At 42.3% G+C, this 69,239-nt stretch overlaps 2 protein-coding genes across 3 annotated transcripts; both read left to right on the forward strand.

Annotated features, from left to right (window-relative positions):
• Positions 1-5,301: 5,301 nt before the first annotated feature.
• On the forward strand, positions 5,302-28,618 carry SPRN (shadow of prion protein). The gene is made up of 2 exons (XM_089680026.1): positions 5,302-5,553; positions 24,433-28,618. The coding sequence occupies exon 2, from the start codon at positions 24,443-24,445 to the stop codon at positions 24,848-24,850; it is 408 nt and encodes a 135-aa protein (XP_089536152.1). The 5' UTR covers positions 5,302-5,553; positions 24,433-24,442; the 3' UTR covers positions 24,851-28,618.
• Positions 28,619-45,514: 16,896 nt separating this feature from the next.
• Positions 45,515-66,657, forward strand: ECHS1 (enoyl-CoA hydratase, short chain 1). 2 transcript variants are annotated; one of them, XM_089680027.1, is made up of 8 exons: positions 45,515-45,670; positions 48,639-48,839; positions 54,157-54,284; positions 55,822-55,921; positions 62,417-62,521; positions 63,604-63,723; positions 66,115-66,182; positions 66,267-66,657. In XM_089680027.1, the coding sequence occupies exons 1-8, from the start codon at positions 45,589-45,591 to the stop codon at positions 66,330-66,332; spliced, it is 870 nt and encodes a 289-aa protein (XP_089536153.1). In that variant the 5' UTR covers positions 45,515-45,588; the 3' UTR covers positions 66,333-66,657. The 2 variants fall into 2 exon arrangements, with proteins under 2 accessions (XP_089536153.1, XP_089536154.1); XM_089680028.1 differs by having other exon boundaries at positions 48,642-48,839.
• The last annotated feature ends 2,582 nt before the right edge of the window (positions 66,658-69,239 follow it).

The raw sequence follows: 69,239 nt of genomic DNA on the forward strand, positions 1-69,239 counted from the left end.
GACTCAGCCCACAGTCCCCTTTTATATGCACAGGTGCAGTGGGTCAGATCCAAGGATCCTGCCCAAAAAACCAAAGAGCTGGGAAGGCATTCACCCCTACCCTCCCTTCCGTGGAAGCACTTATCTAGCTAATTTCAACCCACCTGCAAGCTTTACACTACATTCTCTTCAATGTGTTATCTGCTGTCTGGGACTGTCGAGGGTGGCTGTTTCCCCTTTCAGAAACAGACTTTTTGCTATAGTGGTGTGACACTGAACTCTCATTTAAAAAATCCATTCATGTACAGTATGTTATTATTTCAGTAAAGTACCTTCCATTGCTCCCAGACCCTCCAAATTATTTCTTTTTTGGCTGCTGTGATCTGACTTCCTGTTAGAGGGTGGCTACATTTGTTTTCCATGGTCCTACTATATCTAGAAACATAGCCAGCCTCTCTTGCTTGCTCCTGATATGGACTATGGACTACGGGATTTGTAGTATGCATAGAGCAGTGTACATGACCACAACTAAAATGCACTACTTGTTCCAAACAAATGGATGTGAGAGGGAAAGGACAGGTTTGGGAGCTCATGGAGGATGTTATAAGAAGGCAGAAAAAGTGAGTAAGGAGCAATTTTGTATGAAAAATAGACAGGATCATTAAGTAGTGGATGTGAATGGATTATTTTTAGAGAATAAATATATTGTTTAGTGTTGTTTTAAAGCTTTATTTAACATTTGTGAGGATAATTAGAATAAGAAAATCGTTCTAAAGATTTATCTGCTGTGCATCAGCTTCTAAAGTGTATGTAAAGGCTCAAGGTTTATTACCTTCATTGACTGAGTCAATCACATTCAGTGAGCCAATGAGGAGAGAGCAGGAGGCAGGGCTGAGCTGCGGCTCTAAGGTGTCCGTTTATGAACCAGCGGTAATAGATCGCTGCTCAGTTCTCTGGAATTCTCGGAGAGCACAGTTCTCCTGCAAATGCCTTTTATGAAGCGGTGTAGATCTGTTCTCCAAACGAAGGGAGAACAATCTACAAACGCTGGAAAACGGCTGCTTTTACTATAATCTCGCAAGATTAGAGTAAGAGATCAGTTTACTAAGCAGAGGTAAATTATCGCTGCTTAGTTTGCGGATTCTCCGATTCTCCAGCTGTGGGCTGGAGAATCTGGAGGGAGAAAACAGATTGCCAGTGAAGGGCTGAACATGTTCTCCGCTGATCTCCTGAGTGTTATAAACTGTGAATGACCAGAGAGTAGCTGCGATCCTCTGAATCGCAGCTATTCTCTGTGTTATAAATGGACACCTATGTGTCTTATGGACTCATAGAGCAGCAGCTCGAGGACGAGCGCACAGAGGTGCCCCCAGGGCAAGTTGCTTTCCCTTCAGGGCACTGTTCCTGGAAGAGGAGCCAGGAGCGTCAGAGGGGAGCTGAAAAGAAGAGGATCAGGGATGCTCTGTGCAAAATCACTGCACAACGCAGGTAAGTATAGACATGTTTGTTAGAAAAAAAAAAAAAACTTTAGTGTTACTTTAAGGTCATAAAATGAGTATAGTCAGAGAATAACGTCAGCAATCCAGTGGGTCGATATTATATGAAACACAGCTTAGCCAAAATGATATGTAGCGTACCTCGAAGGAACCGCTGGTGAATGCAGTCCTATTTCCCCACTAGAGCATAAACAGCCAGGCACCCAGCATTTTCCTCACTCTTCCACTGGCTCCAAAGAACACTCTAGGGGTTTCTTTTTTAGGTTTTTATTGGAAGCGATGAACTTGGATAAGGAGAGGGAGCATGGGATACCCCAATAAACTGTAGAACTGAATAACTTGAGGACTCCTTAACTTTTTGGCTGCACAGTACAAAAAGGAATGTCCCACAGGATCTCCATGCTGATGGTGACTGCTACTCCTTCCAGAGTTCTGTTCTGAGCTACGCACAGTCACTATTCAGCACTGGAGTTGCTTACCTACATAGCCACAGAATTATCAGTTGCCTCCTGCCAATATCCGTCAGGCTCTTCCAAGTGCGGGAGATGTAGACTCACACCATCATAGGACAGCTGGACTCTTCCCCACCACCTTCCTCCTTGCACTCTCCAGTGAGCTTCTCCAGACCAACTTGATCACTGTACTCAAGCTTGAAAATAGGCCCCCCTAGCTAAGCCTAGCTGGTACCTCTGTGTCTTCCTAACAGCTCCTTCCAGAAATCTTCCCCAGGGCAGAGCCCCCCTGCACAGGGGTCTCCTTAAGCAGGACTGGACAAAGGAACTCTGCACCCTGCTGCTCAGGGCTCAGACTATTTATGGGCTCTCTCATCACCTACTGGGCACACCTCCCCAGGGATTGGCTGGAGTTCCTTAAATATTCAAGCTGCATGCCCTGTTCTTCCTTCTGCTATGACTAGAATTCTCTAGAAAACTGGGGGAAGTCACAGCAGTACATCAGCAGCCTGTGAAACACTCAGCAGCCCTAATTAATCAACCTCTGCTCCTCTGATTGCAGCGGAGTCTACTAAATGTATCTAGCAGCCCACTCTACTCTAGAAGGGTGCTACATCTATACATCCTACTATACAACCAGTAGACATTTAACATGTTTTTGCTTAAATTTAACATAAGCAAACATCCATATTGTGCCCCTGACTGAAGGCCAGATACAATGGAAAGTTCTGATGTCCAGTAGATATGAACTGTCACAAGATCAAATTATGCTGTTCCATTTGGTATAGGGGAAAGGGTATCATATATCCCAAGCAGCAGAAATGAAATGTACATGTCCAAGTACATGTTAGATGTTGGAGGAGGGTTATGAGGGTAAAGCATTGCAATTGTCTATTATATTCACCATTTCCTACAACATAAAACCCACATCAGGACTTTAGGAGGATTATTAAAAAAAACATGCAGTATTTGGAAACTATTGAGTCTGGGGTTTTGTATAAATAACAATAACAATAAAAATTGAAGGTTGTTTTTTTTATTATTGCAGCTTCAGCATGGTAATGGATAGAAAGGTGCCTATCACCGCAGTCTGTGAAAAATACACCTAAATTGTTGTTTTCAGGAGTTTGGGGTTTAGGTAGCCTTCATCACAGATTACTGTACATTCAGTCATGTGGAAAATGAAGTTCTCCCCATGAAAATTGTTGACTTTTGTTCAACATCTTTGAACTTGCAACAAACCCCTTTTTTAGAAGTAATGATGTAGTGTGGAAGCAGAGGTGACTTCTTGTAGGCCTTTTTTTTTTATAACTGTCCACCAATCTCTGACAATGACTCCATTTTTTCATGCAAAATTCCTTCAGTTGCAAGATGTTTGAGGGTTTCCTAGTAACTGCTCTTTTTCAAAATCTCCCTCAAAAGTTTAATGGGACGCAAATCAGGGCTTTAACTAGGACAGTCCATAACCCTTTATTTCTTCTTTTACTGGTGGGTGTACTAATGTGTTTAAAATCGTTATCATGTAGAAAGGTTTTTTGGTATACCTTCTACTTTTGTATAGCTGGCCTCCCATTCTCATCAAGCACACATTGATATGATGCAGAATATATAGTTGATCTGATGACTTATGAGCTACCCAGGCCTTGAAGCAGCAAAGGCAAACCCAAATGATAAAATTCCACCACCATGTTTCACATTTGTTATGAGGTTCTTCTTACGAATAATACTAATTATAATACTGTTTTCACTTTACAACAAGCATGTGAACTGTTACTGTACCCAAACAAATCTTTGATTGGTTAGTCTTTGGCGCATTTTTTCAGTAGGTCCTGGTCCCATCTGCATATTCCCTAAGTAGGTTGTAATCAATGGAACCTAATCTGGAACACCAGGTTCTAATTCTATGGTTTTGAAGCATTGGTAAATGCAGGCATGAGTGGTGTATTTACCTTTTCCATTTTTGATCATTTAGATCAGTGGTCTCCAAACTGCTCCCCAAGGGCCAAATGCAGCCCTTTGTTTGCCTTTATTTGGCCATTTGGGCACTATTCCTCCCACTGACATCAACAATGGGGCAATAATTCCTGCACTGACAATGGCAATGGGGCACTAATCCTCCCACTGACACCAATGATGGAGCACTATTCCTCCCACTGACACCATTGATGGGACAATATTTCTCCCACTGAAACCAGGGATGAGACACTGTTGCTTCCCCTGACACCAGTGATGGGGCAATATTGCTCTCACTGACACCAAGGATGAGGCACTATTCCTCCCAATGACACCAAGGATGGGGCACTCTTCCACCCAATGACATCAAGGTTGGGGCACTCTTCTACTGACACCAACAATGGAGAATCATTCCTCCCACTGACACCAGTGATGGGGCACTATTGCTCCCACTGACACTAACGACGGGGCACCAATAATTCCCCTAACACCAATGATGGGACATTGTTTACTCCCACTGGCCATGGTCTGGCCCCCCTAATGTCTGAAGCACAATAAACTGTCCCTTTGTTTAGAAAGTTTGGAGACCCCTGATTTAGATCATGAAAATCAATACACCATTTTAATTTTATACATCAATTATTCAAGTAATTCACCTTTTCTGTAGTCGCTATTTGAATCAAACTCTGTTTGCCTGTTCAAATATATTTAAAAAGTTAACAATTTTTATAGGGTGTACTTAGTTTTTCATATGACTGTAGTTGCAGATATTTTAATGGGTTCCATTGCCCACAACATAGTACTTCTGGCTAACAGGCAGTGTATGGGCTTGGATAAACACACTGCAGCACTGATATTATTATTATTATACAGGATTAATATAGAGCCAACAGTTTACACAGTGCTTTACAATAAGAAGGGAGACAGTACAATTACAATACAAATGAATACAGGAGGATTCAGAGAGCCCTGTTCATCAGAGCTTACAATCTAAGAGGGAGGATTGAGAGATACACAAAGTAACTGATTTGCGAATGAGCCCTAAATCAGCAGTTTTTGTTTGAGATTTGAATGAGGTACTTTTTCGCGTGAATCCACACAAATTGGTTGTTACTCTATTTTTATATACTACCAAAAGGAAAGCAATTGTAATCTGTATCAGTGTTGTAAATGTATGTGGTCTCAGTATTGCAGCAGGTCTTCTACCCCACCTAAAGAAAAAAGTTTACATAGCACGGGACCAATTCACGCTATATTTTTGTTAAATGGCTGAACTGACAGTATTTCCTGTAAATCACAAATCAGGATCATGACATGTTATGTTAGCATCTGAGATATCAGGACATTATTTTCCAAATGGGTATCACTGATAGTTTCCATGGTAACTATGTTACAGGCACAGATGGGTTACCTCCTCTGCAGACTGTTCCTGAAAGTGCAGCTTAGAGACAGTAAAATCTAAAGGGCTGTTTGTTTGCTTAGTGATCAGACAGCAGCTAATACTGAAATCATCCAGTTATTCATTTCTAATCTCTAATGTGCTCACTAGGGAGGAGTTAGCAGGGACAAGCCTCAGTACAGCGAGAGGAAAGAACATTCCACCATAGAGACAACAGAAGAGGACCTCCGAGTGTGAACACTGGGGACAACGAGAAAGATCATTTAGCAGCCTGGTAAGATTTGAGCTCTGGATTGTGTTATTGCTTTTATGAGATCTAGCTATCCATAATTCCATCTATCCATAAATCCATCTATCCATAAATCCATCTATCCATAATTCCATCTATCCATAAATCCATCTATCCATAATTCCATCCATCCATAAATCTATCTATCTATCTATCTATCTATCTATCTATCTATCTATCTATCTATCTATCCATCATTTTGCTTTCTTTTATATGATATCTTTGTGCCTAAAATAATAACTGAACCAAAATGATATACTTAAAATAATATAGTGAGCCGAGTATAAAGCAGGGCCATGTGTCCATTGTAGAATTTGATGGGGATATCTGCAAAAGCCAAATAACAGTGTAACACTGAAGCTGCAACATGCAGGGATGGAAAGACATTTGTAATATTATGTCACCATGATAATATATGTCCAGCAGACGTGGAAAGCTTACCTAAAACTTATGCACCCTCTAAGGATAATCGTATTTATGTCGCACTCGCATTAAAGCTGCTTTTTTTTTTTTAAATCTTGATGTATTTTTTGTTGGCTGTTTTTCAGTTGACCTATCTTTGCAGATCTGGCTGGAAATGACCCAATTTTGCTCACAATGAATTCCTATGCTGCTTGCTCTGTCATTTGACAGACATTATCATCTCATGCAGAACATCAATCTCAGGGGACCAAAATCACCTACATTCAGTGAACTCACAAATAATGTTTGTTATATCCATAGGAAAACAAGTTATATTCAGATACAATACAATATGTTCTGTGAGGATTCACAAATCAGCCAAACGCCAGAAACAATAATCATATAACACAATTTTATTTGCAGCACAATCAATGTTTAATTCAAGAAAGCATAATAAAAGCAATTATTTACGAGATTCGGGCATTTTAGTGTAAGGCCTGCCAACTGCAAAAATTTGCTTTTACAATATAGAAGTGAATCGGCTAGACGCAAACAACTTTAAGAGAAATCTCAGTCTTTTCAGTGATCATTAGATGCACAGGTAAAGATCAACTTAATGTTAATATTAATATCAAAAAATGGTGTTAATAAATCGGTATGGGTAGGTATAATTTGTGATTATGATACATAGTTTTATAGTAAGTCAGACTGAATGAAGACACAAGTCTATCTAATTCAACCAATAGGAAAAAAAAAAAAAACACCTCCATATACACAATTCTGTACCCACAGTTGATCCAGAGGAAGGCCAAAAAAACCCCAAATAAAGCATGATCCAATGGGAGAAAACAATCCTTCCTGATCTCCCAGGAGGCAATTGGCCATTCCCTGGATCGATTGCCCCTGGTGTTATTACCTATAAATATTAGTATCCATTTATATTTTGTGCATTGAGGAAAGCATCCAGCTGTTTAATTCTTGAGAGAGTCTAAGTCTAGGTGTAACAACCCCTTACCCCTGAGTAAGGGTGGGTGACCTCCCATATGACTTAGAGAACTAGCATTTTGATTCTCAGGGTCTAGTCCTTGGTGTATAGTGCGGTGAAAAATAGGTTGGCCACCTGTCACTTCAGTCTTTATACCTTTTAATTGCTGAACTCCATAAAAAGAGATGATTACAGGATGCCGAAAATAACACAAAATGGAGGACAGAGATACTGAAATAGCAGTAGGCCCTTCAGGAGCAGCCTATGAGTAAATGCTGGAAGTACAGGGACAGATAGATCATTCTATGACCCTGTAGGAGCAGTCATAGTCTTTCTTTTGTTGCAGTGGATAAGTCAGGCTTTTTGTTCCTTTTGGAAGAAGTCAAAAATACCTTGATCTAAGAGCAAAGTCTTGACCAGTGCTTCTCAACCTTTTTCCAGTCAGGGTGCCCTTGAAAATTATTTTCATTCTCGAGGCACCCTAGTTAAGGGTTGGTTCACACTACTGCACGTCAGGGAATGCGCACAAAATCCCGTGCATTCCCAAATCACACACAAATTCACTGCTTTTTAGCAGACGCACAAAGGTGAGACTAATTCCTAATTTGAAAAAAAAATGGTTTGGGGACTGGGTCCAGTTCATACCAGAACACGGTATGGGAAAGGAGCGTGCACTTCCTGCACTGCAGGTGATTGCATTGCCTTTGCGATTTGCATGTAGGTGCCAATGCTGTTCCTTCTCACTATTGAAATGTTTGAGTTAGCAGACTCGTTCAAAACAATGCTCTTCTTACAAGGCCAATATAATAAATGTTTGTTAATATAAAACAGGGAAATTGAAATAATAGCATCAAATAATGAGCGCCACCTAAACGCTAACTTTCAGATGTCCATATTTAATATGACAATATGGAAGAGCAAACATGTAAACGTCAAAACTTTCTTTGAGACAACACTACAAGAATAATTAAAATGTACTGTATGTGCTTCCTGATAATACACTATACCAGTGTTTCTCAACCTTTTTTCAGTCAAGGCACCCTTTAAAATTATGCACAGTCCCATGGCACCTTTTAAAATGATGGACAGTCTTGAGGCTAAATAGGGTGCCTCAAAACTGTACATAATTTTAAAAGGGCACACCATTCTAAAATGGTAAAAACTGTTCTAATAGTTTTATATAACACAGCAACATCCACACATGTAGGACACCCAACATTAGAGGTGATTTATTTTTCCAAAGCAAATACACTTTTTCGCACTGGTACTGTTTCTCTTCTTCTTCAGTTTTCTCCATCACTAAGCTAATGTGACCCCAGTACTGATGGAGAGGGACAGGGGAGGGTCAAACTAGATGCTGTGCAGGCAGCTGACATCCTCCTTATCAACTTATGATGTCATTGGTTGTCAGGACACTGGCAGCTAGAAGGTCATAATGGTGCACAATGGAAACCTGTGGCTTTTTGTAACTAAAAGACAGGCTTGTTCCACCTGCTGGCTTGTATACAAGTTTGGGGTACTTTTTAGAGATTTATCCAAGGCACCCCTGAGGAAACCTCAAGGCACCCCTGGGTGTGTAGGCACCAGGGGCAGACTGACAACTCATGGGGCCCCCGAGCAATAGGGGATCATGGGGCCCCTGTGTCCTTGCCCACACTCAAAGCACATCCAAAACAGCCTATAAAAAGGTACAAGGGGCATTTCATGGGGCCCCCTAATGACCCCGGGCCCTTGGGCAGTGCCCGAGTGCTCAAATGGTCAGTCTGCCCCTGGTAGGCACCCTGGTTAAGAAAGGCTGCAGTATACAGTTTCATCTTAAAGTGTATGTAAATTATTAAAGTGTTACAAAACCCACAACAGTAAAATCAGGCTGTATATGCAGTAGAGCATGCTTGTTATGCTCACTGTGGGACCTAAAGGGTTATTCCTCCACATTGTGTAAAAAAGATGTTTGATTCTGTCTTCTCTGATCCTCCCCTTCTTCTACTGTCTTCAATCCATCTTCTCATAGAACAGAGCTTTGGGGGAAAGCTGGTTTGGGGACTGGGGTCAGTTCATACCAGAACACAGTATGGGAAAGGAGCTTGCACTTCCCGCACTGCAGGTGATTGCATTGCCTTTGCGATTTGCATGTAGGTGCCAATGCTGTTCCTTCTCATAATTGAAATGTCTGAGTTAGCAGACTCGTTCAAAACAATGCTCCTTCTTACAAGGCCCTAAGGAGTTATTCCTCCATATTGTGTAAAAAGGATGTTTGATTCTGTCTTCTTTGATCCTCCCCTTCTTCTACTGTCCTCAATCCATCTTCTCATGGAACAGAGCTTTGGGGGCAAGCTGCACATGCTCAGTTTGGTGTGTACTGTTAGAGTTTTTTTTTTTTGCTTGGGAGAGTGCATGTGATCAGCACAGGGCAAAACAGCACTGCCCAGACAGAGGTCAGGTGTCCTGCAGCCTCATAGGACAATCGGGTGAATGAAAACTCCTCCGACAAACTTTACCCAGTGCTCTGCTGGACACTGACAGAAGTCACAAGACTGCTATATACTGCTGATAAAAAAAGGTATTTAGCAGTTTATATGTACTAAAATAATTGCATTTACATGTTGTGTGTACCGTGAGAGACCAGATATAGTGAATGCAGGGTTCTGGGTTTAGTAACACTTTAATGTCCTAAACAGGGGTGGATTGACCATTTGGAAATTCAGGCACTGCCCGGGGTCCAGGGGTCAGTAGTGGGCCCCATGAGATGCCCCTGGTAACTTTTTCATAGGCTTTTTTGAGTTTGGGCAAGGACACAGGGGCCCCATGAGTTGTCAGTCCGCCCCTGGTCCTAAATTGCTTCTTTTTTTGATCTGTTATATGCTTTAAACATACCATTGAAGGCATATTGTTTTATCATTTCAATAGGTGAAAAAGGATACTTGTTGATCATGTCAGAAATTCAGAGCTGTCCAGTGCACTCTTCCTAGAGTCCTTCCAGTTCTTGTTGCTGAGTACACAAACAACAGACAACCTGGGCAGGGCTGATGCCATTTCTTGAGTTTTCTGTCCAGAGAAAGGCAGGGGTTGTCAGTCCACAACTAGGAGCTGAGTGAATTTCTAGCAGATCATTGGGTATTTTTCTGTACTTGCAAGATCTTTGAAGGGATAGAACATGGGGAATTAAGTAGGTATATTTGCTTTGCCCTGACAAATGTTTAAAGTATAAGTTCACCTTTTGATCAAAAATAATCAATGCACATTTTGTTTGCCGGTAAAAAAAATGTGCATTTAATATTTTTGGTTGCAGGAGTCTGGAAAGCAGATTGCTAGTACCATGCAGGTCCCCTGCAGACCTGTCAGTATATCTGCTTGCCCATACAGCAGTGGTTCTCAACCTTTCTAATGCCGCGACCCCTTAATACAGTTCCTCATGTTGTGGTGACCCCCAACCATAAAATTATTTTCGTTGCTACTTCATAACTGTAATTTTGCAGTGGGAGGACTAGCGCCCCATCACTGATGTCAGTGGGATGAATAGTGTCCCATCGTTAGTATCAGTGGGATGAATAGTGCCCCATCGTTGGTGTCAGTGGGAGGAATAGTGTCCCATCGTTGGTGTCAGTGGGAGGAATAGTGCCCCATCATTGGTATCGGTGGGAGGAATAGTGCCCCATCATTGGTATTGGTGGGAGGAAAAGTGTCCCATCATTGGTATCGGTGGGAGGAATAGTGCCCCATCATTGGTATCGGTGGGAGGAATAGTGCCCCATCATTGGTATCGGTGGGAGGAATAGTGCCCCATCATTGGTGTCGGTGGGGGGAATAGTGCCCCATCATTGGTGTCGGTGGGGGGAATAGTGCCCCATCATTGGTGTCAGTGGGGGGAATAGTGCCCCATCATTGGTGTCAGTGGGAGGAATAGTGCCCCATCATTGGTGTCAGTGGGGGGAATAGTGCCCCATCATTGGTGTCAGTGGGGGGAATAGTGCCCCATCATTGGTGTCAGTGGGGGGAATAGTGCCCCATCATTGGTGTCAGTGGGAGGAATAGTGCCCCATCATTGGTGTCAGTGGGAGGAATAGTGCCCCATCACTGGTGTCAGTGGGAGGAATAGTGCCCCATCATTGGTGTCAGTGGGAGGAATAGTGCCCCATCACTGGTGTCAGTGGGAGGAATAGTGCCCCATCATTGGTGTCAGTGGGAGGAATAGTGCCCCATCATTGGCATCAGTGGGAGGAATAGTGTACAATCATTGGCGTCAGTGGGAGGAATAGTGCCCCATCATTGGCGTCAGTGGGAGGAATAGTGTACAATCATTGGCGTCAGTGGGAGGAATAGTGCCCAATCATTGGCGTCAGTGGGAGGAATAGTGCCCAATCATTGGTGTCAGTGGGAGGAATAGTGCCCCATCGTGGGTGTCAGTGGGAGGAATAGTGCCCCATCGTGGGTCTCAGTGGGAGGAATAGTGCCCCATCGTGGGTGTCAGTGGGAGGAATAGTGCCCCATCGTGGGTGTCAGTGGGAGGAATAGTGCCCCATCGTGGGTGCAGTGGGAGGAATAGTGCCCCATCGTGGGTGTCAGTGGGAGGAATAGTGCCCCATCGTGGGTGTAAGTGGGAGGAATAGTGCCCCATAGTGGGTATCAGTGGGAGGAATAGTGCCCCATCGTGGGTGTCAGTGGGAGGAATAGTGCCCCATCGTGGGTGTCAGTGGGAGGAATAGTGTCCCATCGTGGGTGTCAGTGGGAGGAATAGTGCCCCATTGTGGGTGTCATTGGGAGGAATAGTGCCTCCTCATTGGTGTCAGTGGGAGGAATAGTGCCCCATCATTGGTGTCAGTGGGAGGAATAGTGCCCCATCATTGGTGTCAGTGGGAGGAATAGTGCCCCATCATTGGTGTCAGTGGGAGGAATAGTGCCCCATTGTGGGTGTCAGTGGGAGGAATAGTGCCCCATTGTGGGTGTCAGTGGGAGGAATAGTGCCCCATTGTGGGTGTCAGTGGGATGAATAGTGCCCCATTGTGGGTGTCAGTGGGAGGAATAGTGTCCCATTGTGGGTGTCATTGGGAGGAATAGTGCCTCATCATTGATGTCAGTGGGAGGAATAGTGCCCCATCATTGGTGTCAGTGGGAGGAATAGTGCCCCATCATTGGTATCAGTGGGAGGAATAGTGCCCCATCATTGGTGTCAGTGGGAGGAATAGTGCCCCATCATTGGTTTCAGTGGGAGGAATAGTGCCCCATCGTTGGTGTCAGTGGGAGGAATAGTGCCCCATCGTTGGTGTCAGTGGGAGGAATAGTGCCCCATCGTTGGTGTCAGTGGGAGGAATAGTGCCCCAGCGTGGGTGTCAGTGGGGGGAGGAATAGTGCCCCATCATTGGTATTAGTGACACAAATGATGGGGCACTATCCCTTCCACTGACACCAATGATACTTACCTTGCTGACTCCTGCTCCAGCCTGGGTTCGCTCTCTCCCTCTCCCATCTACAGCCTGCATACCTGGCTGCAGCAGCAAAATTTGCACTTACCTGTCAGCTGTCTTTCTTCTCTGGCCTCTCTCTTCACTCGTTCCTGCAGCTCCCTCGATCTTCTTCGATCTCCTCGCGCTGCCGCTCGGCTCCTCCTCTCCAAGCTCCACCTCCTCGCCGGTGATTGGCCGCCTGTGTGCCTCTCCTGAGCTACAGTTCCGGTGGCCAATCAGCGGCGAGGAGGCGGAGCTGTTGAGTGATCCCGGGGGTGTGGCCAGGTTAAAGGGGCAGCATATCATCCCGCCCACAGATCGCCTGAGAAAGGAGCGGTGTCTCGGTTCCTAAGACCATCGGAAATATGTGTTTTCCGATGGTCTTAGGCGACCCCTGTGAAATGGTCGTTCGACCCCAAAGGGGTCGCGACCCCTAGGTTGAGAACCGCTGCCATACAGGATGTACAGACAAGCAGATATACTGACAGGAAGATTCAATTAACTACCACGGAGCTTCACAGCGCCGTGGGAGTTCAGGGAGAACTACAAGGCAATGGTCGCTAAGGCTGTCTTGTAGTTCATTCATTCACAGAACACATCTTTGAATAACAGCTTGTAGATACAGAGTACATGTATTTTAAAGACATTTTTAACCACTTCAGCTCCAGCAACATACTTGTACGTCGCTGTAGTTTGAGCCGCTGTACTGGGATGATGCCTGAAGCCACTCAATTACTATTACAGGCAGCATGGGGGGATTTAACAGGAGTTCTCATCCCACCTGGATTCCTGATTGACCAGTGAGGAAGAACAACAAAAAGAAGCGCACCAACCTTGCGCATTACCTCAGTAACCAAAATTTATTTAGTAAAAGAATGGTACTCACAAACAGCGAATAAAAACAGGCATGTAAGTCCTCAAAGGGACTTTAAAGGCAAGATGCCAATGCGAATCCCATCATGGAGGAAGCCACTCAGTACGCTGACGCGTTTCGAAGGACATGCCTTCTTCCTCAGAGCTGACTGGACTGAGAGTGTGTGTTCACATTTATGCCTCCAGACTGAAATAAGGCCCTCCCCAATGGGTTGGGCTGTCCTGGGCAGGGAGGAGGGGCCCGGGTGTCAACAAAATGCAATAAGTAATCATCAGGGTTTACATAGAACCATATAGATAATAGACATAAAAGATAGGATAGAAATACAATGTATATACATATATGGAATCAAATAATGCTAAAAAATGCTAAAAAATTCATTCATTAATAAATGCAGCTTGTAAATGCATGAATAGAAGTTAAAAAGTTTAAAAAATTAACTAATTAATCTCTTAATTAAAAATGATATTGTTATTATTATTGTCATTGCACTGACGGTCAAAATGCATACAATAAATATAGAAAAAGAGAGGAACTCACACAGTTAAATGAACCATTCATGGCCAATGATTTCAAGATTGTTCCCACAAGGTGGGCAATGCAGCCAAAGTATTTTGCTAAAGATGGTAAGATTAATGGTAACAGTTTGAGGAAAAAGCAATGTTGCTATAAAAATATATAACTGGATATAACTGTAGGAGGAGGGTTTTGTATGGACGTACATTCATGTGATCCAGCAAGGGGATAACTCTTTTGGATGGTAGGGAGGAGACAGTATATTCTAAATGAATCCGTATTACCTGTGTTGTTAATGGTGTGTGTTGGTTGTTCGGCAGCAGAGGGAGATCTTGCTTACATGATGTAGCTGCAGATGGAATCTGCCTGTGGAACGCACGCCGTTGTGGCGTGGTAGAAAATGCGCATGCGCAGGCCATCACGTGCCTGCGCATTAGGACGGCATCAGAGCGATCTCAATGGCACATATCTAGTAGCCATTGCGCGCGCAACAGGCAGCGCTGCTCAATCACCACAGGGTCCTAGTTTCTCCATCCCCCACTTACTGCTGCCCGATCAAATACATGCCAAAGGGTTGAATGTGTATGTGTCTCCAAACTTCCTATACACAACGAATCGTTGATGCAAATGCCAACCCCTATAGCTACAATCCCACCATCAAAACTCTACATGAAGAGTATTTTTCTGAAGTATATATGTATATATATGTGTCTCTAAAACAATACATGTATACATGCACATGGGTATATTAAATCATTAAATAATTAATTAGAAATGTATTAGAAATATATAATAAAAATATATTAAAAAATATATTAAAAAAATATATAAAAACGCGTCAGCTGTACTGAGTGGCTTCCTCCATGATGGGATTCGCATTGGCATCTTGCCTTTAAAGTCCCTTTGAGGACTTACATGCCTGTTTTTATTCGCTGTTTGTGAGTACCATTCTTTTACTAAATAAATTTTGGTTACTGAGGTAATGCGCAAGGTTGGTGCGCTTCTTTTTGTTGTTCTTCCTCACAGTTCTGTTTTGGCTTCCCCAGCCTTGGTGTGGAGCTGCACGACCTTGTTTATTCCGGTGGTTCCTTCCTTTTTTGGAGTTTGATTCCTTCTTTTTTTGGAGTTTGATTCCATCTACTCACCACCGGTCTGGGTCCCGGAGCGCAGGAGATATCGCATTTGGTTCCTGATTGACCATCCAGAGTTGCAGCCGGCTGGTCACGGAGCCGAAAAAGACCAGATTGACTTTGTTCTACTTTGTTAAATAGTAAACCAGAAGCAATGACCTGACATCACTTCTGATTTACTTGGAAATATACGGCACCATTTTTAAAAAATAAAAACATTCAATCACACCAATCTTGGTGTGATTGAATGCTTTTAAGAGCAGAGGAGGAATTTGGGGTCTCATTGACCCCAGATCCATTCGTAAGGAGTACTTGTCACATGGCTATTGCTGTCAAAAGGGATGTTTACATTCTTTTTAACAGCAATAAAAGTGATTAAAAACAAAATTAAAGCAACAGTAGAAAAAAGAAAAAAAAATTGCCCCTGTGCTTGTGCGCAAAGGTGACTGCACATGTTGGTCCCGCACGCATGCAAGCAGCGATCATCCGACACATTGGAGGTTTTGCTGCAAACATCAGATAATGGGCAGTAATTCTAGCACCAGACCTCCTCTAGAAATCTAATCTAAAATTTGGTAACCTGTAAAGGCTTTTATGTCACCTATGTTTGTTGCTGTTGCACAGGCAGGCACAATTTTACAGCATGACATGTTTGATATGTATTTACTTGGCGGAACATCTTCTTTTATATTGTACAAAAAATGGGTTATATTTTGTGTTTTTCCATTAAAATTCAAAAAAGTGTGCTTTTACCCAAAAAATTGAGTTTTGCAAAAAACAGCTGCGCAAATACCATGTGACATGAAAAATTGCAAAACCCACCAATTTATTCTTTAGGGTCTCTGCTTTAAAAAAAAAAAAATATATATATATATATATATATATATATACAGTTGTGTTCAAAATAATAGCAGTGTGTTGAAAAAAGTGAATAAAGCTCAAAATCCTTCTAATAGCTTTTATTTCCATACACACAAATGCATTGAGAACACTACACATTCTATTCCAAATCAAAACATGAGGAAAAATATATCAAATTTGTGTTGTTCCTCTAAAAAAATTGAAGAAAAGTGAATATTAGACTGTTCAAAAAAATAGCAGTGTTTGTATTCTTCTTTACAAACTCAAACATTCACTATATATATAAAAAATGTTTGAAGATTTTGCTTTCCTTTGAGTCACTTAATTAATATTTAGTTGTATAACCACTGTTTCTGAGAACTGCTGTACATCTGTGTTGCATGGAGTCAAACAAATTCTGACACCTGTGTATTCCAGCCCAGGATGATTGGACTACATTCCACAGTTCTTCTCTATTTCTTGGTTTTGTCTCAGAAACTGCATTTTTGATGTCACCCCACAAGTTTTCTATTGGATTAAGATCTGGGGATTGGGCTGGCCACTCCAATAACGTCAATCTTGTTAGTCTGGAACCAAGATGTTGCATGTTTACTGGTGTGTTTGGGGTCGTTGTCTTGTTGGAACACCCATTTCAAGGGCATTTCCTCTTCAGCATAAGGCAGCATGATCTCGTCAAGTATTCTGATGCATTCAAACTGATCCATGATCCCTGGTATGCGATAAATAGGCCCAAAACCGTAGCATGAGAAACATCCCCATATCATGATGCTTGCGCAACCATGCTTCACTGTCTTCACAGTGTACTGTGGCTTGAATTCAGTGTTCGGGTGTCGTCTGACAAACTGTCTCCAGCCACTAGACCCAAAAAGAACAATCTTACTTTCATCAGTCCACAAAATGTTGCGCCATTTCTCTTTAGGCCAGTCAATGTGCTCTTTGGCAAATTGTAACCTCTTCAGCACAGTGGGACTTTGCGGGGGCTTCTTGCAGATAGCTTGGCTTCACATAGGCGTCTTCTAATTGTAACAGTACTCACAGGTAACTTTAGACCTTGAAAATTAAAAAGTGAATACTCGTGAGCTACTATGGTGATATAAACAAAAACTAACTACTAAAAATAATAATAATGAAAAATTAATTCAGTGGTGCACCAACACTATTACACATACTCATAAACTGTGTGAAAAATACAAAAATAATAAAATTATTGTGTTGCGCTCCACCCAAAAAAATTTAATCCATGCGTACCTTATAGTACTCTCACACAACGTGTAAATTGATGATATAAATCTAATTATCCAATTAATGCTGGTTACAGTGCATTTCTCTCTGAAATTCTGAGGAAAATGGGTCGTTCCAGACATTGTTCAGAAGAACAGCGTACCTTGATTAAAAAGTTGATTGGAGAGGGGAAAACATATAAAGAAGTGCAGAAAATAATAGGCTGCTCAGCTAAAATGATCGCAAATGCTTTAAAATGGCAACCAAAACCTGAAAGATGTGGAAGAAAGCGAAAAACTACCATTCGAATGGATAGAAGAATAGCCAAAATGGCAAGGACTCAACCAACAATCAGCTCCAGGAAGATCAAAGAAGGTCTAAAGTTACAAAAATAATAAAATTATTGTTTCGCACTCCACCCAAGAAAAATTAATCCATGTGTACCTTATAGTACTCTCTCACACAACGTGTAAATTGATGATATAAATCTAATTATCCAATGAATGCTATTTTTCCAGTGCATATAGTGATATCAATATAAGTCAGATAAACCAATCAAATATAAAATCAAATAAAAACCATAAGAAAAGCTTCTATAATATAAATGAGCTATCCTCACACTATAGCTCAACCATAAATAGTGACTGTGTGAAGTGTGAAAAAAACCTATGATGTCCATTTTAAAACACATATATATATGTGTATATGACTAGTTCAGTGCATTGTAATAACAATCTCCTTCCACTTGGAGTCTCTTGATCTTCCTTCTCGGCTTAGAGTGAAGGATGGATGGTTGAGGATTTCACATAGTACACATAGTGCCTTATCCTTTGGTATTACAGGTTTATTGCCAAGCCAAACAAATGCTCACTCACATGGAGTAAATAATGTGATAGCGTGGTTTGTATCAGTGTGTGCCTCTGCACACTAACAGTACTCTCCGTTCTGCTGTATGGTGTGGCGTCGTGACATCAGAGCCTCTCCCCTACACGTTACGCCACAGGGTGACGTGGCTTCCTCAGGGGGATTCGATAGGACGCCACAATGCTGGCATCTTTTTATATGTAATCCCAGCGCCATGTTTCCGGAGTCCGCACAGAGGCGGACATCATAATGGGGCCAATTAACCGCTATTGAAGTGTAAACAGTGAATCAATTAAGACACACTGTATCCAAGTCTACAGAAACTATGTATCCTCATGTGACTCTGATCTAATAGTCACTGGTACTGTTAGCAACTATGCGAGACAACACTAAACACAATATATATAAATAAATATACTGTCATAATTAAATAAAATAATATAGTTAATACACACATGTATAATATTGAATCCTAAATATACTGATTACAACACATTTTATTAATAAAATTAAAATTCAAAATATAAAAAAAAATAAAAATAAAAAGTACATGATTAGAACAAAATATCCCATCTAATATTCATCAATGAATTAATTAATAACTAAATAGTCCTTATTATATGCATTTATTACGTACTAACCTTAGTATAATATATTTGAAATATTTTTAATTAAAAAATATTATATATTTACAATGTTTTAAAATTAGTAAATTAATTTAAATTAAATAAATATTAAGAATGGGAGACATCCTAACACCTTTACTTTATATAAATTCATAGGTAAAATTGCTACTGGGTCAAAGTGGGAAGATGAATTTGTTTATATCAATCATAGAAAAGAAATACAGATATACAGTAGGTATATTGATGATATTATCATTATATGGGATGGTAATAAGGAAGGCTTAGAACAGTTTTATGAATATTTAAATAGAAATAAGAATGATATTTTTTTTAAGTTGGAATATAAGTGAGGCATCTATACATTTTTTAGACATAATGATTATAAAAGAAGGTAGTAGTCTATATACAAACATTTTTTTAAGCAAACAGACCATGCATACATACCGACAAATAGTTGTCACTACCAACCATGGATTAGTAATATCCCAAAGGGTCGATTTATAAGATTAAAAAGAAATTGTACTAAAGACATAGATTATAGGGCACAAAGTGCAATATTAAAACAGAGATTTATAGCTTCTGATAGAATTGAAATAGAGAGGAATACTGTGGGATGTATGGATAGAAATTTGATAATAAACCTAAAAGAGTAATAGAAAATATTGAAGTACCAGTAGTTTTGAATTATAATAAACAATATAGAGCGGTACAACACATTATCTCCAAACCTTGGAGGGTGCTTAAATTAGATACAAATTTGAAGGATATTATACCTAATAAACCTAAGTTTATATATAGGAAAGCACCGAATCTGAGAGATAGGATGGTTAAAAATATTATAGAACCACCCAAACCTTTAAGTAATATGAGTTTCTTTCAGGGCACAGGTTTTTATTCATGTGGGCGATGTTACAGCTGTAGTAGGTTACTTGGTAACCCTAGATGTAGACACACATTTTTTAATACAGACAATAATAAAGAATACAAGATCAAACATGTTATTTTGTGTGATACTAAAGGAGTGGTTTATGCCTTAAGATGCCCTTGCAATCTTATATACATAGGGAGAACTAAAAAAGCGTTGAAAGAGAGAACATGTGTATAATATAAATAGAGGGTATAAATACCATCATGTTTCATTGCATTTCCGCCAATTTCACAATATGGATGCTTCATGCTTACAGTTTTGGGGAATAGAGAAACACAATAGGCATTGGAGAGGAGGCAATTTGGTTAGAGAGATCAGCAAAAAAGAATCGAAGTGGATACACGAGATGAGATGTTTGGCACTGTATGGTTTAAATAAGGAGTTTGATTTATTTTGTTTTATTAGTATTTATTAAAGAGACATTCAATCACTTCAAAAATCTTATACTATCTTAATTGAGGTTTTAATGACCCAGTAGCAATTTTACTTATGACTTTATATAAAGTAAAGGTGTTAGGATGTCTCCCATTCTTAATATTTATTTAATTTAAATTAATTTACTAATTTTAAAACATTGTAAATATATAATATTTGTTATTTTTTAATTAAAAATATTTTAAAAATATTTCAAATATATTATACTAAGGTTAGTACATAATAAATGCATATAATAAGGACTATTTAGTTATTAATTAATTCATTTATGAATATTAGATGGGATATTTTGTTCTAATCATGTACTTTTTTATTTTTATTTATTTATTTTTTTTTTATATTTTTAATTTTAATCTTATTAATAAAATGTGTTGTAATCAGTATATTTAGAATTCAATATTATACATGTGTGTATTAACTATATTATTTTATTTAATTATGACAGTATATTTATTTATATATATATTGTGTTTAGTGTTGTCTCGCATAGTTGCTAACAGTACCAGTGACTATTAGATGGCGTAACGCGCAGGGGAGGGGCTCTGACATCACGACGCCACACCATACAGCAGAACGGCGAGTACTGTTAGTGTGCAGAGGCACACACTGATACAAACTACGCTATCACATTGTTTACTCCATGTGAGTGAGCATTTCTATGGTTTGGCAATAAACCTGTAATACCAAAGGATAAGGCACTATGTGTACATTTATGTTTTTCATGTATTAACTGGAGGAATAAAAGGGAGAGGAAGAAACAGGAGAGAGATCCCTGCAGGATAAGGGGAGAAATCCTCAACCATCCATCCTTCACTCTAAGCCGAGAAGGAAGATCAAGAGACTCCAAGTGGAAGGAGATTGTTATTACAATGCACTGAACTAGTCATATACACATATATATATGTGTTTTAAAATGGACATCACAGTATAAGTTTTTTTCACACTTCACACAGTCACTATTTATGGTTGAGCTATAGTGTGAGGATAGCTCATTTATATTATAGAAGCTTTTCTTATAGTTTTTATTTGATGTTATTTTTGATTGGTTTATCTTACTTATATTGATATCACTATACGCACTGGAAAAATAGCATTCAATGGATAATTAGATTTATATCATCAATTTACACGTTGTGTGAGAGTACTATAAGGTACACATGGATTCTTTTTTTTTGGGTGGAGCACAACACAATAATTTTATTATTTTTGTAACTTTAGACCTTCTTTGATCTTCCTGGAGCTGATTGTTGGCTGAGTCCTTGCCATTTTGGCTATTCTTCTATCCATTCGAATGGTAGTTTTTCGCTTTCTTCCACATCTTTCAGGTTTTGGTTGCCATTTTAAAGCATTTGCGATCATTTTAGCTGAGCAGCCTATCATTTTCTGCACTTCTTTATATGTTTTCCCCTCTCCAATCAACTTTTTAATCAAGGTACGCTGTTCTTCTGAACAATGTCTGGAATGACCCATTTTCCTTAGAATTTCAGAGAGAAATGCACTGTAACCAGCATGTACAACATTTGCTGCCTTCCTTCCTTAAATAAGGGCAATAATTGTCACCTGTTTTTCAAAGAATGAATGACCTCACTAATAGAAATCAGGGAGTCCTCCTGCGCTCTTATGTCATATATCAGGAAAGTGAAAAAGCTAAAAAGCAGCTGACATCTAATCCTATACCATTAGGCCCCAAAACATAAATGCAATAAAAATTATGTAGCATTCATTAAAATCAAAGTGACCACACAGTGATTAACACACGTATCAGGTCTTAATATGGACCGTATATGGTGAGTAGTCTAAAAATGGTGACTCCCCAATCCACATGGGATAATATATCTGTGACCCCCTGGTACCCAATGAGGGACATAAACTAATATTAAACCAATAATGAGTGAATCCCTATGATGGGATCAAATAAAAACTTCAGTGTGAATTAAACAATAATAATGGCAAAAAAAGATAATATTAACAAAGCAGTCCAGTGATCAGTGTTGCATTCCTTCTGGTCATGCATAAAAGGAGGAATGTGCGTGAATAGACACCGGATGTGATCCAAAAATGGCTGAAATGGCCTCTCACCATCACCCTGCGACCCTGCAGGGCCACAGAGCATATATGTATCACCACTTGATCCCCTCAGCAAACAGCACTCCTCAAGGACTGATAGCTTTAAAACGACTTCCCAGGAATCAATATCCACTTTTAAAAGATCTCATAGTAAGCTGATAATAAGGCATTCCCCCATGTGCTGGGTGTACAGCATAGGAAAAAGGTGTTCCAAGATGGTTTCACGCCAGAAGTACGTCACCACGCTGATGCATTGCGTCACGTGACCTCGTGACTTCATCAGGACTCTGAATAGAATAGAATGTGTAGTGTTCCCAATGCATTTGTATGTATGGAAATAAAAGCTATTAGAAGGATTTTGAGCTTTATTCACTTTTTTCAACACACTGCTATTATTTTGAACACAACTGTATAAACCTACTACAGCAAATGATATTATGAAACAAAAAATGCCAGTAAAGTTGCTGGTAAATTACAGTCTCTAGCTGCTTCCTTCTGTTTATATTATTTCAGGTATTTATATATAGTTCAGACAACTTTACACATCCTGTACATTCACATGAGACATTACCCTCAAGCAACTTACAATCTAAGGTCCCTACCTGCTAAGCATACATACTAGGGTCAATTTAGACAATAGCCAGGAATGTGGGAGAAACTTACAGTACCCAAAGAAAACCCATGTAAGCATAAGGAGAACATGCAATCTCCATACAGAGAGTGCCATGGTTGGGAATTAAATCTATGACCCTAGTGCTGCGAGGCCAGAAGACTAACCACTAAGCTACTGTGCTGCCCAGTTTGTAAACAAATGGCTCAGGATTCCCCTCATTTATACCAGACCCTTTTCCTAGATGAGGCTCTGGTGTAGATGTTATTAGAGGAACCCACACACAAAAAAGGCATACCAGATACATATCCTTGATTAGGGTCTGGTATGGATGTCAATGGGGAACCCTACAAAAACATGAAAAAAGAAAAAATGGCTTGGCATATGCCCCCACCCCCCACAAAAAAAAAATACCAGAACCTTATCTGAGCATGAAGCCTGGCAGGCCAGGAAATGGAAGGAGTGGGAGCATGCATCCCTTCTCTTCTGAATCATACCAGACCATATGCCCTCAACATGGGAAGGGGGACTCCTCTGGAAAAGCACCTTGTCCTTGTCACCTTCTTACCCACAACCCTGGTCTAGAATCTGGAAGCACCCCTTAGCAATAAGTGAACCAACAGATACTCTCCACCCTACACATTCATAAAAAAATTTAAATAGTAAATAAAGACACACACTTTTTGAAAAGTCCTTTGTCCCATAATGCATATCCATCATCAATCATGTCATCCAGTGATGCAGATCCAAGTCAATCACGATGAATGATGCTGTTAAATATCAGAGAAAAAACCTACCAACCGCCACCAAGATCTGCTCTTGATGACTGCTTGCTGTGACTGACAGCTCCTTGTTCCAAAAGATCAGGGTCTCCCTGGTGACATCTTGCCCAACTGTTGACGTGACACTATGGCTAATTGGTTAGCACTTCTGCCAAGCAGAACCAGGGTCGCTGGTTCGAATCCCAACCACGGCACCACCTACCCGAAGTTTGCATATTCTCCCTGTGCCTGTGGGCTTCCTCCAGGTACTCCGGTTTCCTCCCACACTCCAAAGACATGCTGGTAGGTTAATTGGCTCCTGTCTAGACTGCCTAGTATGTATGAATGTGAGTTAGAATGTAAGCTCCTTGAGGGCAGGGACTGATGTGAATGTGCAATATATTTATATATATGAAGTGCTGCGTAAATTGACAGCGCTACATAAGTACCTGTAATAAAATAAATACATTTGGTCAATCAATGACATAGCAGGAGTTCCTGGATCCTGTTCCTCTCAGGCAACTTTGCTGACTGAAGTATCTGAATAATACACATTCCTATCTGGATGCTATGCACTTTGTTGCTAAGACAGCGACATGTAACAGTACAAAGAGGGACGACTGCTCACAGGGTTCAATGATCTCTAAAGGCAGCAGGTGGATAGTGGACTCCAGCTGCTTTGAGCGATGGAGGTTGCATGAGCTGTTGAACTGATTAACAACCATAAAATAGTGGTTTTGCAGTTCGATCACCAAAACGAAAATTAAATTCCAGCATAAATAGAAAGTGAAACTGCTGTCAAGGATCTTCAGTCTTGTACCTCTGGCCTTCAGGTGCTATGCTGTGTTGGAGCTCATCTCCATTCAATAGCTAGATGCTAACTGAAAAGGATTACAGCCTTACACCATGTTTCCAGCATTCTTCAAGAAACTTGATTGATCTGGGTGCTTGATTGATCTGGGTGCTCAAATTCCTTGTAATGACTGTGGGTGATAAGCAGACCATAAAAATATTAATATAATCTCTGTGGATGATTTGATCTGTTGAAATCAATGTTTCAAATCTGGCTTGACAAACTTTTTAGACGATATTGTTTGCAGTTTCCAAACTTCATGTTCAGTGTTTTTATGCTTTATTCCCCAGGTCCCTAAAAATGCGAATTAGTTCAGCTCTGTGTTGGTCAGTATTGCTATTAGTAGCACTTCTTACTCACCATGTCACAACCAAAGGAGGTCGTGGAGGAGCAAGAGGAGGAGCCAGAGGATCATCTCGTGGGACATCTCGTGTTCATGCAAAGAGCTCAACACGTTATGGATCATTTAGGGTGGCTACCGGAGCAGCAGCTGCAGGAGCAGTGGCGGGAGCAGCAGCTGGAATGGCTGGGAGGAGAAGGTGGAGATATGATGACAGTTCAGAAGAGAGGATGCAGTGGGGGAACCGCACTGATGAAGGCATCTACAGCTATAGGGCATGGACCTCTGGGGTTAAAACCCTCTCTGCAAGCATTGCCATCACTTTGACCCCTCTTTTTACAACCAGTGTCAGGTTGTATTATTTCTAACATATATTTCTATGCCACTGGGTGGAAGCCAACATTTTTAGGAAGTGTTTTCTTTTAAACAAGCAGTACTCCAATTGTTTTGTCAGCAAGTCTATTCTGGAATATAGAAAATCTCTAGTTGCTAACCCTAGTTGCTAAGAGGAAAAAAATATCATCAACAAAGATTATATGGTTCATATATGCCAGGAAAAAAAAACATTAACTGCATAAACTCGACCTGAAAATCTATTCATAATAAAAGCCACAAATAAGCTCTTTAACAGAGAGGAGGATTCGTCTTCCAGCCTCACATCTGAGTGCTGCTTTGGTTATTCTGGAGTACATCGGAAAAGAAAATCTCCATTATGTGGCTTCCTTATTACCTGTTTGATTTTGTTATTCTAATCAACAATAATGTATCCATGGAAACTCTGTTCATGTTAGGTGTACTGATTCTGAAATCATTTCCTTTCAACTACTAGTTGTGTTGACCAATATTTCTCACTGCCAACCTTTTATATTAATGTTAAAGGGAATATTCACTCCCACTTTTTGAAGTGTAAGTGTGCAATATTTCATATTTTTAGACTATTTTGTGGCAAGGAATCATTTACATTGTAACACAATGTTTTGGTTATGCAAAATGTGACTCATACCACATACAAAAGTATAATATATACAGTATACAAATAAATGTTACCTAATAACCCTATAGGCCTGATGAACCAAACTGTAAAGTGAGGTGATCGCTTAAAACAACAGTCATTGGAATGGAAAGCTCTATTTTATACGTTTATATAAATCATCATGTCTCACTGCATACAGTAAAATTTTTTATGGGAATCTGTTGTAAAGTTTTTGCTACAGGGGATTCCTGCCAGTAGCAGCACTTCCCGTTGCATGCTGACAAAGCTAAGCCACTTGCCTTACAATTAGCAGGGTCCTTGTCAGCCTGCCATGCATGTTCATTCAACTGGGTAAAGGACTGCCTTTTAGCTCTAGCAAATAGGCAGCTGTCAGCCAACTTAACAAATTCATATAGGAGGCTAACAGGGTTGCTTCTTACTGCGGGGCAGTGCCTTAGCATTGTCAGCCTGCAAAAGGCAAAAACCTCCAGGTAAGAAACTTACAACAGCCAACAGATTCATAAAAGAACAATTTGCTTCTAGGCGTGTTAAACATTCCTAGGTGCCACTTGTGTTTTTCACCTGCATAAGATGTGTGTTGGTCATGTGGTTTCATGGTGTAATTTGCTGCCATGTATGTACAGACTATAGGAAAGTAAATCTTCACAATCCTGTCCCAGCAGTTTTAGTTTTGGTCTAAACATGTGGCACTGCACAGGTTAATGCATGACCTCTGTCTGTAATGTAGAAGCCTGACAAATCCTGTGGATGAATGAAATGTTCCCCTCAGGTTCCATTAGTCTAGTGCAGGTGAGAGCTATGCAGTAATTAGATGTGACACAGGCACAAGCAGGAAGAGCATTTACAGATACTGTATACAGAGAGCTCACATTTGCAGTGTTTCATCACATTAGCACTTCCATATTGGTGATGCATCAAAGGGGGGATGACAAGTCATGCATCTAGATGCTGTGTGACCTGGAACACAGGGCCAGCTAGCTGCAACAAAACATGGACATAGGGGAATTAATCAGCCATGATACTACAAACTGCAGCCACAGCAGTTGAGCCCATAAATAAAAAGGTGATACAAACAAACAATAGAGGGAACATAACTACACTAATACCTAGTTAAACAAGAAGACTTGAATGTCTACAATGCCTTTAGGATAACTCTGTACATTGAGACATGATGTCAAACACACTGAAAAATACTGTCTATTTATGATACACTTTTGAATGTTTGTGTGCATGTTTGGATGTTTGTGCGCATGTCACCCCTGTTCACAATTTAAATCAGGCCCTATATATTTTTGGTATGAGGCTGTAATAAGTACGGCATGCTACTAAAGTTATAACTATTGCTGTGCATTTAGATGGCATAGGGATCTGTCTTCTCATCTTTTAACCTTGCTCAGAAGATGCTGAGGTACAGTTTTCTGTGTCTGTATAAACACGGTCCTGAAGGAGACTCTATGATCAATGGTCACTGAATATTTATTATTATGTGTGCTTTCTTCCTTGCTTTGTTCCATGCTGCTGCCGCATTCTTCAACAGTTTTCATCTTCTGGCAAGGAGGCAGTAGCCAACAATGATGACAATTTGGTGGCCACTGGGAATAAATGCAGTCCCAGCTATTGAGTAATAGACTCCAGTAAATATAACTGGAAGAGAAAGGGAGTGGTAAGGTTAATGTGTTAATTACATTTCTCCATGCTGTACTTAGAAGATTTGGCACGCCGAAACTGTGTCCGAATCTCAGCCTTACCGTTAGTTCAGTTCTTCCAGTGCCTGTTTTATTATTGGAATTATGAGCAGCAAATGTATTTACTTCTTTTGTAGTGACAAATTCCTTTCATTAAATAGCATGGATAGGAGCTAAAGCACATGGACTAGAAGCATTGAACTAATCCTATCACTGCACTCTGGACACAGTTTTTAGAGTAGTATCTTGGAAAGAATAAAATAGAGGTAAGTGTAATTAACACATAACACTTATCTCCTGCTGTCCTTTGGCATTATATTTATTTCTAGAGCTTTCCTTTTGTTTTATGAATAGTTTGGTAAATGAGCCAAACTCTATATAGCTCAATTCCAGGCACCCCCCCCCCCCCCCCTTCCACCCATAGAATCACACCTTCCCCAGAGGTTACCCAACTGTGTATTTGGTGCTTTTTTTTGTATACTTACCTTTTGTAGGTGTCTTCAGGACAATCATGTAATGCACAGGGTCTTTTTTTTATCTTTGCCTCTTCTGTGTTGGGAGGTCCTTATGATGCACAGAATGGTGCTGACATGCTGGTCTGCATCATTAGATTGAGTACAGGGCACCATGTTAACATGCCTTTCAGAGGGTGGGTTTACGATGCCCTGCACTTACAATATGTCCTCAGCCTATTGGTTTGAATGATACCCAGCATCTTTTAACCCTGAAAATTGAGAACATCTAGTGGCAGAAAACAATTTCTGTGGGGATTTTTTAAAAATGTTTACTATGATTAGGGCACCATTTAAAAAATGCCCAGACTCTGGATTTAAAGAATATATGATCTACTTTCATTCAGGTATAAAAAAATGGAAAATTGCCTCCAGTAGAAGATTGCTTTGGTTTCCTTGCACCTGAGTATAGTATGTATGAAATGATTTAAGATATGCAGAATTTAGCTGAATAGGTAAAATATTCTATGTAAAACATTGCTGCAGAAAATAGGGGGACACATATTTAGATCTCACTTAATTTTAACATCCTCTTATGTGGCTATGTTGTATTTTATTGTAACTTTTAGTGCTGTTGCCAAACCTTGAGGCCTGTACTTAGGCTGTCATCACATAATCTTATATAGGTTACCTTCAACCTATATATTAAAAATATTTAATATTTGTATACTTACAATTAGTAGATCCAAAGACACATGAAGTACTATATATTACAATAATACAGAAACATATATTAAGAATTCCTAAAAGTATACATGACAGACATAAATGAGGAAAGTAATATATTTGTAAAACTGTATTTTTGGTATGGTGTATAGTCTTATACCGTGTGGATGTGTTCAACCTTTGTTAAACAGATGGTGTGCTTTAAAGTAAGCTGCTAAAAGAGCCAAACTTTTTATCCCAGATATTGGTGGGTGTTTCTTAATAAATATGCTTTGTGGATTTTGTTGTTCAGAGTTGTAATTTTGCCATATTACCCATACAACTAAAAAAATTAACATAAAATTACAGGTATACCTGCCTTCTCATTTCACAGAGGGGTGAGTGAATCATTCAGTAGGGGAGAGTAATCAGAGCCCAAGCAGACAAAATGCAAATCGGTACAATCTTCCATTATGGTATAATTGTCAGCCTCTAAGTAAGTAAGTATATACTGATAACAACATGACATACTATACCTAGTTGTCAGGAGCGTATAGCGCTCCTGATCCATCACAGCTGCTGGTCTCGTTCTAGCATCCCGGTTTTGGCTGTTATACATTCTCCCTTTCCACCTGCAAGGTAATTGATGTGGCCAGTCTCTGGGTGGAGACCAAACCTGATTCAAGTCAGCCAACCTCATGCTTGTGATATTGCGTTTGTAACATGTGCTCCAATCTCCCTGTTTGTCTGCCCCGCACTGCTAGTTTGGATTCCTTCGTTGACAACCTCGGATTGGATATCGACTACTCTCTGAACTCTGCCTGCCTTTTGACTATGAATTTGACCCTGACTATTCTGAACCTTGCCTGCCTTGTACCTGGACTGTCATTGAACTAGTTTACCTGTCTGCCAACTGCAAGTACTTGTTTGCTATGTTCAGTTCACGCCTGCCCTGGTGTGGTAGCTGGGCATTTTATCATTTTGTATAAGTCCTGGGAGCAACTGAGTATTGGTAGGCCTGCTTGCCTTAAGGGAAAGGGGGCTGTTATAGGTGAAGAACACAGAAGCCAGCTATAGTATCTGACATCTGCATTAGGGGTAAGCATGACTCTAGTGAGCCAAATGGCCTCTGATTACAAGGATAATAATGGGCGGTCACTGTATCACCCAGAGGATTGAATTAAATGTAGAAGGTGAACTGAGAATCTTCATATACTGTAGATAGTGTGGAATTGAGGTCTCGGTAGAAGCAGTTTTTAGTAAGTCCACACCAGTCCAAACTGTGATTCAGGGCTTGCTAGTCCACTTTTATTAAACAAAATGAAGGTAAAGCAAAATACTTTACATCAGCATTTCATATATATAGGTTTCACTTTCACACAACAAAACAGGTAACAAAAATGTTAAGCCACCTGTCTCCCTCTCTTTAGCAGCATCACAGCCATTTTAACTAGTCCCTCAAGTCATCTCACCAACTTTTCCTTACTCTCTGGGCTCTCTTGCTTTAATCAGCCTGTAGTTACAGCACACTGCTGCACAGGCCCACTCCTTGGCCTCTCAATAGGGAATCTTCTGACACCCCAGTCTCTCTCACTCCTTCAAACGCACAGATTCTTGCAGTCCCATTGGACTTGCCTGGTCGCCACATTTCTCCCAATCCTGTAGCTGTCCCGACTCTTTTAGTCCAGTGGGTAAGGAATCTCTCCTCCAGCATGGAGTGCTTTCTCCTGAGCAGAGTACCTCTCCTAAAGGAAGTATACTTGCCTTCTGGATGGAGCATACACCTGTCTCCTGAAGGGATCCCTGCAGTATGGTCAGGTCCTGGCTGCATGTATAAGATTACTGTTCGGCTAGGAGGCAGAGAATAGGATCAGGCCAGCAAGCAATTGACCCTCACCAAACTGATTAGTTGTGCATGTTTGGAACTGTTGACCAGGAGCCTAAAAAAACCCTGTCTTATGGTTAAAGTACCCAGGCTTTATGTTACAATTGTAAAGAACAATCATGGGTAAGAAAACCCTTACACTGACATTTTGTTTGGACTCAACACTATGTTCCATCCAGTTCAACCATAAAGAAAAAAAAAAGTTATAATCCTATACCCACAGTTGATTCAGAAGAAGGCAAAAAAACCCAGTAAAGTATGATCCAATTTGCTCCTGCTGGGAAAAAAAAATTCCTTCCTGATCCCCCGAGAGGAAATCTGATATTCCCTGGATCAACTTTACCTATAAATGTTAGTATCCAGTTATTTTCTGTGTATCTAAGAAATAATCCAGGCCTTTTTGTTGTTATTCCACACAAGGTACACGAGAGTTGACCCAGGCAAAGAGTGTCATACTATTCACTTATTCTCCTGTATATCTCTGTGAAGCCTTAGTAATACAGATGGAGAACAATTTTTGTTTTAAAACTTTTTATTGAGAAAAACGGATTTAACAATACACAGGACCAATCATCTGATGATAAGATGACATTTATAAGTACAATAGTCTTATGACAAAGAAATAGAAATACACAATGTCTGTATGTCATATAGAACATAAAATGATCAAATTGAATATACATACAAAAATATGACCTAATGAAGGGATCATTGATCCATAATAACCATGCAAAATCACAAAGTAACAGGTAGGGAATTGTACCATCAAAAAGAGGATAGGCTTCATAATACAGGACAATTCCAATCTACTTTTCAATGTCTTGTTTCCAGATTTTATCTCTTAGTTAAGAGCATGCAGATGGAGAACATTTTTAGGCTGTCTCCACAGAGCTGTGTTGTATGATTTTATGCTGGTGATTCATATTGCCATAGTGCCTGTTTACTTAATTTTTTTTAATTCTTTATTTTCAAAATCTAGGACATACAGGAATACTTCAAACAGGACAATAGTACATAGGCTGCGTTTGCTCAGTAAATAGGACTCGAAGCCATGTGTCATGGTCTGGAGTCAGACTAAGAGGCCAGTAGCTATAGCAGTATCGAGACACCTACCGACCAGCTGGATAAGTACAGAAGAAGGTCACCCCAGTGGATGACATGGGCTCACCTGAGGTGTGGAGTTTAAGTACCAACCAGTGTTCACCACAGCGATGATGGAGATGGGTTTTGCTGCATGTTAGTACCAGGTTGTGGTCCTCAGGATCGCCCCACCAGGAGGTGAGAAAACCGGGGTCCAGAAGCAGATATAGCAGGCAGGCATAAGCAGAAGCGTAATCAGTGAGAAAGCCAAAGGTAGGTAACAAGTGGTTGCAGGGTGGGATTAGGCAAAAATGAAGTTGAGGAACAAGCCAAACGTAGGTAACAAGTGGTTGCAGGGCGGGATTAGGCAAAAGCGTAGTTGAGGAACATGCCAAAGGTCGGTAACAAGAGGTTGCAGGTTCGGATGAAGCTGAAACGTAGTCGAGGAACAAGTCAAGGGTCAGTAATAAGTGGTAGGGAAGATATGGACGGCAGCAGGAGTTACAAGAGTGAGATATTGGCAGGAGAGAGAACGATAATCTGGCAATCAGGATGTGTAGAGACATGGCTTAAATCAGAAAGTTCATGGGAGGTACAAGTGGTTAAAAAAAAAACAGGGATCAAGGCATGATTATTTAAGGAAGGAAGGAGGAAGGAGTTGTCAAGCATCCCAAGTGGCTCAGCAAGAAGAATCAGTGCTAGATACAGCACAGTTTACAGGTTTAGACCCAGGTCCTGACACCATGTTTACTTAATTTGATTCCCTAGAAAGCTACTGTGGAGAGCAGTTTTTCAATTGCTACCAGAGTACTTCACTGATTAGGAGCTCAGAGGTGATGACGGGGGGGGGGGGGGGGGGGGGGGTTGTGTCGGGGCAGTATTTACAGGAGGGTAGTGCGAAGGATATCACAGCAGGCACTATGTTCAGGAGTCAAGTGAATCATTATGCATTTGGCACCCATTAAACTGCAGGATACAGTGTGTGAAAACAGATACAGAAGAAAGAATAATATGTGTGTGTGCTGAAGGGGGGAGGACCAGGAAAAGACTGATCTGCACAGTGTCAAAGAGAAAGTAGAACTTAGAAATTAGAAAAAATATAATGTAGGAAAGGATTTATACATGTATACCACAATCGGCACTTTCAGAATAATTAATATTAATTTTTATGGGTTCCCTAAAGCACAGAAAATGAGTAGCTTGTACTATGACATACTTAACTTAAACTACATTATGAAAAAAAAATGGAAACATTGTGCACTATTGAAATAAAATTTAGCTTTACATATTTAAGGCCAGCATCATGTTGTGGGCCCTACATTTGAACATGTACTGTATGTGAAGTTTTAACTTTTTTTGTTTTTGATATAGTAAGGCAGTGGTAGAACCCCTGTCTGGCCTTTATTGTCGTTCTGTTTGTCCTGATGACCATTGTCATCTGTCAGGAGCATATAGCGTTCCTGCTCCATCAGCTGCTGGTCTCATTCCAGCATTCTGGTTTTGGTTGTGATACATTCTCCCTGTCTGCCTGTCCACCTGCAAGCTGATTGATATGGGCAGTTTCTGGGTGGAGACCAAACCTGATTTAAGTCAGCCAAGCTTGCAGTCTCATGTTTGTGAGATTGTGCTTAACATGTGCTGCAAGTGCCCTGTTTATCTGCTGTTTGGATTTCCCAGTTTATGACTTTCAATTGGAGCTTGGATTACTGTCTGAACTCTGCCTGCCTTTTGACTATGGATTTGGCCCTGACAATTCTGAACCTTGCCTGGACTGCCATTGAATTTCTCTGCCTGTCTGTCAACCACAAATACCTGTTTGTTGTGCTCAGTTCAAGAAGTGGTAGCCAGGTGCTATAGCATGTGTATACGTCCTGGGGACAACCTAGTACAGGTAGGCCTGCATGCCTTATGGGAAAGGGGGCTGCTATAGATCAAGAACACAAAAGCCAGCTATAGTTTCTGACCACCTGCGTTAGGGGTAAGCGTGACATTATCAGATTGAAAGTGAAAGTTCAGAATTTAAGATTATATCCAGATTAGGAATAGAGGGTTTTTTGCTCTTTTTTTGGGAGATTTCCTCTGACTTCTTGTTTCTTCTATGGGACAGAAAGTGAAGGGAAATTTCCCCAACTGGTCACAGGCGGCAAATAAACATGACCATTCCCTACTGCATCACAAACAAACAATTTTAGTTTCATAAACTTTAATGCGAAGTTCTGGCCCCCAGGAAAAAAAAAGTAAAAGTCGACAGCTGCAAATACTATTAGGGCACTTACCTGTCAAGGCATCCAGCAGTGCCCTGACTGAGCTGACTCTTCAATCAGCTGTTGGGTGTTGGCATCACCATCTTCACTAAGGGAAACCAGCAGTGAACTTTTGCAGAGTCATTGCCGCTTTCCTACTGGGCATTTGCAAAGCACTGTGCTTTGTTAATGGGCCGCAGTCATCTGGGACCTGCTGAGTTTCCCAGAGGGTTGCGGGCGGGGGGGGGGTGGCAAAATCAGGTATCTGCTCTACCCCAAAAGGTGCTAAATCTGGTAGCTGATGGGAGGAGGAGACAGATGAGTTGAGCTTGCACTTTTGGGTGGAACTCTGCTTTAAGAACTGTTTTTTTTCCCCTACAACCATTAATCAGATTCAGACTGTTAGGATAAGGATATAAATGGATGATCTTCCGTCTACTCTCTTTTTTTCATACAGATGCATTGATGTTCATTTTTCATCCCTCAATGGATAGATGAAAAACGGACAAGTAGCACACTCGTGTGAAAGGAGCCTAACGTTTCAATGTTAATGTCTGAAGCTAAAGACCTCCAAACTTCATGTGGCCTTCAGATTAGCCCACCAACAGTACATGGAGAGCTTCATGGAATGGGTTTGCATGGCCAAGCAGCTGCATCCAAACCTTACATCACCAAATGCAATGCAAAGCGTCAGATGCAGTGGTGTAAAGCATGCCGCCACTATACTCTAGAGTAGTGGAGATGTGTTCTCTGAAGTGACAACTCACACTTCTCTATCTAGAAATCCAATGGACGTGTCTGGGTTTGGTGGTTGCCCTGAGAATGGCACTTGCCTGACTGCATTGTGCCAAGTGTAAAGTTTGGTGGTGTGGGGTAGTTTTTCAGGGGTTGGGCTTGGCCCCTTCGTTCCAGTGAAGGGAGCTCTAAAGTTGTCCGCATACCAAAACATTTTGTACAATTTCATGCTCCTAACTTTGTGAGAACAGTTTGGGGATGGCCCCTTACTGTTTCAACATGACTGCGCACCAGTGCACAAAGCAAGGTCCATAAAGACATGAATAAGCGAATTTGGGGTGGAGGAACTGGGACTGGGCTGTCCTGACCTCAACCCGATAGAATACCTCTGGGATAAATTAGAGTGGAGACTACGTGCCAGGACTTCTCGTCCGAAATCAGTGCCTGACCTCACAAATGCGCTTCTGGAAGAATGGTCAAACATTCCCATAGACACATCTAAACCTTGTGGACAGCCTTCCCAGAAGAGTTGAAGCTGTTATAGCTGCATAAGGTGGGCCAACTCAATATTGAACCTTACGGACTAAGACTGGGATGCCATTAAAATTCATGTGTGTGTAAAGGCAGGTGTCCCAATACTTTTGGCAATATAGTTTATCTCTAGTTTCTAATAAGAACAAATTGACACATACAACTCTATTAGGAAGATTAGGTAGTGGAATAGAGAAGACCTTTTCGGTTTAGTCAGAGCTTCCTATGTCAGGGCCCCATCAGGGACTTGCTTGTGAGAATCAGCCAATTTATGCATCAGAGAACAAATAGCTCTAGCTTAACAGCCATCCCCTAGTCATTTGGTATTTTGGGATTTTGCTGCATGCCTGAACAGTGTAGAGCTATTTTTTTTAAAGCTGGAATCTAACTGGATATAAAGGACACACAGCTCTGTATTCATTTATTAAGTCATCAAATGTATGTAATAAATGAAGGCTGTGTAAGTATATGAATTTGATCTGGTGTCTTGTAACCGCTATACAGCAGAGCTCAGACTTGGAGATGGAGACACATGCTGAAATGAGGAGACAAAGTGACAAAGAGGTGAACTCAGTGTGCTGCTTCTCCTTTAATCACATGGTGGGGAAGAGACCTTTATTACTACTTAAAATGGCACCATGGGCAGCACAGTGGCTAAATGGGTAGCACTACTGCATGGCAGTACTAGGATCATCGGTTTGAATCTCAACCACGTCACTACCTGCCTGACTTTTGCATGTTCTCCCTGTGACTGTATGGGTTTTTCGTCCCACACTCCAAAGACATGCTGATAAGTTAATTTGCTCCTGTCTAAATTGGCCCTACTGTGCGTGTGGATTTGGGATTGTAAACTCCTTGAGAGACTGATGTGAATGTATAGTATACAATACATGTACAGTATATATAAATTGACAGCGCTATACAAGTACCTGTAATTTAAAAAAAAATAGACTGAAGTCAGGGATACTCACCTATTCCCCAACGGACCAGCGCTTGTGAGGTCCCTTGCTGGCGTCATCTGGGTGAAAGTCTTTGGCCATCTTGATTTGTGGTTGTGGGATGAGGTCACTCCTGTGCATGCATAGGAGTTCAGTCAGTGGCAGAACTACCAGGGTTGCAGAGGTGGAACTTTCAACCGGGCCCTGGCATTCAGCCACCATGGGGGTGCTCAAGACAGGAGGAAATGGGCCTGCATCAGAACATGTGAAAAGGTCTCATGCATGGCCCTTTATGGTCCTACAGGGGGACCCTTTCTGCAATCTTGGGTAAAGGGCCCTGGGATAAGTGGGTCAGGGGAGCCGTTCATGCTTTCTTGCACCAGGGCCCTGAAGGTCCTAGTTACGCCTCTGAGTTCAGTTATCCCAGCACACAAGCCCATTGCTGGAATATATACTGAGCTGCACATTCTAAGGAAGACTGTCAGCAGACAAGTAGGTTTATTTTAATAAATAATTAAAATAGACAGCCTGCCTGCTCGCAGTTTTAAACTTTTAGTTCCACTTTAACCACATCCTTACCAATGGCTACAACATGTTTGTTCTATGGACACAGCTGATCACATGAGGTAAAAGGCTGATGAACTACTCCTTTAAGGCAATTCACAACTTTTCCAGCAAAATCATATACCCTATTTAGCCCAGACCTGTTAAATATTTAAAGTGTTACTAAACCCAGGACCCTGGATTCACTATATCTGGTCTCCCACAGTACACACAACATGGAAATGCAATTATTTTAGTAAATATAAACTGCTAATACCTTTTCTCATCAGAAGTTAGAGCAGTCTTGTGACTTCTATCAGTGTCCAGCAGAGCACTAGCTAAAGCTTGTAGGCGGAGTTTTCTTTCTGCTTTAGGAACCCCTGACCTCTGTCTGGACAGTGCTGATTGTCCCTTTGCTGATCACAGGAACTCTCCCAAAAAGAAAAAAAAAATCTCTCTAGCAATACACACCAAACTGAGCATGTGCAAAATGCCTACAGTTCAGTCTGCCTTCTCTGGAGATAAGAGGTGGTTGCTTGAAAAGGGGAGGATCAGAGAAGAAAGGATCAAAGGGCCTTTTTACACAATGTAGAGGATTACCCCCTTAGGTTTCACAGTCAGTATAACAAGCATGTTTTACTGTATATACAGACTGATTTTACTTTTGTGGGTTTAGTAACACTTTAAATAACTACTTGAATGATTTAACAGGATATCTAGAACAGAACACTGTGGTCTTTCAGTAGTTGATTATCATCCTAATGCCATCATGTATGTTAGCAGTAAAAACCTACAAGTATTATCAGCACTTAGGTAATCATTCTAAAACTCACAGCACTGGGATCAGTCCATTGTGAATGTGTAAAGGATAACTTCACTTTTTGACCAAAAATAACAAATACACTTTTTTTGCAGGTAAAAAAAGAATGTGCATTTATTATTTTAGGTTGTAGGAGCCTGGAAAGCATTGCACCAGCGATCAGCAGATCACTGGTGACATGCTGCAGACCTGTCAGAATATCTGCTTGTCATACGGGATGTAAAGGGAAGCAGATATACTGACAGGAAGATTCAGTGAACTACCGCGGCGCTCCACAGTGCTGTGATAGTTCATTGAAAACTACAAGCTGAGAGCTTCTAAGGCTGTAGGGACTTGTAGTTCATTCATTCATAGAAGCCTGTGAATGAATGACGTGGCTGCATGGGTGGAGCCCCGCACGGCCACACTGCTTTTAAAAAGTGACAGCTGTTATGGGGAACTTCTCCCTGTACTGCTGTCACAGGGAGGGGAGGGGAATCGGGCAATACCTGCAGCATTGGGAACATGTTACATGTTCCACCCTAAAAACAGATGTAACGTTCCAAAGGTGAACTTCTCCTTTAAAAGTGTTTCAATTTTGTTCCACCTCAGGATAATTAGGTTCATTAGGTATGCCTGGTATGCAAAACAAAGTCCTTGACAGGGAAAACTGATATTGTAGAAGTATATAGGCCTCATCTATACTGATAGTTGGCTTCCCTGACCCATGAGCAACCCCCACTTAAAGGATACGTTCACCTGTTTTTAGGGTCGAACATATGACATGTTCCCAATGCCGCAGCTGCTGCACGACCCCACCACTTCCCTGGCCCTGTGACAGAAGTATGGAGAGAAGTTCCTCGTAGTAGCTGTAATTTTTTTCAAAACGTGTGGCCATGTGGGACTACAGTTTTTGTAGCTGCTGACTTTTAATTTTTTATACAGAAAATTGTTATTATTATACAGGATTTATATAGCGCCAACAGTTTGCGCAGTGCTTTACAAAATGAAGGTAGACATTAAAGTTACAATACAATTTGGTAGAACAGGAAACAGAGGGCTCTGCTCATTAGAGCTTACAATCTAAGAGGAAGGGTTGAGTGATACAAAAGGTAATAGCTGTGGGGGATGAGCTGATGGAGGAAATAAAAGGCAGATCACTAGTTAGAAGCAGGATAGGCTTCTTTAAAAAGAAGGGTTTTCAGGGATTGTGCAAAGGTGGATAGATTAGGAGATAGTCGGAGAGATTGGGGTAGGGAGTTCCATAGGATGGGAGAAGCTCAAGAGAAGTCCAGAAGGTGAGCATGGTAGGAGGTTACGTGAGAAGTAGAGAGCAGAAGAGAGCAGTTTGGTTGATATTTTGAGACCAGGTTGGTGATGTAGCTGGGGGCAGAGTTGTGGATGGCTTTGTAAGTTGTTAGTATTTAGAATTTTATCCATTGGGCGAGTGGAAGCCAGTGGAGGGATTGGCAGAGAAGGGTGGCAGACACTGAACGGTTGGTTTCAATCCACTTTATCCACTGAAGAAGGGTCCGTACCGATTTTGTGGGGGACCTGTTTTTTTGCTAAAAGAAGGAAGTCGGCTGGAGAATGTAATTTAGCATTGGCTCATTCACGCCTGAGTGCGTTTTTTGCACGTTCTCACACAGCATGTTTTTGACAGCCCATTCATTTCCATGGGATTCCCAATGCTCTGGAACATGCAAAAAAATACTGCAAGCATATTTTTTTTTTTTAAATCGTGCTCCAGACAACTGCATGGAACTGTGGTACCATGCATTTTGGTGGCCACAAACAATCCCGCATTTGCTAGATGTGTGGGGGAGCCATTAGGAATGAATGGTGCCCACAAGCATCTGCAGAGCACAGCACATTTCCATGTGGATCAGGAAACTCACTTTTCTTGCACTGCGCATGGAGTGAAGAAACGCACTTTTCCCGCACTGCACATGGAGTGAAGAAACGCACGTTTCCCACACTGCACATGGAGTGAACAAGCTCAAAAAGTGACTTTGGCTGGAATACATCATGCAGGTGGAACACTTCACTTGCACATTTAAGGCATCCACACACGTTGAAATGAATTGTGTATTTGTGTACTTTTTTTGCATTGGTACATGTCCCCCATGGCCACATACACTTGGCTTGTCATGCAAACAATCCTTGAAAAAAACTGCTCCCTCAGGCGCTGCATTCAGGGTTTGTGAATTTCCCTTTGGGTTCAGCAATCATAAAACGAACCGAACTTTCCCCAGTTCAGTTGTCGTTGGATTATAGTAGCTGCATTTCATGAGTGGGCAGCTTTATAATATAACTACAAGCAAAACTTTTTTTTTAGTTGTGGATAGAGTGGAGGGGGATTAGAACACCTGTCAGGTTTTTACTTCTGTCTGTGGCCCCGTAATGGAGATTATCCCTTCGTCCCATTTACCATTATCACCATAAGTGGAAATAGATCTTAAATTTTGTGTTGTCACCAAAACAGGAATACAGGGGACATGTTCCAGGGGGCTTACTAGTTCTCAATGGGGTAACTAGAACCTTCAGGGAGCGCTGAACAGAAAAACCATGAAGGGCCCCCTGGCTGGGGCCCTTCCCTCCGAGCCCAGTGATGGAACTCCAGGGTTGAGCACCAGTGCGACCTTTGTGATCCTGGCACTGGTGTCAGTAGTTTTTTTTTTATTGTTACTTTATTTATTTACATTATTTTCTACAAATGTTTTAGAGCCCCATTGGGGGGCTTTGGTGAATTATCAGGACTCTAAACAGACCTTTGATGTTTCACTTTTGAGACAGAAAAAGGAAATTGAGGACAAAGCCCTCCATTGCCATCTCTGCAGCCTCAGCTGCACAGAATGAATGGACAGGAATAGGTTCTGTACAGAGCTTCCCATTCACACAGTACAAGTACCGGTCACTGACTCTTCATTCAGAAAAGGAAGGGGCAGGTAGATGACATATTTATTGGCCCCTTTCCCATCCTGACAGCAGCCGGTGGGAGAGGGGAGGGGGGAACCCTGCAGCACCGTGGGGGAGGAGGGGGGCTGGGAAAGAGCTCAGGGGGCCTCCAGAGAGCACAGGGGAGGGGGGTAGAGAGCACAGAGGGGTACTAGGGAGCACAGGGGGTCCACCAGAGAGCATGGGGGGTGTGCCAGAGAGCACAGGGGAGGGGGGCCATGGAGAGGATGGGGGACAGCAGAAAGAAGCTGGATAGGAGGTGCAGTAAGGGTGGCTGTATGTAGTTGAATCGATCTCCTGCAGTCTCTGAACGCCGGATTCTCCTCCTCTCACTCCCGCAGACATTCAGCAGCTTCAGGAGGAACATGGAGAAATCAATTCCTCTATATGCAGCCACCCCCGCCACTCCTCCTATCCAGGTGTACAGGGGGTGCAAGGGCCCCCCGCAGCATGGGGCTGGGTCGTAATTGCAACCCCTGTAGCTACGCCCCTGCTAGTTCTGGTGAATCTAGTGAGAACCAGAGATTTCTCTACTTTGGAGGGATTTTCTCTCACGCCCTGTTTGACTATGAGGACATGAAGTGAGGAAAAATCTCCCCAAAGGGACACGGCTGGCAAAAAAACTAACAGGGATTATAACCCGTCCTTACTCTATCCAAAAAAAAATAAAACTACTTAAAGTGATTGTAAATGCTATTAAAAAAACAAACATGTTATACTTACCTGATGGATTACACAGAACAGGCTCAAACCTCCTGTTCTTGAGTCCTCCACTGGTGCTTCTGGCTCCTCCTTTTCTCGGTATGCCACCATAGTAAGCTACTTCCTATTGTTGAACGTGTGTGCGTGTGCTTCTGACCTGGGCTGTGTGTGTCCATAGACACAGAAAGCACAGCTTGGCCCCACCCCGTGCTCCCTCATCACAGAATTTGACTGACAGCATTGGAAGCCAATAGCTTCCGCTGCTTTCAGCAAAGCGTGTAAGAGCAGAAAGAACTGCTACAGATGGGCACAACTCTGGATAGAGTGACACCTCAATATATGTATTAGGGGAGATGAGGGAGTGATACTGCTACCTAGTCATTTGTTATCTTAATGCAAAGAATTGTAGCACTACCCCCTTAGGGATTGCTAATGAATTAGGTCCCCCTATAGTCCCACACAGCCAGTCGTTCTGCATTTTCCACACAAGCTTGCATTCGGAGACAGAAACCAGTCCTTGAGCTTTGGTTTTGTTATTTTATTCAGGGGATTGTAACTTGGATAGGGTAAGGGGGAGGGGTATAGGATGCCCAAGGGAACCGAAATCTGAGGACAACTTCCTGAACTATTCACAAGTTCTCTTCTCTGACAGTTTTTGTTGGAGAGCGAGCCGGCATCTCCTAGTTGTAGCACCCCAGACCCTAGATGAACTCCTCTTCACCCAGCAATCTGGAGACTTTCTTCCTGAGCAAAGGATCTGGCTCATGTCCCTTTAATAGAGGTACACAATCACAAGTAGTGGGCTAATCTGGTTTCCCACCAGAGTGCTTCTTCCTCTATCCACCCAGGGGTGCAGGGTGTGCTCACTGAGATCCTCTCCTGTACTGTTTACGGGTTAGCTGCTGGTACCAGTCCTATCAGCCGGTCTGTTCCTTCCCTCACATACAGGTGGTCCTCTCTCAGGGACCATCCCTCTAGGCTTCCTGGCAGCCTCCCTCCTCCAGACTCACATCTTAATCTCTCACTCTACACCTCTCCCACCACCACACTCCTCTTACTGAACAGGCTCCTACACTTTTAAGGGTGTCCATCCCCTTGCCAAGCCTTCTGTTAAGAATTGGCTAGGAACCCTCAAAAGTGCAGCCAACCACTCCTCAGATCCACCCACTGCCTCCAAGGCCCTCCTCTGAAAGCCTTAGAGAAGGGGGAAATTCCAGAGGGGTTGGCCTGCAGAGTCTCTCAGCCCTGACCACAATTTGACCCCTCTGGCTATTACACCTAAGCTACTAACCAGCTCCTGTCTAACTATTAGGATCTAGCTCCCCCTAGCTGCAGTAGGAGGGTGCAACAGAATGAATTAAGGTACATGGATCCATATCCCACTTCCTAGATGACTTTTCCTCCTGGCTACCCTTCTTCCTCTCCTCTGAGCTACCCACCATCATCCTTGGGGATTTCAACATCCCGGTCAACCTCGACAACCTGGCCACATCCCATCTCCTCCACTTAACCTCCTCCTTTGCACTTGCACAGTGCATACAATCCACCACCCACTCCGACGGTAATATCCTTGATTTTGTCTTCTCCAACCGCTGCGCTCCCCACAACCTCACTAACACCCCCTTCCCTCTCTCTGACCACAACCTGATTAACTTCTCTATCTCCTCATCCTCCAACGCCTACCCCTCCAAATGTCACACTACTACCAGCCGTAACCTCCGCAACCTTAACCCTGCCCCCCTCCACTCTGCAGCTGATCAACTCCATGACAGCATCCTCCCCCTATCCTGCCCCGACTTGGCTATGACTGCCTACAACAACGCGCCGTCAACAGCCCTTGACTCACTGATCACACCAAAACCCTCAAAACCCTCAAACGACACAGTCGTGCCCTGGAGCAACTATGGCGCAAAACCAAATCCCAACAAGCCTTCACCCGCTACAAATCTGCCTTCCACACCTACACCTCCTCCCTCCACGCAGCCAAACAAGCCTACTTCCTGACCCTCATCAAGGCCCTCTCCTCCAATCCTCGCCGACTCTTCTCCACCTTCAACTCTCTACTCTCGCCACCCCCACCTCCACCCAGCACCTCACTCACTGCCCTTGAGATTGCCAATCACTTCAAAAACAAGATTGACACAATTCGCAAGGACATCGCCGCAACTCACACGCCCTCTCAACCCGTCCCCTCTCACACAGCTACCCCCTCATCCCCCCTCTCCCTTGACATAACCCGCAGGGACTTCGTCGCTGCTCAAACTCCCTCCAACCCCGTTCCCCCTCACTCAGCTACACCCTCATCACCCCTCTCCCACGGCCCCACCACTGCTCTGACTTCCACTTCCACCCCACCCTACATTCCTCATACTGCAGCCCACCCAACACTCTGCACCTTTGACCTTACTATCCTCTCTGATGCCTGCCTCACCACCTGCCCCCTCGACCCTATCCCCTCACAACTCCTACAACCTCCCTCCCCCTCTATCCTACACTCCCTCACCCACATCTTTAATCTCTCCCTCTCCTCCAGCACTTTCCCCTCCCCTCTGAAATCACCCCCATACTTAAAAAGCCCTCCCTGGACCCCAATGACCCGAACAACCTCAGACCCATCTCCCTGCTCCCACTTACATCCAAACTCCTCAAAGTGCCGAGTCTACACCCGCCTAAGCTCTCACCTCAACGACAACAACCTCCTTGATCCCCTACAGTCCGGCTTCCGTCCCCTACACTCCACCGAAACTGCCTTACTGAAATTCTCCAACGACCTGCTAACCGCCAAAGCTAATGGCCACCATTCAGTGCTCCTACTCCTTGACCTCTCTGCGGCCTTCGACACAGTCGACCACCCCCTCCTCCTCAAAAAACTATACTCCCTCAGCCTCAGAGATTCTGCTCTCTCCTGGCTCTCATCTTATCTGTCACAACGCTCTTTCAGCGTTACCTATAATGCTACCACCTCCCCCTCACTCCCCCTCTCTGTTGGGGTCCCTCAAGGCTCCGTCCTTGGGCCCCTTCTCTTCTCCATCTACACCTCCTCCCTTGGCCAACTCATACACTCTCACGGCTTCAACTACTACCTATATGCCGACGACACACAAATCTATCTCTCAACCCCCCACCTCACCACCTCAGTCTCCGCCCGAATCACACACCTGTTGAACGACATATCAGACTGGATGTCGCTCCACTTCCTTAAACTGAACCTCTCCAAAACCGAGTTTCTTGTCTTCCCCCCAGCCCGGACACCACGCCCCATTGACTTCTCCATCACATCCAACAACGCCACCATCAAACCCGCCCCACAGGCCAGAGTACTTGGTTTCATTTTGGACTCCAACCTATACTTCCAGTCCCAAGTCCAATCTTTAACAAGCTCGTGCAGACTCCACCTCCGCAACATCGCCAAAATACACACGTTCCGAACAATAGAAACCACTAAACAGCTCATCCACTCCCTCATCATATCACGACTCGACTACTGCAGCTCCCTCCTCACTGGCCTGCCTCGCCGCTGGCTATTCAGTCGATCCTGAATACGGCTGTCAGACTCATTCACCTTTCCAACCGCTCCATTTCCGCCACCTCCCTCTGCCAATCCCTCCACTGGCTTCCGATTGCGCAACGGATCGAATTCAAAATCCTAACACTGACGTACAAACCGTCCACCATACTGCCCCGAACTACATCACTGACCTAATATCCATGTACCGCCCAGCACGCACACTCCGCTCCTCACAAGACCTCCTTCTCTCTAGTTCCCTGGTCTCCTCCTCCCATGCCCGCCTCCAGGATTTCTCCAGGGTGTCACCCATCCTCTGGAACTCCCTGCCCCGACCCATCAGATTATCACCTACTCTCCTCTCCTTTAGGCGCACCCTGAAAACCCACCTCTTCAGGGAAGCCTACAACACCCCCTGCTAACTTGCCAACCTCCTCCACTCTTCCTACCACCCCATCCAGCACAGTTATCTCCTCCTGTACCACCATCCCCTCCCTCCTAGATTGTAAGCTTGAAAGAGCAGGGCCCTCAATCCCCTCATGTTTTGCATTGTATTGTTGTTCTGTCCCCCTTTGTAATGTACAGCGCTGAGCGAACTATTGACGCTTTAAAAATACTGTATAATAATAATAATAACATGGCACAAAATGTTTAGACTTTAGAACCAATTTAAAACCCTTACCTTGTAAAATAAACCATTCAGTTTCAATAGAAATGAAAGGCAAAATATTTGGGTATAGATTTAAAAAAATTATGAAGTCATCACATTCCCTCTGTTCCCAGCTGCACAAGAGCTGGAGGAAGAGAAACAACAGCACATTGGTCCTCCAGATGAATGGCTGTATAGGGAGGGTGTGTCAGCCAAAGTCTGGTCATTGGAGGAAAGCCTGAGTTCCCAGCTCAGCTAGAAATCTGACCATTTTGTGCTCTCATGCCTAGTGTGGTCAGTTTTTAGTAGGAAAGCAGAGGGGCTGGCAGGAACACCAGGGATTTTACACAATGGAAGCAATACAAAGTGAACAGGAGACTACGTCATCCCAGTACATGGTACAGCAGGCACATATCAGGAATATGGAATGTTGGGGTCACCAGCAAATGTCTCCCACTATCCCTCTAGTTTCTGGATTTAGAGCTTTTTTTTGTTCTTTAAAGAACTTCATTTCCTGTCATTGTCCAACCCCAGAAATAGAACAAAAGCATTTTATAATGCAAACAATATTAAATAATCACTAGAAGACAGATGAAACAGCTGAGCCATTCTGCGCATGCGCCATTACCTCCGTCCTTGCTGGAGTGTCGAGTCCCGGGAATTACAAGGGCGCTGGTTGTGCGCATGCGTGACTAGGACAACATGGCTGCGCTGGGTAGGGGGTTCGCTCGGCTGTCAGCTATATTGCCGATCCGACATGGGCTTTCTCGGAGCTACAGCGCTGGTATATTGCGGGGGAGGGATGTATTGTGTGTTTGTATGGGAGAGGGGGCCGGGGCTCTGATTGGCCAGTGATTGCTGTGTGTTTGGATTACGTGATTACAGACAGTAGTGTGTATAATATCTATATATGACGTCACTGTGCGGTATATGTGGGCTGAGTGTATGGTATATGGTCGGTATATGACAAGACTGCTGGGCCCAGGATAACACTTCACCATTAGTGGACATTCTCTGCGTTTTCCAACCAATGGGTCTGTGATTCTCAACGCAATCAAATTTGCAAATCATTGTATAGCCCAGTGGTCTCCAAACTGTGGCCCGGGGGCCAGATGCGGCCCTTTGCTTGCCTTTATCCGGCCCTTGGAACACTATTCCTCCCGCTGACACCACTGCTGGGGCACTGTTCCTCCCGCTGACACCACTGCTGGGGCACTGTTCCTCCCGCTGACACCACTGCTGGGGCACTGTTCCTCCCGCTGACACCACTGCTGGGGCACTGTTCCTCCCGCTGACACCACTGCTGGGGCACTGTTCCTCCCGCTGACACCACTGCTGGGGCACTGTTCCTCCCGCTGACACCGATGCTGGGGCACTATTCCTTCCACTGTCACCAATGCTGGGGCACTATTCCTCCCACTGTCACCAATGCTGGGGCATTATTCCTCCCACTGTCACCAATGCTGGGGCACTGTCACCAATGATGGGGCACTATTCTTCTCACTGATACCAATGATGGGGCACTATTCTTCTCACTGATACCAAGGATGGGGCACTCTTCCTCCCACTGATGGGGCACTATTCCTCCCACTGACACCAATGACGGGACACACTTCCTCCCACTGACGCCAATGACGGGACACACTTCCTCCCACTGACGCCAACGACGGGGCGCTGTTCCTCCCACTGACGCCAACGACGGGGCGCTGTTCCTCCCACTGACGCCAACGACGGGGCGCTGTTCCTCCCACTGACGCCAACGACGGGGCGCTGTTCCTCCCACTGACGCCAACGACGGGGCGCTGTTCCTCCCACTGACGCCAACGACGGGGCGCTGTTCCTCCCACTGACGCCAACGACGGGGCGCTGTTCCTCCCACTGACGCCAACGACGGGGCGCTGTTCCTCCCACTGACGCCAACGACGGGGCGCTGCTCCTCCCACTAAAATCAGTGGTGCAATGATGGAGCACTATTCCCTCAACTGCCACCAACAATAGGACACTATTCCTCCCACTAACACCAACAATGTGTTGTTTACTCCCACTGACTCCAGATCAATTTGTACTCCCAATGGTCATAGTACAGTCCCCCTAAAGTCTGAAGGAAAGTAAACTGGCACCTTTGGTAAGAAAGTTTGTAGACCCCTGGTATAGCCATACCTCCCTCCTGACAGGATTTTGGTGGGATTCAGTCAGCCGGGGTGGAGTATGGCTAATCTGTGCCTTGTACATGTTTCCTGACACCAGGGGATGCATCCCAGTGCTGCCAGTCTCTATAGACATCAAACATAAAAACAATATAAAATGTCCCTTTAAAATGTTCTTTTTCTATTGGCTGCCGGTGCTAACTGTTAGAGGAGGATATCCCTTTATTTTGGGGAGATTTCCACTTCCTTTCATGTGCTGGGGCAGGAAGTGGAGAATAATCTCCCCAGTGGGGACACAAGCCGGATGAAGCATTTGACAAACATTTTAACACGTTCTCACTCTATCACAACGTTTTGATTGGAGTTCCACTTTAGGTTGGGCAGACCAAGCGTAGTGGCTAAGTCTATGGTAGTGTATCAACTCGAAAGCTATCCCATTTAAAAAGATATAGAAAGTGACTACACGACATTCCACTCGGATGTGTAGAGATGGTGCCTCCCAGGATTCTGTGCACAGGCATTCTTAGATGGGTCATTAAGAAGAATGGTATGGCTCAAGTTATATCTTTGCGTGAAATTAAAGTGATTCTAAAGGCTTTTTTTTAAAGAAAAAAATAACAAACATGTCTATACTTACCTGCTGTGTGAAGTGGTTTTGCACAGAGCAGCCTGGATCCTCCACTTCTCGAATCCGCCGCAGGCTCTCATGGCCCCTCCTTCCTTTCGGGTGCCCCCACTGCCAGCAGCTTGCTAAGGGGCACCCACTGCTCCGTGTGTTCATTTACATACAGATCCACGTCTTGGTCCCACCCCCTCTCGTTTCTCATTGGCTCACTGGCTGTGATTGACAGCAGTGGGAGCCAGTGGCTCCCTCTTCTGTCTTAGCCAATGAGAAGAGGGAGTCCCAGGATAGCTGAGACTCCAGTGCACATCGCTGGATCAAGAGGAGTTTTGGGTGAGTATTTGGGGACACTGCTGCACACAGAAGGTGTTTTGCTGTCATGCATAGAATGCATGAACCTTGAGTCTTTAGAACCACTTTAAATAAATAAATCCCCAAATTGAACATTATGGCCTCCAAAGAGGAACTTCAGTCATTTTATAAAGAAAAAAAAAATTAAGTCATCAGCAGCTACAAATACTGTAGCTGTTGACTTTTAATAAATGGACACTTTTCCATGTTCTTCACCTGTCTTCAGGTCCTTGCAGCCGCCATCTTGGCCGATACTTCCTGCTGTTTCCCAGCTGGCTCCTAAATGCGTGTGCTTGAGATGCGATGCTTGCAGACTGGTGCAGCAACCTCCTGGGATGTATGATGTGTCCCAGGAGGCTGCAGGGGAGGAGCTGGAACCACTATTCTACTCGCCTATGCGAAAAAAAGCAGAATTGGGAGCGGGCACCTGTCAAAAATTCCAATGATGGCAGAGATGGGGGGAGGCGAGGTTCTGCTTGAAGGGTGTTGCTGAATTTAACCCTTTAAAGATAGTATCTCTGTAAGGAGTGGAGGTGTGTAGCATTTTAATTACCATGTCTCTATTACCTTAGTAAGCACAACAGGCTTGATACTGTGCTACCTAATTGTTGTCTCTTCTTCCTTTCGTCCAGCAGGCCAATCCTTGCAGTATATTTTGGTGGAGCGCAAAGGAAAGAATGAAAATGTGGGTTTTATACAGCTGAATCGCCCCAAAGCTCTGAATGCTTTGTGTGATGGACTGATGACCGAGGTCAACCAGGCTCTGGACTCCTTTGAAGGGGACCCTCGGATTGGAGCAATTGTTATCACGGGGAGTGAGAAAGCCTTTGCTGGTTAGTTATTGATAACAGCAACCTTTGAACTCTTAACCAGAGTTTAAAACTTCTCAGTGTTATGTCTTTGTCAGGTTAAATTGTGATAAATACTTATTGACCACATGCAGTAAGTATTGTACTATAAAACTACTCTCAATATTAAAGGCCATTTCCATCCAGAACTTTAGTTTTAATGGAATGGGGAAAATTTTACTTGATACCTGTGCACTAATTGGATGGGATTATGGGAGAACCAACAAGGCGCCACATCCCTAACAAGTATACAGAAATGAAAAACATGCAGTGGTGGGACTTTTAAGGTCCTAGAAAAATCACAAAAAGAATTCATACATAAATAGAACAGCATAATCAAATGTATTCATACATAGAGGTTTAAAACCAAACATACATTTTAAAGTAATTTCCACACATTAGCATGATAAACATTATTATTACCAATAATCAATAAACAGAATGTTATTGTTGCTGTGTGCACCCTCACCGTGACAAGCCACTGTACCCAGCCGGGCAGGCTATCACACGCAATGCCAATCCTGCAAGTAGAGCCCATCACACAAATCTGGACCAGGAAAGGAAAAAGTGAGCTGCAGGAGGAAAGGTTGCTGAAATCTATAATGTATTAAAAATCAAATCGTAAAAAGTATCCTTTTATTAAAATGTTTGCACTTTTTTTTTCTGCAAAAATAGGTGTATTTATTTATATTTAAAAAAAAAAAAGTGAATTAAGCCTTTAGGAATTCAGCTCTGTGCAGATCAAGGCACAAAACTTTGCAATGATGGGTAAATGTAGCATCCTATGCTTTGCCCAGAAATTTCATATGGGTTTACTGCATTGCTCTATACAGATCATGTGACCAACTATGAAAAGAAGAAAAAAAGGTATTTGGAAGCATAATTGGGTGACACATATATTATTCTATGAAGGGCTCATTCAGACGGGTGCTGAGACCTGGCCTCCGTGCTGAGCTACTTTGTGCTGCGTCTGCATCCACCATGAACAGTGTCTGCACAGTGTCCCTTTTTTACAGATCATTTTAATTGAGGGCTGCTGTCACTTGTCACTTGTTATTCACACAACAACTAAACCATACATACACATCAGGACAATACTCCCCTCAAATAGATACAGACAAATCAAAAAGGTGCAACAAGCCAAATATAACATATACAGTCATGGCCGAAATTGTTGGCACCCTTGATATTTCTCCAGGAAATCATGTATTTCTCACGAAACGTATTGCATTAACACATGTTTTGCTATACACATGTTTATTCCCTTTGTGTGTATTGGGACAAAACAAAAAAAGGGAGGAAAGAAAGCAAATTCGACATAATGTCACACAAACCTCCAAAAATGGGCTGGACAAAAGTATTGGCACCCTTTCACAACTGCGGATAAATAAGAATGTTACAAGCATGTGATGCTCCTGTAAACTCACCTGGGGCAAGTAACAGGTGTGGGCAATATAGAAATCACACCTGAAAGCAGATAAAAAGGAGAGACGTTCACTTAACCTTTGCATTGTGTGTCTGTCTGTGCCACACTAAGCATGGACAACAGAAAGAGGAGACGAGAACTGTCTGAGGACCTGAGAACCAAAATTGTGGCAAAATATCAACAATCTCAAGGTTACAAGTCCATCTCCAGAGAACTAGATTTGCCTTTGTCCACAGTGCGCAACATTATCAAGAAGTTTGCAACCCATGGCACTGTAGCTAATCTCCCTGGTCGTGGACGGATGAGGAAAATTGATGAAAGATTGCAACGCAGAATAGTCCGGATGGTGGATAAGCAGCCCCAAACATGTTCCAAAGACATTCAAGCTGTCCTGCAGGCTCAGGGAGCATCAGTGTCAGCGCGAACTATCCGTCGACATTTAAATGAAATGAAACGCTATGGCAGGAGACCCAGGAGGACCCCACTGCTGACACAGAGACATAAAAAAGCAAGACTACAGTTTGCCAAAATGTACTTGAGTAAGCCAAAAGCCTTCTGGGAAAACGTCTTGTGGACAGATGAGACCAAGATAGAGCTTTTCGGTAAAGCACATCATTCTACTGTTTACCGAAAACGGAATGAGGCCTACAAAGAACAAAACACAGTACCTACGGTAAAATATGGTGGAGGTTCAATGATGTTTTGGGGTTGTTTTGCTGCCTCTGGCACTGGGTGCCTTGACTGTGTGCAAGGCATCATGAAATCTGAGGATTACCAAAGGATTTTGGGTCGCACTGTAGGGCCCAGTGTCAGAAAGCTGGGTTTGCGTCCAAGATCCTGGGTCTTCCAGCAGGACAATGACCCCAAACATACGTCAAAAAGCACTCAGAAATGGATGGCAAAGAAGCGCTGGAGAGTTCTGAAGTGGCCAGCAATGAGCCCAGATCTAAATCCCATTGAACACCTGTGGAGAGATCTTAAAATTGCTGTTGGGAAAAGGTGTCCTTCCAATAAGAGAGACCTGGAGCTGTTTGCAAAGGAAGAGTGGTCCAAAATTCCGGGTGAGAGGTGTCAGAAGCTTATTGATGGTTATAGGAAGCGACTGATTTCAGTTATGTTTTCCAAAGGGTGTGCAACCAAATATTAAGTTAAGGGTGCCAATACTTTTGTCCAGCCCATTTTTGGGGTTTTGTGTGACATTATGTCATATTTGCTTTTCTGCCTCTGTTTTATATTTGTTCCAATACATACAAAGGGAATAAACATGTGTATAGCAAAACATGTGTTAATGCAATACCTTTTTTGTGTGAAATACTTGATTTTCAGGAAAAATATCAAGGGTGCCAACAATTTCGGCCATGACTGTAAGTGTAAAATACCACTCTTCACAATATACCAGTAATATTCACTTGAATACCCAGTACGTACAAATGTGATCAATCCATTCTGCGTAATGCAAGATAAAAAAATATACATAAAACAATTATATCTCTGTGTTGTTGGATGCAGAAATAATAGTGCATATACGAGTGCCCAAAACCAGTACTTCTCATAATACTTTTACAGTGAAAAACATGTCACTCATTCAGTGCTTAGTGCAATGTGAAGTCCGTCACTACTGTATAGTGCAAATTATCAAACAACTCTTCCAAGTGTACACCTCTGTCTTCCAAAACAAACCTCACGTGCCCTTAAATGTGCTCCCTCCTGTCTAGATGGACCCTTGTTTCTGGGTATAGTAGGGGTACGGTAGCTCTCATGTAGAGAAATAAAGACTCCATAGTGCTCACCACTTAACCTTTATTAAAGCATAACAAAATTTGAATCTGGATGCTTACAGGCTACAGGCTCCAGGGCAGACATCTAGATGCAGGGATGCTGAATTTGTTTCGCCTGACGCCCGGGACAGATAGTTTCAGGTATCGGGCAGGTAGCTTTTTTTCAACCTTTAGCCCTGCTGCGGGCAAGCAGCAGGGCTCACCTGTCAGGTGGAAGCATTCGGGTGGCAGCGCTACCGCCCGATTGCTTCCACACAGCGCACAGTGCCAACACGTCCGCTCCCCTCCCCTTCTTGTCCTGACCTGGAAGTGAGGTTTAATGTCACTTCTAGGTTTCCATTAACAGATTCCCGGCCATTGAGGCAGGGAAAGAATGTAATGTGGAGCATGTACATTCAGTGGAGCACAGGGGAGACATGCAGGCTCTTTTAAAGAAAATCTGTCACCAAACAAATCATCACATAGGGGACTTTTGATTGTTTACATTTTTTTTTTATTGGATATGTTTTATAGCAAAAAGTTTTTTTTTTTTCTTTCAAAATTGTCAGGCTTTTTTTGTTTATAGTTCAAAAAATAAAAACCGCAGATGTGATCAAATGCCACGGAAAGAAAGCTCTATTTGTGTGAAAAAAATGACAAATTTAATTTATGTGCAGCACGGCATGACCACGCAATTGTCAGTTGAAGTAACGCAGCACCATATCGTATAGGGCGTTCAACCACAGCTATATTTAACCATTTGCTTACCGGGCACTTATACCCCCTTCATGCCTAGGTCAATTTTCAGCTTTCAACGCTGTCACACTTTGAATGACAATTGCGCGGTCTTGCAACACTGTACCCATATTCAATTTTTTTTCCTTTTTTTTACACAAATAAAGCTTTTTTTTGGTGGTATTTAATCACCACTGGGTGTTTTTTGCACTATAAACAAAAAATGAAAAAAAAAAGTTTTTCTTTGTTTCTGTTATAAAATTTTGCAAACAGGTCATTTTTCTCCTTCACTGATGTGCGCTGATGAGGCTGCACGGATGGGCGGCACTGGTGGGCATTAATGAAGAGGCACTGATGATGCTGCACTGATATGCAGCGATGATGTGCACTGACTGGCGGCACTGCGGGGCACTGATCATTAGTGCCGATCTGCTGTGTGACAGCTGCTGGTTATCTGCAGTACTTCCTTCACACTGTGACAGAGTGAAAAGGTGTGACCGATAACCGGCAACTGTATTTACTCCGTGATCTGCTGCATCATAGGACACAGCTGATCACGTGATAAAAGGCCGCTGTGATTGGCCTTTTACCTCATCATGTCATTCGGCTATAGCGTGGTTAGCAAGTGGTTAAAGAATAAGTTCACCTTTTGTAACATGTTACACTTGTATTTGTGTAGCGTAACATGTTACTGTTGCAAAAGCCCTGTTGTGACAGCGGGCTGGGGATCTTCTCCCTGCACCCACTGTCACAATTTTAGAAAAATGCAACCATGCCGGGCTCTGCCATTTATTCAGAGTTCTGTGAATGGGAGAACAACTGCTGACAACCATTGTGGCTGATGGCTTATAGTCCTCAATGAACTACCAGAGCACTGTTGAGTGCTGTAGGTAGTTCATTGTTGCTTCCTGTCATTCAATAACTGCCTGCCCCTACCAGGTATGAGCAGACAGCAACACTGACAGTCTGCAGGAGCCTGAGGTTGCACCCACAATCTGCTGATCATGCGTGCAATGCTTTACAGGCTCCTAGTAAAAAAAAATAATAAATGCTTTTTTTTAACCTGTAAAAAGATGTGCATTTATTATTAATGATTATTATTTTTTTTACAGAGGTGAACTTACCCTTTAAGCAGCAGCAGAAAGGATGAAAACACTGCACTGACTTTTCTGCAGTAGGGAGAGAGTTGCTACCCTATATAAAGAAGTGCTTATTCAGTAGTTCTGTTGGCAGGATCAACAGGTATTTAGAGGGAGCTTGGAATACCAGAGGGCTGGTCTTACTGGTATGGGCAGCCTACTTCAGTTGTGATATTAGAGTTCTGCTTTAACATTAGCGTATTGTTCTTTGCTTTGCTAATTGAATCCTTGTTCTTTCCTGGCAGCTGGTGCAGATATTAAAGAGATGCAAAATAGGACCTTCCAAGAATGTTATGGTGGAGGCTTCCTGTCACACTGGAATCGTGTGTCCACTGTAAAAAAGCCAGTCATTGCAGCAGTTAATGGTTATGCAGTAAGTTATAACTGGCATTGATTGTTACTATTATTTTAATGGTAGGCAATTTGGCCTTTACTAAGCATTGTCATGGGTGGCTCTAGGGCCATTTGTATAATTTGTGCCTAAGTAACATAGATGATATTTTTAGCAACTGAATAGTCTGATTGCACAGCCGTTGCCAGGGGTGTTTTAAGCCAGTGAAGTTCACATGTATTGTTAGAATTACAGGGTTTTTAAGTAATAATGATTGGGAAGTGAACATTTCCTGCGTCTGAAAAGCTTTAAGTAATCATAATGAGTCATCACATAATAATAATAAAAAGGTAATAGTGAAACATTTTAGGCTGTCAGCTCCATACTTGCAGTTGATCTTTTATTTCTAGTGAAGTCTTTAAACTATGCCCTTTTAATTTACCTTGTTAAGATGAAAATGTAATTTCTTAAAAGAGAAGTGTGTTTTCTTTTTTTCTCCAAATTATACTTGCCTAGATGGATGCAGCATTGGTGCGATGCTGCATGTGTCCCCCGCTGGCTCTAACAGTTAGAACTTAGCAATTACATGACCACTGATCTCTGAGTTCTCACTGCCGCTGTGATCAGAGAGCAGTGATTGGCAGTCACCACTGTCTGCTCTGTCCCCCAGTGCTCACTGGAGTGCTGAGTTGTAGAGGGGGAAGGAGCGGCTGGCTCAGGCTCTTAGCAGATGGTTGACAGGCTGAGTTAGGTGCTTAGACTCTCGGTTGGATCCCGACTTTGAAGTCGGGATCTTTCCCCTGCCTGAAACAGCTGACTGACGTCAGCCAACAGTGGGTTTCAGCCCGCTGTTAGCTGAAAAAGGGTCACAGGAGTGCAGAACAAACTGCACTTCTGTGATCCACAGGAAATAAGCTTTGGCTGTACATTAAATCTCATATATGAAGGATGTTTGCATACACATAGAGTTAATAGATATAGCAGCGCAAAGAGCAGCAATATTGTGCCAAGTACAACTACTGTCAGCTTGCGTTTTATATATTTTTTTGTATATTTTAAAGGCAGTAATAAAAGAAAATAAAAAATGTCTTTGATCCTAAAGAAACTGGAGGCCTCCAGGTGTATATATCCACCATACTAGGTCCAAAAGAGGTTAGACTGTTGTTTGGATCTGGTGAAAGTGGATTCTCAGTGTTGTTTGCATCACGCTTTTTTTCCAAAATTTGCTATAACCAATTATCCTTAACAGTTATTTGAAAAAATATGTTGGGTGCTGTATCGGTGGAAGCTGCTTTTGCCAGCTCTCAAAACCTATATATACATACATCTTTTATGCAAGCATTTTATACTTCTGTAGTTAGCATATTAAATCTTATTTCTAAAATGTACAACAGCAGACATCTATTTTGATGGAGTCAAAAAAAACTGTAACTTTATGGCCTTTTCCACACGGCCATACAAGTGCAGAGCGTCTTTAGATTTAGCAGATACTGTTCCAATATTATATATATATTGCTGTATCATTGAGAATATTGCACTGTCCCAACATTGTAGCTAAGCGTTGTCTTTATTTCTATAGCTGGGAGGAGGCTGTGAGCTTGCCATGATGTGTGACATTATTTATGCTGGAGAAAAGGCCCAGTTTGGGCAACCAGAAATCTTACTCGGAACAATTCCAGGTAACTTGATTTTATTTAACTGTTTGGCTATAAGCTCTTTGTTAAAATATGTTCAAAAATGTTCAGTATATTCTGTTATGTTGTAATGAAACCATGCAGATGCAAATTACACATTTTAATCGCCTCCCACCCGCTGTATAAGGTAATGACAGACAGGCGGGAGCTCTCTTGATAGATATATAGACACATATACATACACACATGTTGGACAAAAATATGGAAACACTACATTATTTGCAGGTGTGAAAGTGACCACATATTTCGCTTTGAAAGCAGAAGTGATGTAACATTCTTTTGCTTCCACTGTGTGATGAGACACCTAGCTAACAGGTGAGAAGCCTCACTTTAGTCATTCACTGCATGTGCTGCTAGCAATACGGAGTCATGTCAGAGCTTACTGAGCTTCAAAGAGGGCAAATTGTTGGTGCCGCTTAGCTGGTGCCTCTGTGAGTGACGTTGCCAATTATCTGCTTTGCTGCGAGGTACAGTTTCAAAAGTTATGACGGCATATACCGTTTCCGTCTGATAAGTATAAGCGTGGTCGACATGGTTAACTGACCAAAAGAGACAAAAGGACATTGTGCAGGATTGTGACTTGGAATAAGAAAACTGCTGCAAAAGTGACTGCAGAGTTAAATCTCAGTCCTCATGGGAGAGAAAAAAAAAATTGTGGGCCAGCACAAGATTACTTCTCCTACTCCCAGCATCCCTTAGTTTCTTGCTAGTGTATTAGGAGGGTGGACTTCTTTTTTACTCTGCTGTACTAAGAAATGTTTAACCGTTTTACTAGCTACCTTTTTTCTTAAATCTAGATTTCTGTTTCATTGCTATTTTAGCTGGTCTCTACTTAGCAGCTCTTAGGATCAGCCTTTGGTCTTTGGGAGTATGGTTGTTACACCATGGGGTCACAAAACCTGTGTCACAGAGTGGGAATACCAGATGTGGATCTCCTGGCCTACAGGTTCAACAACACACTAAACATTTGTTTGCAGGTACAGGGCTCCTCTTGTGGGTTTGTGGGATCTTTACACCCTGATCTGTGCCTGTTCTTTTTAAATACTCCTTTCTCAGCTGCTTCACAGGATCAAGATGGTGGGCATTCTAGTGATTCTCATAGCTCCGGATTTGCCCAGGTGGATGTGGTGTTACAACTTAGAAAGTCTCCTAGCAGACATTCTTTGGGCTCTTCCAGATCTTATGTCCTAAGGAATGATTTACTATTCTGCTTCAGTCTCAGGCTTTAATGGCATGGCTGCTTAAAGCCCAGGTTCTAAGACAGCTGCGTCAATGAATCACTGATTGCCAAGATGCTTAAACTAGGAACTCTACTTCTTGGTAGTCTAGGTCTGTGTGGAAGGTCTACTTTGCTTGGTGTGTGGTAAGAGGCTTTCATATCAAAAACATTAATGTGAGATGATACCTCTACTTCTTACAGATGGACCAACAATTGGCCCATTTAAGAGTCAGGTCTCTGCACTTTCGATTACTGTTCAGATACTGTTTGCATAAAGTCTGGTTCAAAGAATGAAAGCTGAGTGTCTCCCATTTGGCTTTCCCTGTTCACTCCCCTGGATATCCGTGGGACTTGAAATTGCTTCCCTTGACACTGTAGAGACTGCCCTCTGAACCTATGAGGGTTATTCCCCTTTCCACTCTCACAATGTTGCTTCTCTTGTTACCAGTGTGTCTAGACTGCCAGCTTACCCTGAAAAGAACCCTTCCTGATCTTACACGGATCTGACAAGGTGTGTTGAGGCTCAGAACTTCCTTCTTGTCTAAGGTAGTTTCCACTTTTCATGTCATCCAGGACATTGTTTTTCTGTCTGACTCAAGTTCATCAGAAGGAGATCTGTCTCCATTACCTGGATGTAGTTTAGGCTGTGAGTGATTATCTTGCTTCTTCGTTCAGAAAGACTGACTCTTATTGTCATACCTAAGGCACCCTATAGGGGTGAACAGGCTTCTCATGCCACCATTTCTTGTTGGCTCCAACAGACCATCCTTTAAGCTTATGGTCCTATTTTTATTTAATCCCTACTTACCTGATGCTGGGTTGTCTTCAATTCAGATATTCATCCACCGGCAGATCCAGCATTGTCCTGCTGAAATCCGCATCTCCGCTGTCATTTTATTCTGTGATGTCATTGAGAGGCATCCATCTCTTCTGGGTTCAGGCAGCCAAAACCTGTTACGCCACTAGGGCCTGCCCTTCCAATTCTTTTCATGAATGGGAGACCGCCAGATCCGAATCAGGGTTAGTATTTCACCTTTCCTCTCAAGGCACACTCTAATAAGTCTGTAAGCTTCTCTTGGGTTCTGCACAATTAGGCTTCTGTTTCTGGGATCTGCAAGGCTGCCATTTGGTCTTCTGTTCAAATGTTCTCCAAGTTTTACCAATTTGAATGTTCAGGCCCCATCAGATGCAGCTTCCAGCGTAAGGTCAGGTGACTCTTTGAGCTGCAGTCCCCAATTTTGTTGTTTTGGGGTTTTTTTTGCGGGACGGTTTTTGTTTGCTTTTGCCCAACCCTCAATTGAACTACATTTGGATATCCCAACAGTATTAGACTTCTTGTGTCCCTCAGTGGACAAGATAGAAAAATTAGGATTCTTGTACTTGATGTAGAATCCTTTAAGTCCCTCTCACATGGGCGTTCTCATGGGCATTCTATCTGTCCATTTTCCATCCGTCTGACATGAACAATGGACAGCAATGCATTCCTATGGACACATGGTTTACATCTGTTTTTTTTTTATTCTCTTCTGTTAAGGTCTGTTTTGTTTTTTTTTTTAAACAGTAGGTTTGCATTTTTGCTCCATTTAAAAGACGTTGTACAAAAAACAGATGAAAAACAAATGTAAATAGAATGGAACTAAGTGGAAGATGTTAACTGATCTATTTTTCTTGGCAAAAATGTGACTGAACGGATGATGCCCGTGTAAAAGTGGCCTAACTTCGAGTCCGTTGAGGGACACAGGTCCCTCAATGAGGCATGCTGGCAGCTGGAGGAGTTATCCGGGGCTGGCCTGCAATGATTTTCAGTTGTCCGTGTGTAGCCCTCCTGTAGGCGGCAGAATAACATGACAGTATAAAACTTCAATGGGTCAGCTAAGGGTTAAAGCATCTGTTCGTTTTGTATTCCTGTTTTTACTCCCTGTTTGAAAAATTTCCCCTTCCCTTCTTGTCCTGGTTAAAAAAGGAAGTGGAAGGGATCAGGCAGCAAAAAAAAACCCTACAGAGGTTCTAAGGTGTGAAAAAATGTGCTTCGTGTTACAGCTTTGTTAGGGTGGTTGATCCCTAAGGTGAGTGGTTTGCCACTGAGGGACAGTGGAGGTTGCGCATTTTGATTTTTACTGTTGCACAGAATAATTTGGATGTTTTCATATTTATCACATTTTATGCACTAATTGTTAAGGTGGAATTTCAATATAATTTTTCTGTCAGTATACTACGATATATTGTTTGCACTTTACATATTCATTTGGTATATGATTTTATACATACAGTACATGGTTTGTACTTCTTATTCATTTGGCACACAGTTATGTTTTTGAGCTCAGCATTGTTTTTATATATAATTTGAAGCGGAACTAAACCCATCGATTTCCCAGTGTAAAACAACAGTTACATTCCTGGCATGTGCCAGAATACAAGTATCACATTTGCTTGAGCTCTTAATCAAACTGTCAAACCATCAAATGGCTGGTGTCATATCTGACTACATGTGCAGCACCATGGCAGTTGAAGATCAAACAGAGGCTAAGATGGCCGCTACCTAGGTTAAAAAAAGATAGGAGGAGGGTTTGGTTCTGCTTTAAGTGACTTTGGTCATCATTTTTTTTTTTTTTGCATGTAGCTTGTTCTGTAATGTGGTGCACAGAATGTTTTGTTTATTAACGTACCATTTAAAGCATTTTATTATCTGTTAGAGAAGTGTAAAAAAAAAATAATGCCAGAAACCTTGTGAGCTAGTAACAGTCCAGAAGTAGAAAGCACTGGAAGTTATCATTTTTGTTCTCTGCCATCTTCGTAGACTACAAAACACTTCCCCTCTGTTAATGGAGAAGAGAAGGTGGTGTTATATAGTCCTAACACAATGTCCTAGGGTGACAATGCTGCTCAGTACTGTTGACACCCTAGGGTGGGAGTGTGACAGGCCCAACTGGGACAGGGGCTTTTGGAGGGGACTGCAGGCTAGCCTCTTGCCTATTGACCATGGCCCTAGCATCTGAGGGGGCTCTATTCTTTGGCTGGTGCCTGGGAGGACCTTTGGAGTAGTTTACTTTAAATTCAAGCCCATGTCTCCCCACAACACACAGACTCTGAGAACCAGAGGACCAGGATACAGATTTGGAGTCTCTGTGCCCGAACTTGACTGCTTTCTGTCAGACGCCCCCATAGCAAGCAGCTTGCTACGGGGGCACCCGCTGCTCCGTGTGTCTATTCATGCATGGACCCGTGACTTGACCCAACCCTTTCTCCTCATTGGCTGACTGGCTGTGATTGACAGCAGCAGGAGCCAATGGCTTCCGCTTGCTGTCTCTGCCAATGAAGAGGCAGAGACCTGGGACAGCCGAGGCTGTTGTGCACATCGCGGGATTGTGATGGGGCTCAGGTAAGTATTGAGGGGGCTGAGGGCACTGCTGCACACAGAAGGTTTTTTACCTTCATGTATAGAATACATGAAGGTAAAAAACATTCAGCCTTTACATCCACTTTGAGTTGAGTCACCTATTGTTTGTCTGTTGGCACACTTGGGCTACATACCAGCGGAGGGCCCTGTAGCTCTCGTCCAGCCGCATCTCTGCCTGGACCAGCCTGCTTAACTCAGCTGTCCACTCCTTGAGCAGTTGTTCAACCAGTAACAGCACCCGCACTTCGTACTGTGACCAGTACCCATCCTGGGTGAGAATTTTTCCCTGGTGGCACTGCTCTTGGTCTAGTGCTTCCTTCCAGAGTTTCCAGTGGATGGAATCATACAATCCCAGCAGGACCTGCTCTGGCACTGGTCCTCTGTGCTGCATCCGCATCTCTCGCAGCCTCCTTTCAAATTGGTATGGTATCTGTTCCTCTCCTCTTCTGCTGACCGGACCTTGGATCCCTTTGGTGGTTTGGATGTCCAAGACTGCAGGAAGCAACCCACCCCTTGTGAAGGGAAGCCTGTCAACCTGATTGGGTGATTCTGTCAGAGAACTGCTTCCTCACCGCTGGGACACAGAAGCAAGGTATTATAACTGTGCATCGCACCCAAGACTAGACAAGACTAGCTTAGATGACAAACAGGAACACTTTATTGAACAAGAACACAGGTTTTTATACACTTCAGAATAAGAAACAGTCCCCCCACAATAAAACAAATACTACATATTGAGATAAATATCACACACTGATTGGATAAGGAGGTGAATTGAATCTGACATCAGTCTAATCCTGTCATGTAGGCACCTCCAGAAGGACTTGCCAACATACAAACAATAGGGGACTCTATTAACAATGGGAATTTACTCCTAGGAGGCATACAAAGGGAGAAGATAGTACACACATAACACCTTAATAAAAAGATTAGAGCAAGAGTTCTTAGCATGAGGTTGTTTTGAGCTGATTATATCAACATCTTTCTAGAGTCCCTGAGTCGGGGTGTGGAGGGGGGATTGGGGTTGAGGCAGTCAATGCTAGTTTGGGCACAGAAACCCCAAATCTGTATCCTGGTCTTCCAGTTCTCAGAGTCTGAGTTTTGGGGAGACATGGACTCAGAACTAAACTACTCCAAAGGTCCCCCCAGGCACCCACCAAAGTATAAAGCCACCTCATATGCCAGGAAAATGGTCAGTAGGCAAGAGGCTAGCTTGCAGTCCCCTCCAAAAGTTCCTGTCGGGTCTGTTAGAGGGAGTGTGTTTAATAGGATTACAAGGTTAAAATAAAAGTGTGAAAAGTGAAAACTAATGCAGCCAATACATCTGAGGAATTTTAGGCTGCTGTATTATCAATTTTTGTTCTTGGGTTTAGGTAAGTTTTAACCGCAGCAGTTTGCTAGTATGATGTACTTGCACTGCTCGCAGAACTCGTACACATTGTCCTACAGTGCAATGTGCCGTGATTGGATAGGGAGCATCCTGCCATTCATATTCATTCACAGAATGTGTTGTATTGTGAGATTATAAGAGTAAAGAAAACAAAGTGTGAAAAAAGGAAATTTATGCAGAAACTATATCTAGGCAAACAGGTAAGCTGCAAAACTTTTCATTTTTGTTTTTGGGTTTAGATGCGTTTTAGGGTAAATTGTATCATCTTTAGATACCACCTAAATATTTGTCTAGTGTAAAGTGCAGAAACATACACAGATAATTTTAAAACAAAAAGCAACTGTGTCAAATAGAAGATGACTCATCGAGAGAATGTATGTTCTGTGTTTTCATACCTGTATAATGCTTCCAGGATAATTCTCCAGTTTTCAGATTTTTGTCATCTCTCAATATTTATTTATTTATTTTACATAGGGGCAGGTGGTACTCAGAGGCTTACAAGAGCTGTTGGAAAATCTCTGGCCATGGAGATAGTCCTTACTGGTGATCGCATATCTGCTACAGAAGCCAAGCAAGCAGGTTTACATTTTCTTGTGAATTTTGGCTATGCTAAATACTTTGTAGAAGAAGAATTTACAGAGGTAGAACACTAAATGCTATAATTTGTAGGAACTTGCTCTGAATCATTGTTTTCACTTTTAACCTTCTTATTTGTATACACTGAAAATATCATTTAGTAGAAGAATTGCCATACGTGGAAGTACAAATACTGTTGTTCGTATGTCTCAAATGTGTGCATCATGAGAACAAGCAATTTATAATCGAGATCCTTCACTTGGGACTATGCCATGGCAGCCCAGTGATTTTGAATAGACTGCCGATGCACCTAATTGTGGCAAAAACAGTACCCAGCCCAATATTGGTGGTGGATAATAAAAGATGTCCATTTTGTTTGGGAGCTGTGGGCTTGATGATCTAACCGTTTTTAGGTTTTCACAGTTACCACAGCCGAGAGATCTTTTTCTGGAGTTACAATTGCAGACTAAATTTATTTATTTATTTATTTCAGGTACTTATATAGCGCCGTCAGTTTACGCAGTGCTTTACACATATATATTGTACATTTACATCGGTCCCTAACCCTCAAGGGGCGTACAATCTAAGGTCCCTAACTCACATTCATACATACACATACTAGGGCCAATTTAGACAGGAGCCAATTCACCTACCAGCATGTCTTTGGAGTGTGGATGGAAATCGGAGTACCCGGAGGAAACCCACGCAGGCACAAGGAGAACATGCAAACTCCAGGCAGGTGGTCCATGGTTGAGATTCAAACTAATGACCCTAGTACTGCCAGGTGGAAGTACTAACCAATTAGCCACTGTGCTGCCCGATAACGTCAATCCATTTTATGCTTCACATTGCACACCCACTATTGGATTCTCGGTTTATTCCTGAGAAGAATTGAGTAGAGGGGACCTTGATCTGAAAAATTCATTTTGATTGTACTTGTCCTGTAAAGAGGGTTAGACAATAGAAAATGTATTATCAGTATATTGTAGGGTAAACTTGCAGTGTGGTTTTTATTTTTTCTTAAATAAAAAAATAAATTTAAACTGCTAACAAAATAAATGTCTGTTTACTACTTGTCCTGGCAGGACTTGTCAGCAAAGTGTTCCCAGCGGATAAGGTTGTGGAAGAGGCTATCGGCTGTGCTGAGAAGATAGCCAGTCACTCCAAACTCATTGTGGCTATGGCCAAAGAGGCTGTCAATGGGGGTGAGGAGAAAAACGTCATTGTATGTTACAATTCTGTACTAACAAATAGGTAGATGCAAGTTAACTTTTTATTAACAGCTGCTCTACTAATTGTTATCCCCTAAATATATGGATTCATGCATGGGTGGATGATTTCATATTGAAAGCAGCAGGACATTTTAAAAGGACAACTTCACTTTCAGTGAAATTTATCCTTTAAAGTGGTTCTAAAGGCTGAAGATTATTTTACCTTTGTGAATTCTATGCATAAAGGTAAAGGTAGCTCTCTCGGGTCTCCCTCTTCTCATTGGCTGAGACACAGCAGCGGGAACCATTGGCTCCCGCTGCTGTCAATCACAGCAAGCGAGGGGGGGGGGGCGAGCCCCGCTCTCTGTGTCTTATGGACACACAGAAGTGGCTTGGGAGCGAGCATGCACAAACGTTTGCTCTGGGGGCACTCATCAGGGGGAGGAGCCAGGAGTGCTGGCAGGGGACTCAAGACGTGGAGAATTGGGGCTGCTCTCTGTAAAACCATTGCACAGAGCAGGTAAATAATACATGTTTATTATTTTTTAAAAATTCAGAACCTTTAGTATCACTTTAAGGCTTTCCTCCCCCCAACATTAGTGAAGTCCAGGTAGCAAAATTCTTACCTGCCCACCCCACTCTTGAGTTCTTCACTGTGCACCTCACCTGGGGTTACACACGTCCTTTTAATAAAAACTCCCAGCAGCATCCAGCTCATTCCTGTTCTTGCTCTTCTGGATGTCTGCGGGTCACCAGTGTTTCAGTATCCATAGAATTGCATAGAGAAAGCTTCGTACATATGCAATAAATTTGGATACAGCTGCTAGTTCTTTCTAAAAAGGCAGAGGTTAATAACTCTGTAGCAGGATTGAAGGTATTCATTTTACTACTTAAGCTGTACTGAGGAACAAGAGTAAAACCTTAAGGGCAACTCCACTAAAGGTCAAAGATATATTATTCTGCAAGACACCTTAGGCGCCAAGTGTATCTTTAAGTACTACCTTTGTGCCTGGAGGATATGTCCATTTTTTTGGATGCTCATCAGAGTATGTACACAATAAAATAAGTCACCTGTTTAGCGACTTGAGCAGTATGTAGTAGGATCTTCCACTGGATCCAAATACATTGAGGGCCAGTTCACACCGGAATGTGCCTGTTTCCATGTAATGCAATTTTGACAGCCCATCTTTTTTGGGCAGTAAGCACGGAAAAAGTAGTGCAAGCACTACTTTTTCACAATGCACTGAATCCAAACCACATGGTATTGTGGTAACCATAACAAAAAAAAAAAGTTATAATCCTATACCCACAGTTGATCCAGAGGAAGGCAAAAAACCCAGCAAAGCATGATCCAATTTGCTCCTGCTAGGAAAACAATTCCTTCCTGATCCCCCGAGAGGCAATCGGATATTCCCCGGATCAACTTTACCTATAAATGTTAGTATCCAGTTATATTCTGTGCATCTAAGAAAGAATCCAGGTCTTTTTTAAAGCAATCCACTGAGCTGGCCAGAACCAACTCTTGAGGGAGTCTATTCCACATTTTCACAGCTCTCACTGTGAAGAACCCTTTCTGTGTTTGGAGATTACATTTCTTTTCCTCCACATGTAAAGAGTGCCCCTTTGTCCTCTGTGATGACCTCAGAATGAATGGCTATACACCGAGTTCACTATATAAACCACTGATGTATTATACATGTTGATCATATCCCCCCTTAATCTCCGCTTTTCAAGAGAGCATAAATTTAGTTCCTCTAATCTTTCCTCATAGCTGAGCTCCTCCATGCCTCTTCTCAGTTTGGTTGCCCTTCTCTGTACTTTCTCCAGTTGCCCAATGTTCTTTTCGTGAATTGGTGCCCAAAACTGAACTGCATATTCTAGATGAGGTATTACTAATTATTTGTACAGGGTAATATATCTCTCTCTGGAGTCTATATCTCTTAATACAAGAGAGGATTTTGCTTGCTTTGGAAACCACAGCTTGGCATTGCATGCCATTATTAAGCTTGTGATCTACCAGAACTCCCATATCCTTCTCCACCATTGATTCCCCTAGTTGTACTCCCCCTAGTATATATGATGCATGCATATTCTTATCCCTCAAGTGCATAACCTTACATTTATCAACATTAAACCTCATTTGCCACATAGTTGCCCAATTAAACAGTGCTTTGAGGTCAGCTTGTAAGTTGGAGACATCCTGTAAGGACGTTCTTCCACTGCACAGCTTGGTGTCATCTGCAAAGACTGAAATGGGATTTTTAATTCCAGACCCTATATCGTTTACAAATATATTAACAAGTAAGGGTCCCAACAGTGAAAAATATCCATAATATATTATTACCGAACAACTATGCTAGACTTATTAGGTGCCTTTTTCTACAGCATTTGAATTGTCATTGACTGAAGGAAACCGTCTTGAGAAACGACTTTTCCATTCCACATTTGCTACGGTAAGGTGTTTCAGGATGTTCTCATTGTGTAGTTGTGAATTGACTCGAGTAGTGAACTGAACATTGAATGTGGTTGTGTTTCAGGATGACCGAAAAGAAGGAATGACTGCATTCGTGGAGAAGAGGAAAGCAGATTTTACAGATCAGTAAACCATCCAGTAGATATGCTCATGATCAATCTGAAACATGAAGTGTTATAGTTTTTCAGTCAATGAAAGTGCAATCACACAAGGCCTTAATTTTACCAGCAAAAAGCACTTCAGAGGTGATGAAGTAGGCGAGGGTGTTACATTTCTAATACAGGTATTCAGGACATTGGACTTTTCATTGCCTTCTATGCGATGTGTGATGCTAGTTGGTGCCTAAGGAGTAAAAGTGATTTCTATAGATCTGTTCCCTAGTAAATATTGTAAATCAATGGGAATTTAATGTCAGAGTCCATTCTATGTTAATAAAAAAAAAATTATTTGTTTTATGTATGATTGTTGTTTTCTTCTATCCAACTATTACTGCAGTCCCAGTCAAGGACCTTTTTAATAATGCTTTGTATACATTGAAAATTGAGAAAACCATGAACTGTCTATTATCTAGAGCAGTCTTTCTCAACCTTTTAAAAACACAGGAACTCAGGGAATCCCTGCTAACAGTAAAAATAAATAAAAAACAGTTGAGGTTTACGAATAAAATTAATGTGGTGTACTAAAAGCCAACATTTATTTTCAGTAGTAATAATGACCAGAAATGAAACACTGACAGTGAAATCATTGCAGGTCAGTGGAGAAATTGCTCATTACATTGATGGTCAGTGAACAGGTGCCCCTGAAATTGGTCATTGTAGTGCCCCCTTAATTGATGGTCATTACAATTCTCCTTTACATTGCTGGTCAGTGGAAAAATGCTCCTTTACATTGCTGGTCAATGAGAGAAGAACATTATTAAACTGGTGGACATTTAGAGAAAGGTGTCTTTATACAAATTAAAAAATGCTCCATACATTGATGGTCAATGAGAAAAATGGCCAAATAGATGATTGGTGTCAGTGGTTTCTTATCTGAGAGACAGAGATTGCTCATAGAACCCAAACTGTGGAGGAACCCTAGGGCTTCATAGAACCCTGGTTGAGAGAGGCTGCTCTAGAGTAATAGTCTTGGATTTAAATAAATATGATACAGTGCCCTGAAAAAGTATTCATACCCCTTGAAATGTTCCACATTTTGTCATGTTACAACCAAAAACATAAATGTATTTTATTGGGATTTTATGTGATAGACCAACACAAAGTGGTACATAATTGTGAAGTGGAAGGAAAATGATAAATGGTTTTCAACATTTTTAAGGTAGTTGTCCTGCTGAATGGTGAACCTCCGTCCCAGTCTCAAGTCTGTTGCAGATTCTAACAGGTTTTCTTCTAACATTGCCCTGTATTTGGCTCCATCTAGCTTCCCTGTCCCTGCTGAAGAAAAGCATTCCCACAACATGATGCTGCCACCACCATGTTTCACGGTGGGGATGGTGTGTTCAGGGTGATGTACATTGTTAGTTTTCCGCCATGCATTGCGTTTTGCTTTTAAGTCAAAAAGTTCAATTTGGGTCTCATCTGAGCAGAGCACCTTCTTCCACATGTTTGCTGTGTCCCCCACAGAGCTTCTCGCAAACTGAAATTAGGACTTCTTATGGCTTTCTTTCAGCAATGGCGGATAAGGATGGGGCAGCCCCAGTCCTTAACAACTTATAAATGCTGGCATTCCTTCTCCTGCATAGACCTAGACTCTTTACTTAGAGCTGAACCTTAAGGTATAGTTTTTTGGTATGGTTGCATTTGCTTGAGTACTGATACTCATGCAAATGCAGTGGTGGCACCAATTTCAGTATTGGTGCAACCCTACATTTCATACATTGATTGACTTGAACAGTCAGTCTGGGCTGCCTAATGTTATCACTGAGCAGATGTGACAAGCCTGGCACTGCTGTGATCACCATCCTATTGCTTCACCAGTTAACTGTGGGGTCTGAGGCTACTGTGTTTAAGGTGAAAAGTAGCAACATGGCCACTCATCAGCAATGCAAGGTTGTGTGGGTTAAAAGTTCTGCCACCGACTACCAGTGAAAGGGGGATGGTACTGTGTAGGCAGATGATTCATGTAGCATTTACTTCCTAGAATCAGTCTGCCCTTAGCTCAGGCATGCATGTGGAAGGGGGTGTTTAGCTGAGAAAGCCTCTCTTCCCCTCCTCCAGATGAAAACAAATGCTATAAGCAATCATGATGAGTAAAAAAAAAAAAAAAAATCCTAATCACTTCCCCAGAGTAGTACAATGTTACTATGGTAACATTATAATGCTCTGCTTACAATGTACAGAAAAACATAAACAAATTTAAAAATTATTTTTTTTTAACATACGGTTACCAGTCAATGTCCGTTATCATTGCCACATCTGTTATATGATGACACTGTACCACACTGGTGATTGTATTTTAAAAAAAAAAAATTGTACATTTCTTCATTTTTATTTTTTTTTTTAAATTGTGACCAAAAAAAATACTTCAAAAAACTTGCCATGCCTCTTACTAAATACATTGGACTGTTTAAAAAATACATTGGATATGTTGGACTATTTTCCAAAAAGGGGTCATTTGGGGGATATTTGTACTGTCCTGGCATTTTTGGTCCTCAAGAAATTAGATTGGTTGTTAGTATGTCAGGATTGATCCACTGATTTGGGTTATTTTCACCAAAGAAATGTAGCAGAATACATTTTGGCCTAAATTTATGAAGAACAATTATTTAGTTGCAGAATTCTATAACAGAAACGAAGAAAAAACTGTTTTTGTTTTCAAAATGTTCGGTCTTTTTTCATTTAACAAAGAATAAAAAAACCCAGTGGTGATTAAATACCACCAAAAGAAAGCTTTATTTGTATAAAAAAAAACCTGATAATGTTATTTGGGTACAGTGTTGCATGACTGTGCAATTGTCGTTAAAAGTGTGAGAAGTGTGGAAAGCTGAAACTCAGCCTGGGCAGGAATGGGGTGAAAGTGCCCGGTATTGAAGTGATTA

Source organism: Staurois parvus, unplaced genomic scaffold (assembly GCF_062004578.1).
Source record: "Staurois parvus isolate SC_StPar_1 unplaced genomic scaffold, SC_StPar_1.0 ptg000234l, whole genome shotgun sequence".
NCBI classification, from domain to species: Eukaryota; Metazoa; Chordata; class Amphibia; order Anura; family Ranidae; genus Staurois; species Staurois parvus.

Excerpts from the sequence above, each read along its gene's own strand:
- SPRN (XM_089680026.1), top strand. The coding sequence starts at position 24,443 with ATGCGAATTAGTTCAGCTCTGTGTTGGTCAGTATTGCTATTAGTAGCA.
- ECHS1 (XM_089680027.1), top strand. The coding sequence starts at position 45,589 with ATGGCTGCGCTGGGTAGGGGGTTCGCTCGGCTGTCAGCTATATTGCCG. Across the intron at positions 45,671-48,638 it reads TTCTCGGAGCTACAGCGCTG|CAGGCCAATCCTTGCAGTAT; the intron begins GTATATTGCGGG and ends CCTTTCGTCCAG. Across the intron at positions 63,724-66,114 it reads CAAAGAGGCTGTCAATGGGG|CATTTGAATTGTCATTGACT; the intron begins GTGAGGAGAAAA and ends CTTTTTCTACAG.